A 72,089-nucleotide genomic window follows, 5' to 3' on the forward strand; every position below is an offset into this window, starting at 1 on the left:
TCACAACACTGGCTCAGCTTGCGAACTGAAGTTTCTCCTCTACCCTTCTTCAGTGCTCTTTCATACTCTGAAGCCATCTTTCTCAAATTCAGCCTTGCTTGGTTCATGGGGTTTAAAGCACCAAAGTGGCTCATGCTAAGATGATCTAAGTACTAAGTACATATCCTAAAATACTGAAAATATATTCAGTATAATAGAATTTCTACTGGGAAAGTTCACTTACTTTTGAATATGTCGACTAAAATGGCATGGTGTGCTCCATGGTAGTTGAGCCTGCAATGTAGCAACAGGCTTCCGCAGTTAGGCTCTGGACAGCAGCTCTTTCACGCATCCAAGGTGTTCCAGCAATTTCCAGGACCAAATCGGTGTTGAGTGGCACAAGCAGCCCAGCCATAACCACACCTGCAGTTATAAAGGTGGCTCTCAGGCACATTGCAAGAATGATACAGAAAACTTAATAGCTTGAAAATGCCATGCACAGTGGGTTCATAATGTAGCAGCTTTTCTATAGGCATAGCTAATAATGTGCACTTACAATGCATACAGGAAGAACCCGAGATTATTCTAACAGAACAGTAGAGTAACCACAATAATAATACATCCTTTCTTTATGGCCATTCCATGTTGAATGCATCTGGATGCTTGACCCTCTCAATGTTTTTTTTATAATTTGCAGCATTTACTACAGTCAAAAGCCATTTCCCTATCTAGGGGTTAAAGATCCTATCATGTGATAGCCTTTTGAATTTTTCTGACTACTGTACGACTGTATTCATGGAAAACTCAGTGGCTATGCAGTAAAGGCTACACAAGAAACGGAAGGAAATAGGCTTTTGCTCCCATACTGTCAGGACAGCAAAAAACCCGCACCATCCTTTTAACCTCCCCTCATCACCTCTCCCCTGAACAACCCACTGTCAGTGGCATGGAGACAAAGGCTGGACTCATTCCCTTTCTTGTGTAGCCTTCGCTGTCAAACACAAGAAAGTTGTCAGGGAGTTAAGTGTCCATAAAAATAATAAAAACCTTTAAAATTTCTGAAAAAAAAAATGTATATGAGCTGTACTTCTATATTATGCATGAAGAACTTGTCACTGCAAAATCATTCATTATCGATTTAGTTTTTTTTTTCAGTTCAAGGTGTCATCTTTAAGCTTTTAAAAACTCAGCTCGAAATATCTGAGTATTATGAAATCTTTAGCCAGAACATTTACTACTCCAGGATGATCTAGATCAGAGCTAATTGTTTCATGTCAAAGTTGAAGCTATAGCCTAACAGAAAAAGACACAAGGAATACGAAAGTACATGAGGCTGACTAACAACTAATCTTTGTTCAAGGATGCAGAAGAATATGAAAGCAAAAGGAAGAGGGTAAAGAAGTGAAGGGCGTTAACACGAAAAATGCACTCGGTTGTCACAATGAAATAAATGAAGTCAATGCCGCAGGATAAGAGCAGAATATAAAGAAGAAAATGTATGAACATGGGTGCTGTAAAAGGCCAACCTGGAAGAGATTAAATCTAAAACCAATGCGTGAAGAAATGTGGCTAAACACAAGCGACAACAACAAAAAAGGGGGGGGGGAAGAGGTTGGGGCGGCTAGAAGCACAAACAAGAAAACCAACTTAGTCAAACACTAGGGCACTAAAAACTTGTAGGACTGTCCAAGACATTTCTGCTCTTCTTGAGTAGGTGCCACAGAGGCCATGCTAATAGTCATTAATTGCCACTGCTTCCAGCACGTTTTGAGTTACCTGGGTGCTCTTCCTAGCCAAGCAGGTCAGCTCGTGCACCAGTGGGCAGATCCTGTGGGCTTGCAATGCTTGCAGTACTGAGATGTATGCCCCCCTAAGCGTTTTAATGTGCTCAAAGGTTAATAGTATTGAAAAGGTGCCCAGGTGCGATATGCGTGGTTGTGAAGTGGTGTTGGCTTCAGGTTTCCCATCTAGTGTGGTAAAGTGTACGTAAAACAGATTGGTAGGTGCTATAATGAACGATCAAAGAAGCACGCAAGGTATTCCAACAATGCTTCTCGGGAGGGGGGCATTTGTCTCAACACTGCAAGCATTGGGAGCCCACAACAAGAATGTGCAGTGAATGCAGGCAGCGCTGGAAGCGGTGGCAATTAATGACTACGGGGATCTTCATCAGCACTGTCTTGTGGCACTCGTCGAAAAGAAGAAATACCTCGGACAGTTGTACAAGTTTTTAGCACCCTAGTGCTTGACTAAGTTGGCTCTCATTGGTGTCTCCGGCCATCACCGTTCCACCCACCGCCCCCCCTTTTGTTATCGCGGCGCTGGTGTTTCAGCCGCGTTTCCTCACATTGGTTTTAGCTTTTATCTCACGCACGTCATTTTTTTGTGTTAATAATGCCCCACATTCCCTCTCCCTTTCACGTTTATATTCGTCTGCACCCTGGAATAAGGATGAGTTGTTGGTCAACCTTGTGTCTTGTTGCCTTCCATGTGAGTGTGTTTTTCTGTTAGGCTCTAGTTTCACCTTTGATATGTACTATTCGGGAAGAGACTATTTCCCCTCAGTTTCAATAAATAACTTACATGAAAAACACCAAACGTGCAAGCATTCTGTAGTGTACTGAGTATTCAGATGAAAATTACACACTAAGAAAATTACATGCGCACACAGAAAACACGAAGTTTGCTTAGCAATTTGACATGATGTGTGACTGCTCATGCACATTTCAGGTTTAGAATCAAAGCTCATGAAGTCATGAACCTGAGAATAAAGAAGTTTGGCCTCAAAAAGCTGAACTGTAGCCAGCATATGTATTTGTCATTCAACTTTATAAACACCATGAATCCACATTCACTCCTCCTTTCCTAAACTTTGTTTTGAAGCAGGAAAAAAAAAAGGGAGCACGAGCAGTCACACACAGCATGTAAGGTTGACTAGATAAGCAAACTGTAACATGTTCGGCTGCAGACACGAGCAAAATGCAGTTGCAGCGTTACAGCCTTTTCAAGAGTGCACTCCCTCAGAAAGTCGAAAACAACTTGTATCAAACTGCACTCCAGCTGTCGTCAGCCACCACAAATATGCTGAGGCCTTGTCTCAGCTCCAGTGGCCAACACTTTGCAATGCCTGCGTCAGTTTAGGGCACGCTGTTGAGCATTCGGGTTAAGCATGCTGATGGCCCTAACAAAAGTAACATGAGTATGTCTATATTAATCCAGTAAACATACATGATGCAATTGAGGCTCACAATAACACACCTGTACAAATAACAATGACCCAGCAAAACAGCACTGTCAGGTCAGCTGGCACTGTACCATGTTACAGACTGGAGTAGCGATGTGCCCAGAAATGAAAGTAGCATCCATGCAGTGCAGACCTTGAATGGCTGAAAAGTGCAGCTTCCAGCATGAACCATGCCTGCAGTCTTTGTTACACAAAGATCCAGCTATGAAGCTTGGGAGACGGACTCCATCAGATGCCAAGTTTTAACACCTGCATGAAGATGTATGGTAAAATTGGTGCATTTTTTTGCCTTTATGTTAGATGAAATAAAACTAAACAAGGCAATAGCTGCACCTAAAGGTATATTTCATATGGCAATAAAGTTTTTCTAGTCCTGCAGCAATATCAGTATGGCAGAGAGACAACGTGCTGGGTCGATAAAGAAAATTAACCTCAAGCAAGATAGTTAAACGCATTAGTACTGGCTCCCTACAAGGAAATTCAAATTTCACATTCACACAGAGGTTATTACAAGACATTTTCAGGCTGCTTCGTGGCGTACTACTAATGTGCCGCATGGCCTTAAACTTGTTTCCCCGCATTAAACTCTGAACTGTGAATTTTTTCTTTTGTATCCCTGTATGTGCCAGAGCACCGAACGAAGGTTGAGAGGATGCCTCAGTTTGCAAGTCGAGCCACAGTTCTATAAAGAGGACTTGTCTTCATTTGGGCAGCTAGACGAAGACAAATCCACTTGTCGAAACGTTGGCTTGGGTTAAGATCTGAGGCTCCCCTTCTACCCCTGTTCAGTGATCTTTTAAACTGTGCAGCCACCCTGTATGTGCCAGGCATTTGTCGAGACCTTACCGCAGTTGCTTAAGTAGTTTTCTACGCTCTAAACGCCACTTTCTTGAGATTAGCAAAATCTAATAGTTTGTTAACTGGAACCAGCACACTACACTAATGTTAGTTTGGCACAGTCTTAAAATAAATTAATCTCCAAAGGTGAACGCATAATTAAATTTTGTGCTATTTAGTTCAGGCCTTTGTCATAATCCTTTTTCTCACCTACCGTTATTTTCTACGTATAATGCCTCGTGTAAACCTGCCCATAGCCCAGAATTCCATGTTTCAGTGTTTGCAAATAAATATATACGTAGTGTAGCAACAAATCATTACCACGAGAGTGCACCCGTCAGTTTATAGTACACAGCCACGTGCCAATGCTAAGGTGCATACTATGAATGAAATTACTACGATTATTAGGATAATTATTCCAATTATAAACATACGAATTCTGAAATATGTTAGCAGTAAATAAAACACAAAGTTCTGGTAACCGCGGTTACCAAGTGCCAGCTGGTGCCAGCTGCAGTTGTATTGAAAACCTCTTCCATAAAATCATTGCGGAGGTAGCCGACTCACCATTCCTTCAAAATAAAGAAAATGAGTTCACGTCCTGACAAAATATTTCGTCCTCACCTTATATCGAGTCGAATTTAGCACGCTGCTTCTCAGTACGAGCCCTCACAAGCCGCCGAGTTGTACGCGTTTGGGGCTTATATGTGACTATCGTCAACGCGGTGTTCAGAATCGCTCACTGGGGGTCTCTCAAGAAGCGCGAAGCAACAACTCATGTTCCTGCATAAATAGATACGCGCTGTAAACTAGCTGTGGCCCTCTCCGTTTTTATTCTTCATACGCTGTCAAAATCAATCCCTGCTCATTCAATGTAGCCCACAACGGTCGCTCGAGAAATTGCACGTGCATTTCACTCCGCGACGCGCGATCCAAAGTCTGTAATTTCCACATTTGTACAATGCGCTGTGTCAGATTCGCTTTTTCATTTTTGCGTCCAGTACCCTAGAGCCCAGCAAGAATGGAATGCGAGCGGAAAATCAAACCAACGGGCAAAATACTCACCGGCTTTGCTAGTGATGACAGCGCTCGTCCTTACGTCGTTACTTTGCTCCGAAGACGCTGGACGTGCGCCCGGGAAAAGTGGCCATCTTCAGATTCAACCGTACAAGTACATCTTACAAGCATACAAGCTTACGAGCAGTGTATTTGCGAACAGCAAAGCTGCGTACACAGAGAGTATCGCGGTTGCCGCGGCCGTTGCGCCCACCTACGTCGCAAGCCCATTTTTCGACCACATTTTTCGTGACCGGTTCGCCAAGTGGCCGTTAAGTGTCTCTTACTCACTCATCTTTTTTTATTTATTAACTTCTCCAATGGCTTACTATTTAAAATATTACGCCTTTTCGACGCCACTCAATATTTTAACATTATTTAAAAGGTAATGGGTTCAAAATTAGAAACAATTACTATTTCTCACTCTGTTTCTTTTATTTTAGTGTATGGTATGCAGCGCTAACCGACAGCGGTAAAGTTATGAACTAAACTGCAAGCTACAGACGGCGCGCTTTGAGAGGGATAATCTTGTTACGGTGGGTTTGGCAATCCCCGGTCAGCTGATTTTTGATCGCACCCGTATAAAATGTGTAAACGTTTGTGATACTGTGAGTGCAACGTCGCAAGTGACAACTGAAGCAACCTGCCTTGCCGTCGGAACACCAAGAAGCTTCATGGCGTGTGACAAGCTGTGTACGTGCGCGTGTGCATGTCGTGTCAAATGAGGCTATGGTCGTGTACGATCAGCCTCAAGCATGCCACGCGAGAAGCATCTGTGTTTGTAGATAATCCGTGTTTCAGCGCGCGAGCGCACGTTTCGTACGATCCGCCACAAGCGTGCCATTCATTAATAAGCCGATGCGAGGAACCCCCGTGTTTGTAAATAAATAAGCCGTGTTTCTACGTGCCTGTGTGTGTGTCGTGTACGATGGGCCAAGTGCGTCACTCATCCATAAAACGAAGCGAGAAACGCCTGTGTTTGTAGATTGGCACGCAGCAATTGTATGTGGGGAGGGCACAGTGAAGCGGAAACAGCCATTTCGAAGCTTTCCTCGAGTGGCTGTCTCGTCTAGAAGAAAGTGCATGAAGCTGTGTTCGGAATTTGGGCTTGGAGCGGCGAAGATCGCACCTACTGTTTAGAAAAAAATTATAAAAAAACCCATTGGTACGTTTGAAATTTTGTATTCGCTGCCGGGAGGCAGTGTAACTAATTATTTATAGCTACATATCTTATTGAAGTAGAATTACTTCACGGAAGTGGTTACTTGAAGGCGGAAAAAAAAAAGAGTTCAGCATCAAAACGATTCCTTTGTAGCTTCATTGGTTTGTAATGTTCGTGTATTCAACTCTGTGCCCAGGGCAACAGCAGCAAGTGTGCATGGTGGGCAATGAAGATCAAAACTGCTGACCGTTTAGGCCACACTTGTGTGGATCCAAGTTGGAAATTGAGCCTTAAGCGCTTACTAAAATCTGAAACATTGTGAAAGCTGTTTTGCATGGTTGCGATCATACTTGACAAGTCTGGCAATCCACTACCTGCCTGCTGGCAACTTTGGGAAAAAAAAAAACAGTGCATCGTGAGAGTATCATTGGAAAACTAAGTTATGCCAAACAACTGACAGCTGCTAATAGTATTAACCACTTGTAGTTACCCAAGCTTACCGATTTCACGATGTTTGCAAAAGTGGAGCTATCCATTAACTTGCGATGCAGGATGAATAAGCAAGCACTTGGTTATGAATGCAAGAAGAAATTTCGAAACTGTAGTGTGCCATTAGTTCATTCATTGATCTTATGCTTTCTTACACAATTCCCACTTGCACTGTTTCTCCTATTCCTTGAAGTTCAGTTTAGAAAAAAAATGTCAGCTTGTTACCGCAAGTATGTCATTAGGTTGGCTTGACCTTCATAATAACACATTAATGTCTGCTTTTAAATTACCTCGTAATTCTGCTATACAGGTAGATGATGCCTCTAGGGTGTTGAAATCACAAATCTGTGCCCCTAACTTGAAATATGGCCTGATCAAACTCAATCATTTCACATGCCGGTTGACCCTTTTCTTTGCTTCACAGTCACTATATAATTATTATTATTACTATATTATTAGGACGCTATATTATTTGCATAGTCGTGCTGTTCGCACTACCGAGGCAAGAGCAGAAAGTCTACTTCATAGAAGTGAACTGTGGGGCTGCAATTATGCTAACAAAGTAAAGGACAGGACAACAAAAATATAATGAACACAGGTTGCCAAGCTCACCTTTGTTTTTTAACCTCCTTTGCTCTATATGATTACTGTGGTCAGTGATGTGTGCAGTATAAAGTGAAAGTTTGTACAATTCCCAGATACAAGGCATGATTGCAGGGTTTCGAACAGAAATGAGAGTTCCTCTTTGCTACGCTTAGCTCTCTCTGTATTCAGAAAACAACTTGACTGCATTGTTTGTTGTCTTTTCGACGGAGGCACTATTGATTGCAATTCAAGTTATCCAGCGAGATTGTTTGATTAGCTTTTAGGCACATATTTTAATTCAGCATATGGCTGCATTCTCACTCTTATTCTGTTTAGATTATAGATGAGAACGAGTCGGTGGCGGAGGGCTATATGGGTGCTGTAATGCTTTCAACAAACGTCGAGTACAACCGCATGCATCTGCCTTTTGTCCTGTGCCTTATCTTGGTACGGTGAAATGCAGGAAATGTAATTCACCACAAGTTATAAAGCACTATTAGTTATTTCTGATGGAATTCTTGAGACGGTATTTTCTCGATAGTTGGTCGTCATCTTGTGAAGCAAAAAAGAAAAACAGGCCATAGCACAATTTTTGAGCTTGGCTGTGCTCACTTTGTCTTTGTGTTCTTTTCTGTGTCCTGTTTTTTAGCTCTGCTTCTTATGATGGTGCATAGTTATTTCATTATACTTAGAATTATCGCATTTTTTAATATATTTATTGACCTGATGTTGATCTGCTAATTGTCATTTTTTGCAAAAAGCACTTGGGTTCTATGCAGTTTAGAGGGCTTAGGTAATGCATTACAGATTTGTTGAATCAATATTTTAATGTTCAGCTGCAGCCATGATGAAACCTTTGATCCAAACAGCCAGAACACATCTGGCTGATTGTTAGTATAATGCATAGCACATATGACATCGATGTATATGAAAGCTTTACAAGTGTGAAAGTATTTCAGGTTCCTCCTTTCCAAGTTGCATTTTGCCTTCATGGTTAGTCTTTTTCTTGTAGACATTTTATTCTTTCAGTAACTCTTAGAGAGCTGACAGTAGTCGTAAAACATCACTGAAGGAACAGAAATGAGTTCTGCTATTTCCTTAAATTGACATCATTTCATTAGGTAATGTCAGTGGAGCTCTGGAATGAAGACCCCACTCATAGGCTGAAGCAACTCCTTGTGTTTTTCCACCTCCTCCTTATAGCTGCGTTTATTTTTGATGTTCAGGAAACTGTGACATGGTCGCTTATCATACTTGTTCTGATAACATTGCTTAGGACACTTATATATGGGTAAGCAAAGATGTTCCAGCAACAAAATTTTGTATGGGATGAGTTCTTCAGTACCTCCAAGAATTTCTTTGGCATGATTTTTATTAGTGTAGTGGCCATGATGCATCCACTTTTTACCAGTCATACTTAATCAGACAGTTTTGAGTTAGCTTACAATAAGTACTTTCTATTTGTTTTGTATCTGTGAAGTGTTAAATTGCAGACAAAGCAAAATTAGATGTGTGCATCTCTCACTTTTCAAAATTATTGAACAACTCGTATAATTATAAACTGGCAAAAACTATACAGTGTGCCCCAAGGATAAATTGCTGTGGTAAGCTTCTCACCATGAGCATCAGCATTTATTGTAGTCTGAATAGTATAAGATTGAAAACGCATTTGTTTTCCTCAATGTCTTCATATATACCTTGTGAACATGAAAATAGCGTTCAGCATTTTATGCTGCCTGCCATAATGCTTACTGAATAAACCATATTTCGACCTCTAATGCTCGTTGCCAACTCTGCAAGAAAACAACCTTTCAAAAGTGATTCTGGCTTACATATTTTCAGCGGCCTAGCATTCTTTGAGAAATACTTGCTTCTGACAACAACCATCCTCACTAAGCCCTATGACATCCCATTTCATACCCTCTAGTTCCTCTAACAGCACTGCTAAACTAGCATCACTAGCTAGGGTTCTAGCGTTAAACGTTGCCAGGGTCAGTTTCCAATGGCGGCCTGTCCAGTAGTATTGCATCGTACCTGTACTCACCTATGGGGCTGAAACGTGGAGGCTAACCAAGAGGGTTCTACTTAAGTTGAGGACAACTCAGAGGGCTATGGAACGAAAAATGGTAGGGGTAACATTAAGAAATAGGAAGCGTGCAGAGTGGGTCAGAAAAATAACTCAAGTTGCTGACATTCTAGTAGAAACTAAGAAGAAGAAATGGGCATGGGCAGGACATGTAGTGCGAAGAGAGGATAACCGATGGTCACTCAGGGTAACAAACTAGATTCCAAGGGAAGGAAAGTGTAGCGGGGGGCAGCAGAAAGTTAGGTAGGCGGGGGAGGTTAAGATGTTCGCAGGGGTCAAGTGGATACAGCTAGCACAGAACCGGGTTATAATATTAGAGAAATATGGAAGAGACCTTCGCCCTGCAGCGGGTATAGTGAGGCTGATAATGATGATGATGATAATTATTCCTGTTCTGAAAACCCGAAACATATTTTTCTTTTTAACTATATTCGTATACATACCTCTTTTAAAGCGGGTAAGTAGAACTACATGCTACAGTGTCATTGCCTTGTTTGAAGACAGCATAAAGCTGCTTTGAACAATGCTGTTACTGTTTACATACTCAGCATATGGCTTGGTGGATTTTTTTGCTTTCATATTCCATATGCCAACCATTATTTATCTTTGGGATATTACACTGGGCGTTACGAAGTTTCTTGGGACAGGCTTATTTCCTTACTTTTTCTTTTATCAGCTCATATGGCACATGCATCAGCAATCTCGTTGCAGCTAATCCCAAAATGTATCCTATGGCTACAAAAGATTTTATGTGGCTGTTGCATCATTTAAAATGTCCCTATGGAAAGTTTTACAGGGTCTTGCTGGAATGTGGTGCTCAAATTAAGTGCACTCTCAGAGAGCCTCTGTATGAATTGTACTGTTTTTGAGACTTCTGATGAGGGTCAGCATAACATTCACAAGGAGAAAGAGAACGGCAGTACATGCAGTGTTGTTTTCCCTAATTCCATATTATGTGCCACTTCCACTTATATGCAGCTAGCTCAAGCATATGGAGCTTGTTTCACGATGTGGAAACGCCACTACAGCACATACATTTGATCCTCTGCACGTGGAGCTATTGCTAAGGCCCGCGATTCTGCACATTGTGCCATAGTGTATATATCTTTATTTTTCCTCTTTTCTCCCTATCGCTCACCTCTTTGATTTCGTCTTCTGCTTCCTCACTACCCATTTATTTCTGCCGTCCCAATTCAGGTGCTTCAGATATCAGATAGCAGATACCGGGGCTGACAAACACCTTTTCCTTCCTTTCGGATATGTAATAAACTAATTACATACTACTGCTACTGCACATGTGCCAGAAAATTGCTTTTCCAGCCGTAATAGGTACCTCTGACAAAATTTGCATTGCATTCATTTTCATAGCAGAGGCTGACTACTGTTCTCCCTGGAAGCGAATGTCATGTCTGTATACATGAGCAAGGCGCAAGCTGAGTAGCTGGGCTTTCATTTTTCTTTGATCGCGATGCCCCAGTTTTCTCGTCGCGGCGCTGCTATCATTTCCTAGCACAATCGAGCGCAGACGCGCAGACCCCTTGATTTGTGCCAAATGCGCATAAGCACCACCACATCGCGGTGCTGCAGCGTAGCTTGCGAGATGCGAAATTGCGTGGAATTTGTGCAACGCGTACACATGAAACCTGCGGCAACGGCTGCGTGAGCGAAGGCTCTTCGGCTTACTTTCACCCGAGCTGTATTAAACTCTATATAAGAGATTTTGCGAGAAAACAAAGCTGTGTGCTGGGGCTTCGCCATGTTTACCCCAGTTTACAAGCGAAGCTTACCTGAAACGGATATTTCATGTTTCTGACTTTCCACGGCCGTGTAGCTTCGCTCACAGCGTGCATAGACATCGCGGCGGCGGCGGCGGCATACGTTGACTTAGCTATGACGTATAATCTTTTATAAGTGAAGTTATTTGTTCTCTTTGAAGATAAAAACGTCTTCCGAGGCCAGTCCTCGCGGATGAACGGTCGTTGAATGCGGCCGGCACGCGATTATACAAGCACGCTGTACACGGCGATGTGCGAATCGTAGGCACTGCCGCTGTCGTTTGCGTGGCTGCACACCCGCCACGCACAACCGGCCAATGCAGACATCAACCTGCTTAGTTTGTGGGAAGGCAGATGAGGCGTGAAAAACCAGTGAGCTCCTCGTCGCGATCGCGGCTTCCGATGTAGCATCCGATGTACTACATTCGAATATAGCCTGCACGCTCGCTTGCGGGGAATAAAGGTCTATTCACACTTGCGACTAGATGCGGTCGCGCGACTACCAGTCGCGCGACCAGAGGAGAGGAGCTCGCCACGCCGGTGTTCACACTTGCGACTGTCGCCTTCTCGTTCTGTTCTCGTTCCGAACGAGAACCACCGGGAACGACGCCGTTCGCGCGCTTTTTCCGTCTGCTTCGACGCGAAACGCTTGTGCCACCCTTGCACTCGTCCAGCATACTTTCAATTTTGCCCGTAAAGCATCATGCTTGAATATTCAAGTGAAGAGGAGGAGGACGTCGTCGCCGTTTTGATGTGCGCTGCGGCCGCGCGAGCAGTTGCAGCGCGCTCGGCGCAGAAACAACGACGGCGGCGTCGGTGGTGGGTCCGTCCGTGCCTACGATCGCGAGAGGTGGCCGGGCACGCAAGCCGCCTTCTACCGGAGCTAAGGGCTCATGACGAGGAGTATTTCAGAGAGTAAGTTTTCATTTCAAGCCCAAGTTCCAATTTATTAAGTGCGCGCGAAACCTCTTTCTTTCTTTTTTTTTTTTTTTTTGCACTTCGCAGATTCCTCCGTATGCCACCGCGGACCTTTGACACACTCCTGAACTTGGTACAAAGCGCAATCACTGTGCAGGATACCAGGTTCAGGAGTGCGATATCAGCACCAGACCGCTTGGCAATGACCCTCAGGTAAGCCGCGTTGTTCTAAAAATGGAAAATTTTCACATATCAGTCAAATATTTACTATTACATTCTATAGTAACAGCTGGTACTTTAGTTATGACCATGTCATAACTGAATGCTGGCTGAATTTTATTTCAACAGCTCATGCTGCATATAGCAACGAATGAGCATATTTTTCTGTATGGACAATTTAATGTAATTCTTGCGGAGAGGTTATATACGAGGATCATATCTTTGGTGTACAAGTGAACATCACAGTTAATATATGTAGATGTTCAGCTTTTCTTTTTTTTTTTTTTATTCCTTTTGCAGGTTCCTGGCCACAGGTCAGAGCCTGAGGGAATTGTCGTATAATTTCTTAATCGGAAGATCAACAGCAAGCTGCTTGGTGGCAACAGTCTGCCAGGCACTTTGGGATATTCTCAAACCGCTCTATGTCACCCATCCACAAGTAGCAGACGGATGGCTAAAGGTAGGTAAACTTTATCTTTTAGCCAAATTTCTTGCTGCTCTGCTCTAATGACACAGATTGTTAGTGCACATGGCTTTTCCGCAATGCTTCACAGGAATAATGTGTTAGTAGTGACCAATGTAATTCAGTTTGACTTATAGAAGTACACCATTGAAACTTATCCTGCAGATTGCAGCAGACTTCGAAGAAAGATGGCAAATGCCACACTGTGTCGGTGCTATCGACGGAAAGCACATCACCATCGAGTGCCCACCGAACTCTGGCAGCGCAGATTACAACTACAAAGGCTTTTTCAGCAAATCTCTTCTTGCTGTCTGTGATGCCCATTATAGGTAAGACTGTCGTCATCATCAGCCAGACTATACCCACTGCAGGGCGAAGGCCTCTCCCATATTCCTCCAATTAGCCCGGTCGTGTGTTAGCTGCATCCACTTGACCCCTGAAAGTTCTTAACCTCGTCCACCCATCTGACTTTCTGCTGCCCCCTGCTACGCTTTCTTTTGTATTCTATGACAATTTTGGCAGCATCAGCCAAATAACACTGGTTTAATAACCTGAAGAACCATCACAAGCTTTCATGGTTGCAAACCATCAAATAGTGTGAATATAAGGCACTTGGTCGATCTTGATACTGTGCAAAGGGCAACAGTTCATGCAAGCTTTTGAACTTCACTTCATGCTCAAAATTAAGCACTACACAAGCGCAAACATAATATTATTGTAAAATCCACTTACCGGTTGAAACTAAATCTACAGTTATCACAGACACATCCACTGCTGCTCTGTGTGCGCTAAATTTGAAACTATGTACATTTTTTTGTGCAGGTTCCTGTATGTCGAAATGGGACACAGTGGAAGCGAGTCAGACGGAGGAATTTTTGCCGCATCAACGTTAAAGAGCAAAGTTTCTCGGGGCGAGTGGGGCTTCCCAGCGGCAGCACCTATTGGCACCGAGGGCCCACTGCCTTACTTCTTTGTTGGGGACGAGGCTTTCCCGTTGAAGGAATTTATGATGAGGCCATATCCAAGAAGAGGTAGAGGACTTCTATATTTGACTTCACTCTTTGTTCCTGCCAATGATACAGCACTTTTTCTATCATTGTTATCTGCATGTGCCATAATCCTAATCCTAATTTTTTTTTTTTTTTGCTTCTCCGGGCATTGTCTTTCTGGTGTGAACGTTTGTCATATGTTACGACTACAAGAAAGCAGAACAGTGCCAGTGTAAAGCATAAAAACTATTGTGCAATGCTGCAAATCTATCTTTGCACCATATTTTCTTCACCTACTTAGACGGTGTTTGGTTTGGTGATATCGGCAAATAAACATGCTATTATAAAGCGGATAGAAATTGCATTACTGAAATGCCTTTCACATGCATGTAGTAGCACGAGTACCAACGCACTTGTAGTTTTAATTTTTATACATTGAGCAATATGAGCCTGAGACAGTACTCTGCTTTGTGCTTGAAACTTTCTAGCTTCACCAGAGGCTCAGGGCCATGCTTTCTGAGAAGTTTAGTAGGATGCTAGGTATTATAGTGGACTGCATGCAAATAAGAATTGCACAATGTTTTTCTGATTTATATGTCATGTTCTTGTCTTCAGCCTTGCACGAAACTGCATCCCAGTCTGGGTCATCTGGCTATGAGCGGCGTGTATTTAATTATCGGCTGAGCCGGGCACGCCGCATCATAGAAAACGCGTTTGGCATCCTGGCACAGCGGTGGAGGATTCTGCGCCGACCCTTTAAGGCGAAGGCTATTAACATCAACAGGTACGTTGGTGCTTGCATTGTGCTGCACAACTACCTGCTTAAAGAGTCCGCAGAATCCTCCTCCATTTACTGTCCGCCAGGCTCTGCCGACGCTGAAGACTGGGAAGGGCATCTCTTGCCTGGCAGCTGGAGAGATGATGCCGCCAGCTCCGTGTTCGCTACACAGCGACTCACAGGCTCTAATGCCACGCGGTATGTGGTTTGTAATTCCTCAACTATTTGTACTGATCTGTGCAATGTATACACCACCGAAACAGGAACATACTTGCCTGTATGCTACATGAAGTAAATGGTGTGGATAATCACAATTATAGATCTACTAAACTCTTAATTGGCCCTAATGTCTTTCAAAAAATGGAAAAGGAAAAAAGTAAGAACACAGTACACTGAAAGGTTGAGGAGAACCCGTTTCAGAAACCTTCTCTGTAATGGTGTAATGGTGTATAGTCCTCTGCAGTCGTGTACAGTCCCAGAATATTAACACTTTGGCTTTATGTGACATGCAGTCAGGTGACTTATATTGGTAATGGAATAAAACTTGACAGTGCAATTGCTTTACAGGTATGCAAAGAAAGTGCGTGACCACCTTACGCACTACTTCGTCACAGCTGGTGAGGTGCCATGGCAACGTGCAATGATCACTGGCAATCGAGAGTAGAAAAAGGTGGGTTCAAATACTGGTGAAGTTTATTTTATACCAAGAGAACTTGCAAGATATGTTCTCTTGCATGTTCAGCAACGTAAATCATGAAGTCTTTTCAACAATACTTACACAAGTGCAGTAAAAGCATCTATAAATAACAGGCTAGTAACATAAACGATGACAGGTCAGGGATTGCACAGAAGTTTGTATAAGTAGAATTCCCTCAAGGACGTGCAACCGAAATACCTAAGAAAGTAAAAAAATGAACAGCCATTGCCATAAGTCAGTGGTAGAGAACTGGACGTGAGATTCGGAAGTTGTGGGTTCAGATCCCATGAGCTGCATGTAGATTTTTCTTTTACTTTAAAAACAATGACCTGTACGATTTCGTTATTATTTCACTTATCAAAAATAAAAATCCCTTATGGTTTCCTTGGTGTCAAGTAGCTGTTGGCTTCTTTCATGTCTCATAATGAGCCACCTGTTTTCCCTATATTTGTTTGCTGTTTGCATATTTGAAAGTATTGCACAATGTCATCAAGTATAAAAATGAAATAGGAACAATGTCTACCAGAAAAAAAAGATGCCTTAAACGTGAACAGGATATGCAGTATTAAATACCAGGTTAAATGCAATGGATAACCTATTATTGATGCAGTAATAACGCAAATTGTGCCAAGATTAGAAAATTTACACTCTATAGCAGTCTTATATAAGCAAACAGAAATGCAATGAGATATTAAGTTAATCAAGAGGTAGTAGCACAGGTACTGACGATGTCATAGATTGCACAAAAGTTGCATAAGTAATAAGCCATTTGTACACTATATCACTTGCATATTTGAAAGTATTGCACAATGTCATCAAGTATAAAAATGAAATAGGAACAATGTCTACCAGAAAAAAAAGATGCCTTAAACGTGAACAGGATATGCAGTATTAAATACCAGGTTAAATGCAATGGATAACCTATTATTGATGCAGTAATAACGCAAATTGTGCCAAGATTAGAAAATTTACGCTCTATAGCAGTCATAAGCAAACAGAAATGCAATGAGATATTAAGTTAATAAAGAGGTAGTAGCACAGGTACTGACGATGTCATAGATTGCACAAAAGTTGCATAAGTAATAAGCCATTTGTACACTATATCACTTGCATATTTCAAAGTATCACAATTTCTTGAAATATAAAAATGGAATAGAAACAATGTCTACCAGAAAAAAAGATGCCTTAAACGTGAACAGGACATGCAGTATTAAATACCATGTTATAAATGCAGTGGATGAGCTATTATTGATGAAATAGTAACACAAGTTATGACTGAAGGTAATTTGCACTTCATAGCAATTATAAGTAATTACAAATGCAATGAGATACTCTGTTAATAAGGAGGTAGTAACACAGGTACTGATGATCAGTCGTAGATTGCACACAGTTTGTATAAGGAAAAAGCTATTTGTACTCTATATCACTTGCATATTTCAGGTAGAACGAGAGGAAGAATATGGTTTACACGGTATGAAGGAGCACTGAACAATGGTAAATGGGGTACGCCTCAGTTCGCAGGTCGAGCCAACGTTTCGACAAGTGGACTTGTCTTCGTCAGAGCCCAGGCGAAGACAAGTCCACTTGTCGAAACGTTGAGTTGACTTGCAAATTGAGGCGTACCCCATTTACCCTTGTTCAGTGCTCCTTCATATTGCCTATTTCAAAGTATCAAATGATCTTCTAGAATATAAAAATTGAATAGGAATAGGTCTTGGATATTCTTATCACATGCTACAAACAGTAGAAAACACAATATGGGACCAGCTTAGGCACTGCTTTCAATGCAAAACCAGTCTAAAATGGTTGCAATTCTCTGCTTCTTTTGGTCATCCTGACCAGCAGACAGGACCGACCAACTAAGTGGGGCATTGTGCATGATTTTAGACTGGTTTTGTATTGAGAGCGGTACGTAACATGGCCCCTGGACTAGACAGCCTATTCAAAAATAAGGGTCTCGGACTGCTACTTCAGCCTCATATACTGTGGTTTCAATCTGGTGCATGAGATCTTGGCCTATGTGCACAGGCAAATTGCGCAATCGGGCTTCAAGGCGCAAGCAAAAAAATGAAATAGAATCTTTTTTTTTTTCCATCCGGTGCTCTCTGATTTGCGCAAGGTGGTCCATGCATGCCTCAACAATCACTTCCTGGCTGCTGCCCTCTCCTGCATTTCTGCAAACCAGGCATTTCACATTAGTGCACACTGTTAGGCAGTTGGTTGAACACTCAAGGTAAATTTAGCACAAAGCTGACCAAGCAAGAAAGTCTGCACAGACAAAGCACAGGCATATAAGTGGTAAAACCAACTCGCTTTTACCCTTACACATTATTTTGACATTCAGTTGTTCGAAAATGTGATGCAACGAACAAAGATTGGAAATACTCACTTAGAATTTCTTCCTTTTTTTTTTTGTGACACCCGTGCCCTGTAATGAATTGCAGAGTTTGCAGCATCAAATAAAAGGATTTATCTTCTGCCATCTGTTCAGCTAATTTGACTGGGCAGCCACACACATACCGTTTTGCAGGTGGTGCTTCAGGTGCTGCCGCCGGTGGTGCTGCCATTTCAGTCTCTTCTGGAATGTATCTGCAAGTTCATTATAACAAGGACACTTACGCTACATGCAACCTATATGAAAAACGAACCTAGCTTTGAAATAGTAGTAATATGCCAGAATATTTGAACTTTTCCTTACTCTTGTCCGCAGGCCTCTCCCCCTGCATCGGAGTGCGACGATGCCTCACTGAATATCTGCAGTGCCATGGAACTGCAATGCCACAACAAAAACTACATCAGCCCTAACTCTTCCTGTGTTTTTCTCATGCGGTGCACCTCATAACAATGTATGGTGACAGTAACTGTGTTCAGAGAACAAACTGTCAAACTCACTACAATGTTCACTGCATTTCGTTGCTGCTCGTTGTGGTTATTAAGGTGGGGATTGAGCGGTTCTTCATTCTATTTGTTCATCTCTTTCGGCCGGCATTGTGCTTCATGTTATAGTATACCCTCTCCATTTACCATGTTTGTTGTAAATTTGTGTACTGCAACACCTCAAAGATCGTTGCTGTCGAGACAGCTTATCACTGTTGCATACTCTGTCATTTTCCTATTCTTAACTATTTTGGTTTGTTTGTCACATGTTCATATAAGGCATATGTATTCCTCCAATTGTACCCCTGCAATATGCCCTTGAGGTGTAGCAGGTACTTGTATATATGTAAAAAGAGTGCATGTATGAAGCTGGTGCCAGGCTGCAATATCTGCTTTCTTTTGTCTGCGGTGGGAGGCGGAGTGGGGTGGGGGATGGTGTTGCCTGTGTGTATTGACAGCATTTTATTGTGATGGTATTCATAGTGGTGACATCCTCCTGCTATGACTAGAGACAGACTCAGTGGTTGGCGAATTCAATAGCTGCCTCTTGTGCCATCTTGCTTGAGCAAGTGTGTATGGTGCCTTGTATTGTATTTGTTTGTGGCCGCTATACTCACAGTTTTAGATCTGTCTGGGCAGCTTTTAGCTTCTGTGTAAATGACATCTGGATTTTTGTCACAGTCCAATTTCTGTGCCTTCCTTAACCCAGGCTTGCCTCTTTCCCGCATTCTGTTCAGAGTTCATGTTTCTTGGTGTTGGTGCTGCCTGATTTTTCCACTGAGGTCATAGGACCTGGGCCAATTATAGTGGTATGAGGGTGTTTGATTGTTCGATGGTCGATAGCAGTTTGTGAAGTGCTCTACCAGTGCACGAGTTTCCTAGCCTGACTCAGTTGCATGAGGTTGTACCTTAAATATTCACTCACTTTTCACCGCCCTCTTCAACTCTATAGGTGACGCTGAAAACAAGACAAAAGCACATGTATTACACGCACCTGCCCAAAGAAACTAGTCTCTCTCAACAGGATGGGACAGATTCACTTTTTTAATCAATGAGTGTTGCTACTTGTAAAGTACACATTTGTGTAAAGCAGCAGATTATTGTGGTGATGCATGGTTTCTTACCTCGTGTCACCATCTGCACTGCAGAGGATGCTGAAAAAAAAAATATATGCATGTATGTTTAAGCTTATTGTACCCATGCATAAAAGTGCCCCTGGATAAAGCAGATTAATGATGAGAGAAAATAATTATGTCTAACTGCACACAATTTTTGTGTAAATCTCCTTATTCGACCACGGTTAGCAGTAAAATACGGTCAATAGCAATTGAGACCTGAGGAGACACCTGTGACTATCTCAGCGGAAACATTTTTACTGTGCAGGGCACAGTTATTAGCAGTACTAATATGCAGCAAGCATAGAACTAAAAGCACTGAATGCACAGTTTGATTGCACCTAACTAGCCTCCCCATGATGATACTGGTACTATTACACTGTTATTGAATCCCTACGGGGCCTTCATGCTGTTCATTTAATAAACTTCTATATTGTTAAACTCAATAAACACAATACTTTTTTTTCCCGCATACATTCATGAAACTGTATCCATTATTATGGTCAGGGCATAGCTCGCACAATGCTGGCATGTTAAACTCACAGTTCGGGCTGCGGTGCATCCTCCATGAGCTCAACCATGGCCTCAAAATGGGGCCATTTGATGGTGGGTATATCGGCAGCCCCAGCGCCACTCTTCTGTTTTTCCTGAATTAATTGTTTTTTCCTCATGTATATGTCCTTCAGGTTTTTAAATTTTTTTTCTACTTGGATCCCTGTAGGAGGAGAAAAGGTTGTCCATGAAAGCTTGCACGAGGCAAAATAACCTTGCTGCAAAGAATGCTGTGTGTTCAGCCTGTTTTACCTGATAGCTATGTTTTGCGCAAATTTGTGAGATTTTCTCAAAACGAATTTTTTTAAACATTAGACTAATTAGAATAATATGTGTGCATGCTTGCTTAAAACTCGGTTGCGCAATACGTGCTGGCGCCACAAAAAGAGATCGGTTTATTACCAAGACATATATCCCGGCTTCTCTAGACAAACACGAGCATCAAGAGATATATATATATATATATATATATATATATATATATATATATATATATATATATATATATATATATATATATATATATATATATATAAAGGAGCACCGTTTATATTTACACACGAGCTCGTGTGGGTAGACGCCTGCAAAAGCATTCATGCTGTTGCTGTTGTCCAAATAACATGTTGCAAAGAAATTTTTTGAAGTGCTTTCACGTAATAAAAAAAAAAAGAATGTGATTGGAGGGATAGAGGAAAGGAAACAAAAAGGAAAATACATGAAATATGAAATGAAAGGTTGTTTGAAGTATTGACACCGTCCATTCGTCATCGTCGTTCTCCTGGAAATACGAGAACGCGGCATGCGCGCCGGCTCGCCTGAAAAAGTTGAGGTGTCTGGCAAGCACTCGCTACCGACATCCGCTAATGATGACATCTTATTGATAAAGCCCCTGGAAAAACTATTTGAGCGCTATCAACGCCACCTGCCTCAGGTTCACCTGGTTCAGCACGTCAGGCACAGTTGGGAGTAGGAGAGCTGCTGGGCGACGACAGCGAACGTCGGTAGCAGCCGCTTGCCAGACACTTCAGCTTTTTCAGGCGAGCCCGTGCGCATGCCGCGCTCTCGTGCTTCCAGGAGAACGCCGACTACGAATAGATTGTGCCAATCACCGTAGTGTCAATATAAAGCTTAACGAGCAGTTGAATTCTTTCCGTTCTCCAGAATGTTGCGCCTGAGTGAAAAACCCATTTCTCAAAAGTTCGTGGTACTTACCGGATAGCCCGAATAACTTGCCGATCTCCTTCCAGGCCATATCTTTCTTCTCCCTGGCTTTAAACTCCGAGTGCCGTTTATTGAAGATAAGCGGGTATTCCTTAACTGCATTAAGAAGATGCTCAACCGAGTACTCCATCTTTCTCGTCTTCCCGCCAATTTCCAATTTGCCGCCGGCGATGACAACCGGATTAGCGCAAGCATGACCTACTTCCGGGACCTCGCTGATTGGTGGAATGGTTTTCGACTAGTAGTCGCGCGACTGAAAATTCGAGCAGTGCCCGATCGGCCCGCGGCAGTCGCTTTTCGACCGATGCGACCATTTGCGACTGTCGCTTTTCGACCAAAACGGTCGCGCGACCGCTGCTAGTCGCAAGTGTGAACGGGCCTTAAGGCGAGCAGCATAACTGGTATATTTGTCGAATGTACGTGGCTTTAGGACATTCTACTACGTGCACTTTAATGCTCAAGAATCGACTCGATACGTCGGACATACCTATATACTTCGTTCTACCACACCGCCATATGGTGCGCTATGCACGAGATGAGCCAGCCAAGTTGGCCGCCATTCTTCATTACCGCCTACCTTGACCACCTTGACACCAAGGCTGCCCCACGATGACCCCACCGTAGGGAACCATAACCACCGTATCCACCACAGAAGCAAGATCACACACCATGCACACCTTTTGCTACCATCGCCAGCATGGCGCCACGAATTCAGTCGGGTTTTTGGTGGTTAGGGTGGAAAATGGTGGCCATGGTTATTTTTCGGTGGTCATGATGTGGGCAGTATGGTGGTCGAGATTGACCACCATAAAGCATGCCCATCATGGACACAAAAAAAACACCATGGCCACCGTTTTTCCACTCTAAATACCATAAACCCACCACAAAACGATGGTGGTTTTATGGTAATCTACGGTGGGATTTTCGATAGCAAAGAAAAACCGTATCATGAGGTCCTCAAGGGCTCATTACACCGGTTAAGAAAAATTGGCATTATATGTGCGAGCATTTGATGACCGTACTTAGTGCGAAAGGATGGCACATACTAGATATGTTTTAGGTGTCGAGTAGTAATTAGCTTTTGGCCGCAAGGTAGCTGTGTCATCAAAGAATGTGTCATGATTTTTCCGTTTTCTATCATGTTCTTTAGTTAGCAAGAAGTAACATAGATGAATAATTGCAGTTACGTTTAATGATGCGAAAAGAGGTTGAGTGTGAGCAGTAAACGGGGCATTTTCAATTATACGAGTAAACCTTTTCTGTAATTTATATATATATATCTGTCCATTTTGTTGTAATCCACACCAGATGACAATATAAAAGGTTAGATGGAAATAATGCATTACAAACTAAAAGACTGACACTGAAAGGTAATAAAGAAAGGACTTTGTACAATATGCCTGTGGATATTGTTGTAGATTGTTGATGTGTATGTCCCATGAAAGGTCGCAGTGGAATGTTACTCCTAGACACTTTACTGACTCCGCTGTTTCAATGTATTGAGAACCAATCGTTAGTGTAGGTAAATTTTCTAATGGTTTGTCCTCAGGTCTGAAAACTAATTCTTTAGTTTTGGATGTGTTAATTTTGAATAAAGATTCAGTACTCCATTCGGCCAATTTGCAGAGAGTTTTATTAGCATTCAACATAAAGTCACTTTGTGTTTTAGCCCTAAAAAATATGCTGACGTCATCTGCATAAATGATACATTTAGCACTGATCATGGAAGACAGTTGGGCTAGTTGGTGTGTATTCGTTAATGACTGCGACATTGCAACTAGCGTGAAAAACACAAAGGACCTTTTGTCGCTGTCTTTTGTGTTTTTCGCACTAGTTGCAATGTCGCAGTCATTAACGAATTTAGCACTGTTGTTAATGTTCGTAATGTCGTTAATATAGATGCTAAAGAGTGTAGGCACAAGAATACTGTCTTTTGGCACACCGGAATGAAAGGATATAAAGTGCGATGAACTGTTACTTACAACCCGTTGCTGTCGATACTCTAAATATGTTATGAAAAGCTGTAGGAATGTGCCGCGAAATCCATAGTGCTCACGTTTAAGGAATAATATTTTGCGCAGGGTATGTTGCTGGGCGAGATGGTTATTGATTGTCAGAGAAAGAACGTTAGGAGACGACGGACCAGGAAGAGGAGGACAAACACATATGCGCTGACTAATAACTTTATTTTGGAAGGCAGTCGGTCCGCGCCTTATATACACACAAAGACTAAAAGTGCGCTTGAGCACTGTTATCAGAGCTCAAGCGTCCAAGGAAAGGCATTTGATATCGAACACAAATTAAAGCAGTGACATGGAATGTTTGGGGCGGGGCAGATGCAAAGAACAGAACGGGTCGCACGTGAAGCCCTGATAAAACGACATTGAAGAGAGCCAACAAATAACATGGCCAAAAGCGAAAATGAAAACATGAGACGAATAACAAAAACAACAAAAGACCGCGGGCACAAGCTAAGTCTAAAAGGCAAGGCTGCAAAAGTCAGCGAAGGTAAAGGCGCTAAAATAGGAAAAAGGGATGGAAACATGAGCAATAACTAAAAGACGCTGAATGAAAACACTGAAATCTAATCAGACAAAACCGAAAACGGCAAGTAAAAGGGCACTGACAAAAAAGGTCATACGCCTAGCAAATTTAAAAAACGGGACGGGCTAAAGAAACAAACCACAGATGCATGAAACCTTAAGGCACTGAAACGATGGGGCAAAAACCAGAATCGCTCGATTAAAAATTATGGCAGGCGAACGCGGAACTAACCAACGCAGGTGAAGACAAAAAGAATGCACAAAACAGATCTAGGCGCAAAGGAATGAAAATTCTTTTTCTAACAACGCAAGTGAGGGAGGGCTAACGCACTCATGTTGTGGCTCGTAGATATACGCGGCTTCAATGATGTCGCGGGTAAGTTGATTGTTCTTAGCCAAAATTTCTGTATCCTTGAACATCGGGGAGAGGCGCCGGCAGAGACTGCAGTCTCGACAGTGGATAGCCAAAATTCCACTTTTTTTCCTTCGGCATTATTTTGATGATCTAATACCTTTATTTAAGCAACGGCCCGTCTGACCGATAATCTTCCTACTGCAGGGTAACGATATCAAATACAAGACGCCCAATGAGCAAGTGAGGAAAGGATCTCGATGCCTAGTTGTGCATTCTGGGACTTTTTCCCCCGATTCATTGACACGCCTGCATAGACTAAAAAGACGGCGAGGAGCAGAGAAAATACGTCAACCCCTGCCCTTTTTCCGATTCGTTTCAGGTGGTGAATGTAGGGTATTACAGCCGTATTTTTGCTTTGAGTCCTCAGATCCCTTCCGGCTGTGTTGGCGGTGAATCATTGGTGATAGTAGTTGTGCGCGGTGTGAACGTTGTTATCTGTGGTCAAGTATTTCCAACAGAATTTAGTGTTGTCTCACTCTACACATGAGATCATTCTTGGTATATACTTTTTGCAACAGCGTGGTGCAACGCTAGACTGCAGAAGTGGGGAGGTTTCTCTGAATCCTACGTTAACGTCAGCTCCTGCGGAATCCTTGTCCACTGGTTTGGGGGCCATTCCGCCTGCCTGCGATGTCTCCTGAATTTATCCAGGTTGTTCCTTCTGAACATTCCTGATAAAAGTCCGATTCTGTATAGTGTAACCTATTATACTTATGTCGCAAAGAATTGAATTCTTTTGGATAGTGTCTAGTGGCCCGGTTGTATCGTCTCAGTGACCAGGGGCCACACCACTGTGGAACCTCAACTATTCAAAAATGTATGGTTCCCTTGATCGCATCAAACACCGTCCTCGACTCACAACCTCGCTGCCAAATCAGCAGAGATGAACAAGAAATTGTCTCACATTCTTCTCATAGATACAAAAGTGCTGAAACGGTTGCATTTTCATTTATTTCATCCTTAAGGGCCCGAGGGCATTACATAAGGAGGGGCTGCAGTTGGGTTAAATACATTCGTGATGAAGGCAGGCAGAATTAACACAACACTACAAATTGTAAAAGGCAAGAAAAATAAAATAAATAGAGAGCATCAAGGTATCCGTGGTATCATGCAGAAAAAGCAAGAAATGCACATGCGGCGGCAAACAAATTGAAAGCCAATGAAAAATTCATGATAACACAGATGAAATGCTTACACATCTTGTAAATGACTACCGAGTTTTGTGCGAAATGATTTGCGATCGTCGTATGAAACTATGTCGTTAGGTAGGGCATTCTAGAGAGTAATCGCGTCGGGGCAAAATGAACTGTTCATAGCTGAAGTGGGCTCCTGATACGTGCTATGGGGAGGCTGTGGCTTAGGCGATTTGACGTTCTGAGCGGTGGTTGCAGCAAAGGGTGTCTGGAAGCAGGGTGGTAAAAGAAGCTGTGCAGTAGGCAAAGACAGGAGATGATGCGGCGCGACTTTAGAGTGGGCAGGGAGATAGAGAGTGCAGTGATGCTGATTTCTTTGGAGTATTCAAAAGTGATGAAGCGGGTTGCACGATTTTGGATGGCGTCGAGTTCGGCAGTGAGGTAGGCTTGAGATGGGTGCCAGATTGATGATGCAAATTCTAGTTTGGGAGGGACGAAAATTTGATAAGCCCGTTTTTTCATTTCCGGGGATGCTGATTTGAGGTTTCGCCGTAAATAACCTAGAACACGTGAGGCATCAGAGCCTATTTTTTGGACGTGATTGACCCAAGATAACAAAGATGAAAGAGGTAATCCAAGGTACTTGTAGGATGACGTTTCGGCAACCAGGGTAGCGTTGATAATGTATGAATGCTGGATTACTGTTCGTTTGCAGAAGAACGACAAGAGTTGGCATTTGTCCAGGTTCAAAGGCATGAGTCAAGTGTCACACCATGTGGCTATTGCATCAATGTCTTTTTGTAGTAGGTGGCTATCGGTGAGATGGCGAATGGGACTGTAGATGACACAGTCGTCCTAAAATAGTCTTAGTCTAGTATTAGCTGGGAGATCATTGATGTAAATGAGGAAGAGTAGCGGGGATAAACCGGCGCCCTGGGTTACACCTGATGTAACATCAGAAAGGGATGAGTAGTAGCCATTAGTTGATGTGAATTGTCTGCGTCCAAAAAGAAACTGATTGACCGAGGTTAATATTGTCACGTCTCGGTAGAACACCAAGGAGGACCTAGCGATAGATGGTTTGAATGGTAGACCAGAACAAGTCTTGCGTTCAAGCTTCTTTCACTTCCAGGCTCGCGCTTGTCGTCCCAGATGCCATCTTTTGCGTCGTCTTCTATATGCGTCATTTGCCCCCCCTCCTCAGGAAGCATCGTCTCGATGAGGTCAGTCCGAGTTGTACGGCTTCATACGCACAACGTGGACGACGTCTGCTTGTTGCTGGCGTCGCTTTGATGTCGACACCTTGTCTGGCACCACCTCATAAGTGACGTCGGTTAAACGTCGCTGGACAACATAGGGCCCGAAGTATCGCCGCAATAATTTTTCGGAGAGTCCACGGCGGCGAATAGGAGTCCAGACCCACACTTTGTCGCCAGGTTCGTACATGACATGTCGGTGTCTCTGATTGTAGCGTCGTGCATCATGCTCTTGCTGATTTTTGATTCGCACACGCGCTAGTTGTCGAGCTTCCTCTGCACGTTGAGCGAATTCCTCGGCGTCCTGATCGAGATCATCGGTGTCAGCATTTGGGAGCAACATTGCATCCAGCATAGTTGTTACTGGTCGCCCGTGAAGGAGGCTGAATGGTGTCATACGAGTGGTGTCTTGGCGTGCCGTATTGTAGGCGAACGTGACGTAGGGAAGAATTTCGTCCCAATTTTTGTGGTTCACGTCGACGTACATGCAAAGCATGTCTGCGATGGTCTTATTGAGACGTTCCGTCAACCCATTGGTTTGGGGGTGATAGGCTGTAGTTTTACGATGACTGGTGCCACTGAGGCGGAGAACGGTCTCCAAAAGTTCGGCCGTAAATGCAGTTCCTCGGTCTGTTATAATGAGTGCCGGGGCGCCATGCCTCAGGACAATGTTCTCAACGAAGAACCGAGCTGCTTCAGCGGCGGTACCCTTTGGCAGAGCCTTGGTCTCCGCGTAGCGGGTTAGATAATCGGTGGCGACAATTATCCATTTATTCCCGGCTGTGGACGTCGGAAATGGTCCCAGGAGGTCCATGCCGATTTGTTTAAAAGGTGTCGTTGGCACTTGAAGAGGGTGGAGTAGGCCAGCTGGTTTTACAGGAGGTGATTTACGGCGCTGGCAGTCTATGCACGTACGTACATAGTGTTTCACTGTCGCCGGCAGTTTTGGCCAGTAGTATCCATGCTGTACTCTAGCCAAAGTGCGGGTGTAGCCTAGGTGACCGGCGGTTGGCTCGTCGTGACACGCTTGCAAAACTTCACTGCGGAGAGCTGATGGGACGACGAGTAAATGACTGTTTCCCCCTGGGCGGAAGTTCTTCTTGTAAAGTACGTTGTTGCGAATAAAGAACGAAGGCATTACTCGGGCGAAAGTCTTAGGCACAACCGTAGTTCGCTTTTCCAAGAAATCAATAAGAGGGAGCAATTGCTGGTCCTCCCGCTGCTGTTGGGAAAGCGTTGCGTCATCTATGACACCTAAAAACGCAGTGCCTTCATCGGTCATAGTGGAAGGCTCGACCGGCGCTCGTGAAAGGCAATCAGCATCCGTGTGCTTCCTTCCAGATTTGTAAATAATGGCCATGTCAAATTCTTGTAATCGAAGGCTCCAACGCGCGAGTCTCCCTGAAGGGTCCTTTAGGTTCGTCAGCCAACAGAGAGAGTGATGGTCGCTAACGACTTCAAAGGGGCGAGCGTACAAATAAGGGCGGAACTTCATAACCGCCCATACCACTGCAAGGCATTCTTTTTCGGTTGTCGAGTAGTTCGCTTCCGCTTTAGATAGGGTCCTGCTGGCGTAAGCAATTACTTTTTCCACACCATCCTGGCGCTGCACCAGCACAGCACCTAAGCCCACGTTGCTGGCATCCGTATGAAGCAGTGTAGGGGCGTCGTCATCAAAGTGTGCCAGAACAGGTGGTGTCTGTAAACGCCTCCGCAGCTCATTAAAAGCTTGTTGCTGTTCTTCACCCCAGCTAAAGACAGCGTTGTCACGCGTCAACGAAGTTAATGGCCAGGCAATTCGTGAGAAGCCAGCAATAAACCGACGATAATAGGCGCAAAGGCCCAGGAAGCGCCGTAATGTCTTTTTGTCCGTAGGTGTTGGGAACTTGGCGACTGCGGATAGCTTTTCAGGATCAGGCCGCACACCTTCTTGGCTAACGACGTGGCCTAAGAACTGCAGCTCCTCGTAACCGAAGTGGCACTTCTCGGGCTTTAGGGTGAGGCCTGCAGATCGTATGGCCTGAAACACAGCTAGCAAACGGCGTAGATGCTCTTCAAATGTGGCCGAAAACACAATCACGTCGTCAAGATACACCAGGCATGTTTGCCACTTAAGTCCCGAGAGCACAGTGTCCATCAGCCTCTGAAATGTTGCTGGTGCAGAGCACAAACCGAACGGAAGCACCTTGAACTCATACAATCCGTCGGGAGTGACGAATGCTGTCTTCTCCCGATCCCTCTCATCTACTTCTATCTGCCAATATCCACTTTTCAAGTCCATTGATGAGAAGTAACGTGCATTTCGTAGGCGATCAAGGGAATCGTCGATGCGAGGAAGAGGGTACACGTCTTTTTTAGTCACTTGGTTGAGCTTGCGGTAGTCTATGCAAAATCGTAAGCTGCCGTCCTTCTTTTTAACAAGCACCACGGGGGAAGCCCAGGGGCTCTGTGACGGCTGGATAACGTCATCTCTAAGCATTTCGGCCACCTGGCGCTGAATGGCTTCGCGTTCTTTCGGAGCCACACGGTAAGGATTTTGTCGAATTGGGCGAATCGAGTCGTCCGTAATGATTCGATGTTTTGTCAAGGGCGTTTGGCCGACCCGTGATTCGGAAGCAAAGCAGTCTCGAAATTGATCTATGAGATCCAAAAGGCGGTCCCGTTCTGAAGAAGACAAATTTGGACTCACATCGACGATGGTTACGGGCGTCTTGCACATTGGCTCTTCCTGTTGCAGTGAGAAGCAGTGCTGCGCATTTAGGATGCTGTCGAAAAAGGCCACAGTTGTGCCTTTCGGAATTTGCTGACGCTCGTCGCTGAAGTTTGTCAGCAGCACTTCGGTCTGTCCATCGGTCAAGTTGACTAGCCCCCGAGCTATAGAAACACCTCGGCTTAGTACCAGGGTGACTGCCCTTTCGGCGATTCCATCGCCGGTGTGCGCCACGTCGCACTTCACTTGAACAAGAGAGCATGATCGCGGAGGTAATGTCACCGTCTCCTTGGCGACGCGTAAGGGCATCAGTGGTACTTCCGCATAACCAAGGTTTCCATGATTCTTGGTGAAGGCAACGACGCTATCTCGAATGCTGATTACAGCCCCATGAAGGCGCAGAAAGTCCATGCCCAAGATGAGGTCTTTGCAACAGTCAGGGAGAATAACGAAACTGCCGACAAACACCGCGTTTCCTATTGCTATCCGGGCAGTGCACTTCCCTGTCGGTGCCAGTAGCTGACCCCCAGCACTTCTAATTACTGGCCCAGTCCATTCAGTTCTTACTTTACGCAGCGTATCAGCCAGTTTCTGGCTAATAATTGAAAAATCCGCTCCGGTATCCACTAGAGCATGTACCTCCAGCCCGTCAATAGAAACGGCGAGGTCAGCACTAACAATTTCATCCAGGTTGTTCGTCTTTTTCGGCATTTGCGGCGGAAGTGCAGCAAGGTCGGCGCTGTCAGCTTCGTCGTCGGGGCTGCTCATCTGGTGCGGCATTTTCGGCGGTAATGTAGGCGGCATTTTCGGCGGTAGTGCGGCGATGTCAATGTTAATGTTAACAGCGGCGTCAGAAGTACAGGTTGTCGGCGGTTGCGGCGGTGGTGAGGGGTTTGGCATTTTTCGACTGGTTGCAACCTCCCCTCGCGAGGTTGCGGCTGTTAGTTTCCCCGGTGAGGGCTCGGGGACCGCTGTCCGCTAGCGTCAGCAATGCTACGGCGCATTGGCGAAGGATAACGCTGTGGTGATGGGGAGGAGCGGCGGCGGAAGCCCCGGGACTTGTTTTCCCTGCTGACCGGAGGGTCGTCCTCGATTTGGGCAGTGTCGGCATTGAAGTGTTGGCGAGCAGAAGCAGGCGGAAAGGCTTGCCCCTCTTCGCGGTAGCGGCAGTACCGATACACGTGGCCAGGTTGTCCGCAGTAGAAACAGAGTGGCCGGTTATCATAACTGCGCCACCTGTCAGTTCGGCGTGGTTGAAAGCGCCTGGAAGGCGCCCACTGAGGTCCATGGAAGAGTCGCGTCTCCTGACGGCTCGATGAGCTCGATGGGGCGTAGTCTGGAGGCGGGCGACGAAGGACTGCGGCATAGCTCTCATGTTGCTGCTCCTGGTAAGGTGCAGGAACGTCGGCCGTGAAGCTGACCGGTTGTGGAGCGTGGTATGGCTCCGAAATAGCTGCCGCGTTGTCGACGGGGTGAGACTGGTTACATGGTGCAGACGGTGATAAGGCATACCGAATTTCATTCCTGACGGTTTCCACGAGGGCCTGTGATGACTGAGCCTTCGTAGCCGTAATTCGCTGGATTTCCTCAAGGACAATTTCTCTAATGAGGTCTCGAAGAGCGGTCCTATCGGTTGCATTCAGCGCCGCCGCAGTCGTCGAAGCACAGTTAACGGGTCGGTTGTACTGGCGGCACCGGTCTTGTAGGGCTCGCTCTATAGCAGTAGCGTCCTTAACGAACTCTCTCACCGTTTTAGGTGGGTTGCGTACCAAGCCGGCAAACACCTGTTCTTTTACACCATGCATGAGATGCCGTAGCTTCCTTGGCTCACTCATATCAGGGTCGGCACGGCGAAAAAGGCGAGCCATGTCTTCCGCAAACATAGCCACGCTCTCATTTGGCTTCTGGATGCGCACTTCAAGCAGGCGCAGCGCATTGTCCCGTCGGTCAGTTCTCGCGAAAGTGTCGACCAGCTGGCAGCGGAAGTCATCCCATGTGGATAAGCTGGCCTCGTGGTTTTCAAACCACGTTCTAGCATTATCCTGAAGGGCAAAATAAACATTACAAAGCTTCTGGTCTGCGCTCCACTGGTTTATCTTGGCCACTCGCTCAAACTGGTCGAGCCAGTCCTCCACATCTTCAAACGCTTCCCCGCGAAAGCACTCTGGCACCTTGGTGTTCTGTAGAGTCACCGGCGTAGGGTTGGTATGTGCCATGGCTTGGGAGGTCTGAGGAACTTGGGCGTTTGAGGAGTCGTTCGGTAGATGACTGTACTCCGGCGCTAGGCCTAGAAGGCGGCGGCTAGCACGATGGACAGGCGTGTCGACGTTTGGGATCCGCTGTGGACTGCCGGAAGGAGTCCTATGCATACCCCAGCGCGCTCCACCAGTGTCACGTCTCGGTAGAACACCAAGGAGGACCTAGCGATAGATGGTTTGAATGGTAGACCAGAACAAGTCTTGCGTTCAAGCTTCTTTCACTTCCAGGCTCGCGCTTGTCGTCCCAGATGCCATCTTTTGCGTCGTCTTCTATATGCGTCAATATATTGTTAAGGTTTATTTACAAAGTGGTTCTGCCCCTTAGCCTGATGTGCTAACCAAGATATAGTGAGCTTCTTCTTCTTCCACTTCTATTTCGGAGAGCCTCTTTTTGCACTTTCTTGTTCTGTTCTGTCCGCATGCCTGACGTTTCCCCCTTCGCAGAAGAAGCCCCTGGGCGGTCAGTCAGAGTCCCGAGCGAGAGTGGCAGCGCTTCATTCTTGCGACATGAACTACCTGTGTTTTCCGAGAGGGGCGACCTTAGGAACATTGGCGAGACACGACGTAGTTCAACTCATTGATGCGTTTGAGCACAATAAATGGGCCTGTGTAGTGCGACAACAGCTTCTGGGACACACCACGCTTGCGGAGAGGTGTCCAGAGCCACACTAAATCGCCGGGAAGGTAGGAGACATCCTGATGCCGACTATCGTAGCACTGCTTAGAGTGGTCCTGCGAGGCCAGAGTGCGTAATCGGGCGACCCGACGAGCCTCTTCAGCGCGGCACAGGGTGCTCGAAACAGACGGCTCGGTGTCGAGAGAGAACGGCAAAATGGTGTCAAGAGAACGTCGAGGCGGACGGGCGTAGAGGAGCGAAAATGGACTATAGGAAGTTGTCTCATGCTTCGAGGTGTTATAGACGTAAGTAATGAAAGGAAGCACGTCATCCCAGTTCTTGTGCCGCGAGTCAACATACATCGCAAGCATGTTCGTCAGTGTCCGGTTTGTACGTTCGACGAGGCCATTTGTCAGGGGATGGTACGGCGTAGAGTGACGCAACTGGCAAGTACAATAGCGCAGAAGCTGCTCCACAACATCTGCCGTAAACTGGCGGCCTCGGTCATTGATAATTACACGAGGAGGCCCATGACGGAGGACGACAGCGTGAAGAAGAAAGAACGAGACGTCAGCGGCGGTGGCGGAAGGGATGGCGGCAGTTTCACAGTAACGCGTGAGATGATCAACGCACACGATGACTCAGCGATTGCCTTTGGACGAGCGGGGAAACGGGCCTATGAGGTCAACACCCACTTGCTCATATGGTGTGGTCGGTGGTGTCACCGGATGTAAGTGGACCGGCGGAGAAGTCGTGGGGAGCTTGAACCGCCGCCACTGCATGCAGGAGTTCACGTAACGCTGAGTCGTTCGACGCATATTTGGCCAGTAGAAACTTTCCTTCATGCGCGTAAGAGTCCTGGCAAACCCCAAGTACCCAGCTGTAACGTCATCGTGCATAGAGTATAGAACAGAGTAGAGGCTAGCCGGAACGACTAGCAGAAAGCGTGCACCGCCAGACGAGTAATTTTTTCGATACAGCAAACCATCGTGAATGCAGAAAGAATTCGCAGATGCCGGATCACGAGTTTTTTCAAAAAGTGATGCCAAGTCTTGATCTTTTCGTTGTTCTCGCTGGAAAGTGGCAAGACCTGGAAATTGTACAGAAATGGCGGCAAGATAGTCGTCAAAGTTGTCATCGCAGAGGGTAGTTGCGAGAGGCAGCCGCGAGAGGCAGTCAGCGTCAGCGTGTTGGCGGCCACTTTTGTACGACACTGTAAAGTTGAACTCCTGAAGGCGTAATGCCCAGCGGGCCAACCGACCGCAGGGGTCGCGTAGATTCACCAGCCAGCAAAGCGAATGATGATCGGTGATGACTATAATGGAACGTCCATAAAGGTACGAGCGAAACCGCTGTACGCCAAAAACGACGGCAAGGCACTCTTGCTCCGTCACGGTATAGTTGCGTTCAGACTTGCTAAGGGTGCGACTTGCGTAAGCGACAACGCGTTGGTTTCCGTCATGCCGCTGTATGAGCACAGCACCCACGCCGATGCAACTTGCGTCAGTGTGGAGTTCAGTGGGAGCTGTCGGGCTGAAATGACGCAGTATGGGCCGCGAGGTAAGAAGAAACTTGAGCTGGCGAAACGCAGAATCACATTCAGGCGTCCATTTGAAAGGAATATCTTTCTGCAAGAGGCATGTGAGGGGGTAGGCTACGTCAGCAAACTTAGGGATGAAACGTCGAAAGTAAGAGCAAAGTACCAGACAGCCCTGCACCTACCAATGAACACCTCTAACGCAAAACTACTAGCTCTTGGCGTTCACAACACCTTCGAAGAAATCAAAGAAGCCCAACTGGTCAAGCAGATAGCCAGGCTCCAGCAGACTCCTACGGGGCGCTCGCTTCTTAGGCGACTGGGGCTAGGTGCAACTGTGGAAATCGAGAATCGTACTGCGAGCATACCGGACGCAATTCGCCAGACGCTAAAGGTTAGCTCCCTTCCCTGGAACATGGACCCCAACTTGCATGTGGCCCGTAGAGCAGCTCGGGCGAAGTATGTACAAATAAATTTAGCTACAAGATCCACAACGGTATACACGGACGCGGCTCCTTATACAGGAATCTCACATAATAGCGCAGTGGCGGTAGCTATTGATTCCAACCTAAAGGAACTAGCTAGCGCCTCAGTCAGGGAATGCACGGTAACCGAAGGGGAGGAGCTGGCCGTTACTCTTGCGGTGGTAGCCGGGTATCGAAGCAACACGTCCCTTACCATTCTTACAGATTCGAGAGAAGCGTGCCGTAACTACATGAACGGCCGCATAGGTCGCTCCGCGATCAGGCTCCTCCAGAGCGCGACCCCATCAAAAGTCAAACACAACATCTACTGGGTGCCAGGACCACGGCCGCTCGATGGAAGCGCACTGGGTGCGGCCTGCTGCGTCGCGCCGCCGTCAATGGGCAAGCGCGTCCTCGGGGAGTTTACAGTTGCGCCCGCTATTTCTGCTGAGGGCGCCACTGTTCGGGGACACGTCACCGCCGAGGTCGCCGGCTCCGAGCGCGCGGTTTGCTTCCTTTCTGAGCGCGTTCGCCTCGCGTCTGCGTGGTAAACGCAAACATTTTGTGCCCGCGTGTGCAAGCACGTTAACGTTGAGACTGGATGCGTTTGTTTTTTAAGGCGAAAGCCGTTCTAGGCCCATGGAACGAAAATCTATGCGCAGAAGCTGTGCCTGTTATCGGTGCGTCGCATCTGTGCACTGGTGTGCCAGTCGCAAAAGCGGACGTGCAAGGAGGGAGATTAAGAATGAAAATGATTGATGGTGATAGGTAATCAATAACAGTTATAGAAATTGATAGAGATAATGACTAATGCTAAAACCTAATAATGGTTAATAATGACTAAAATGATTTGTAATGACCAGTATATTAAACTACGACATGTAATAACCGCAATTGATGAGTAAAAGTGCTTTGCAATGTGTGGTAATGACTATAATAGCTAGGCATGACTCATCATTACGGTTAATGGCAACGAAATGACCTATATGTGAAACGACATCTAATGACCACTGCTCATTCTAAATGAGTAACCTGCTTAGTTGTGAGTGATAGGGGCTACAATGACTACGCAGGCAGACTCATCATGACTGAGAAACGACCAATATATCAAACGACGACTTGAAATGACGAACTGTGACAAACGATGAGAGGCAAATGATAGGAGAAGGGTAGGCTTTCGCCGTCCTGCGCTTAAGAGACATCTAAGAGACCCTCTAATTTTTTCTGCTGAGCTCGCTTCAGGCAAAGACAGCCGCGAGGAGTGGAAATGCACTCGCTTCCTTTGAATTGAAAGCGGCGCTGCGGTTAAAAAGTTCAGATGCTGAAGCATAATGCCCTATCAGCTGCCATTGAATTTGCTACAAGGGACAGCAGATTGGACTTGTTGGTGATTGATTATAGGTTAACCGTGCAAACATTGCGACGGGAACACAGGAGAAGAAGACGGCATAACCGCGCTAGTTGTGTCGTCCTCTTTTCCTGTGCTCCCGTCACGTTGTTTAACCTATTTAGTTACCAGGGAGCTGGCCAGTACACTAGGATTTTTTAACTATGTGTTGTGAAGCAGATGAACACAATGAGTTAGCACTAGAAGCTTTTCTCGCAGGTTATGTTGCGAGGACATATCAGAAAAAGCTACGAAGGTTTTTTTTTTTATTAAGCATGCAATTTGTTCTAAATTTTGCCGCGCTAGTCTGAGTGGCCTTGCAAGTAAAGGAGCCTGTGCATACAGCATTTGTTTATACTGTTGAGACTGTTTGAGCCGATGCGATAAAATGAAAAGCCACGTTCGACAGAAAATCCGGCGCCCGCTCTGTAGGCGGACAGTCGGGAAAAAAACCTCTCTCGTAAAAGGCACTTTAGCTGGTGATATGGCCAGACACCATTGGCGCAATGAGAACACATGACATGTTCAATATGGCAGGAGCTGCCAAACCAGAGAGAGTCAATAAGATGTAAGGGTGACATGGGAATTATTGAAAGCGGGAACCTTAGATCCCAAGTCAGGCAATCTATACTCCTATAGGGCACGTTCGTACGGCTGCATGAGGTAAGGAGGGGCTTTATATAGCTATGTGTAGGGTGCTATTTCATATAATGCGGTGGCTTAAGGCTGCATTCTAATGATATGAAACAGAGGCAGCAATTACGGCATACGGTGAATAAGCAGGTAGCAAAGTGCGGGCACTCTAACGAGGCTCCTCAAGCAGACTTAAGAACCGCAAGTTTTGTTTATCACTACCAGGTTGTTGCTTAATTTATGCAATATTTGGTAATGGTTTTGAGGCGACATGTCAGTCGAGCAAGAGCTTGTTGCAGGAAATATAGTCAACTGGACCAGTTACAGGTTAATAAAAACCAAGGACAATGGAGGCTTGATATACCCCGCAAAGGAAGTAATCAATATTTTCAGCTTACGAGCACCTTCATTAACAGGATGATGAAGTCTGAAGAGGTCCGGTGAAGTAGCAAGCTGTGTAAACTTTTGGTTTCATAATTGTTTCCTCACTGTACACAGTACCTGCAGCTAATCTATAAAAACAATGATCGTACCCATGCTAAGGCGCTATGCAAGATAGCTTTAAGTTGCTGCCTCCACTGATAGCGAGCTGGGCTGGAAAAATCAACTCAACAGTGGAGCGATGTGTATGGCTCTGGCATAAACCTCTCTCAAGAAAGGTTTTCCGTCCGCGATTGGTAATTTTCTTCCTTTTTTTTTTGTGTGGCCATTAAATAAGCGTACTTAGCTGCTCGCTGAATCTCGGCTGCAGTTGCGTTTTGACGCGTGAATATTCTTGTGATCACAGCTAATAGTTTCACAACAGCAACACTCGATGCGCGTTCTTCCATTAAAAATTACGAACCAGCAAAATTGTATGGGTTTGCGAGCAGCCAATAAAAATATTATTAAAAACTTTCGGCGCATATACGTAGCACCTTGAGGCAGACCGGCTCTATCAAGAGCGCTTACTTTGTCCGGTCATGCAAAATGCGGGAAGCCATGACGGATAGCGTTCTGGCGTACAATGTTTAAGGTCTCCAACTGAGTCGAAGATCCCAGGTTATCATCTAGATTTAACTTAATAAACATCTTCATATTTCCACCGTAAAATTTGTCACAATGAGATAGAAAGGTTGGTTACATGTCTCATTTTCACAGAGGTTGCTCATAGTAGGACATTTTTTTATTGAATAGCGCTGGCAGCTTAGAACAGGTTGACATAAATAAAAGCTGTATGCAGGAATGAGTAAATGGTATGAAAATGACACACGGAATTCGCGACACAGTTCAGTGGTTATGCATTAGGCTACCATGGCAGCTGAACAGCTTCGAATTGTTCACAGACGGGTCACATTTTCATGTGACGAACAACTGCACCCGATGCAACATCACGGTAATGCGAGCTCTCCATTCGAGTGGCCTTGAACCACCGTGACTATAAGTTTTTCGGGGTACACTTCAGTGTACATCCTTGCCGAGCAAGCGCCAAGTGCTGACATGGTCACACTAGACATGACAGTATATACTAATTCTTGTTTCCAAATTGTGTGAAGCGGAGCTCTTATATCCTTAAAATAAAGCGCTTCTACCACGCCGACGCCTCCCTCAAAGCGCAGCCAGGCGCAGCTCTCCACGCGCGGCTGTCCCCGAACGGTGACGCCGCGGCGGTGGCGACTGGAAGTAGGCGCCTCCCGCCGGTTTCGGGCGATGTAGCAGGCCGCACCTAGTGCGCTTCCATCGAGCGGCCGTGCCAGGACACACCGACATAGCAGGGAACGAACGCGCCGATCAGGTAGCTCGAGGGTACACGAACCGAGCTTGCTCCCAATCGGACGATCTACCCGAGCGAGCCGGCCCTACGTACTCAGGCATTCTGAACTACTATAAGGGGGTACGGATCCGCTATCCGCCGCCTCATCGGGATCTAAAACCACAAGACGCAGTGTACTGGCGAAGACTGCAGACAGGAGCATTCCCTAACCTGCATATCCTTAGCAAAGTTCACCCGTCACAATATCGGGACACCTGCCCATGGTGTGGTAGCAAACCTTCGTTATACCACATCACGTGGCAATGTAGAAATAACGATAGCTGTCGTAAAGACCCGAGTGCGGAACAGTGGGAGAGCCGGCTCTCCAGCGGCGATTTGGATTGCCAAGTAGGTTTCCTCCAGCACGCCCAGCGAGCAGCGAAGCTCAGCGAAGCCCTGGAATAGGGGCACCGACCCTGTGAGAAGTCGTAAGATGCACCTCTCCTGCTACTAGCACAAGACCTTCCTAGAGAAACTAACGTATTTCCTATCGTATCCTATCCTATCCCAGGAAGCTCCTGAGTTCTTTCACAGACTTGGGCTCTTTGACGCAGCTGACAGCTTCAATCTTCTGTGGGTCATTCCTAACACCGTCTTTGTAAACCAAATGCCCAAGCACAACGATCCGGCGTTCACTGAAGCGGCACTTCTTAGAGTTCAGCACGAGACCTGCTTTCTCCATTCAGTTAAGGACCACAGCTAAACGGCTGTTATGCTCGGCGAAGGTCCTCCCGAAAATCACTACGTCATCTAGGTAACACATGCAAATTTGCCACTTCAGTCCACGCAAAATAGTGTCCATAAATCTTTCAAAGGTAGCCGGAGCGTTGCATAGGCCGAAAGGCATCACGTTAAATTCATCCGAAGCGGCACTTCTTAGAGTTCAGCACGAGACCCGCTTTCTCCATGCAGTTAAGGACCACAGCTAAACGGTTGTTATGCTCGGCGAAGGTCCTACCGAAAATCACTACGTCGTCTAGGTAACACATGCAAATTTGCCACTTAAGTCCACGCAAAAGAGTGTCCATAAATCTTTCAAAGGTAGCCGGAGCGAGTCACGAATGCCGTCTTCTCCTTGTCTTTCGGATGCATCGGTATCTGCCAGTATCTGGACCGTAAATCAACACATGAAAAGTAGGAAGCTGAATGGAGGCAGTCAATGGCATCATCAACACGCGGGAGCGGATAAACATCCTCCAAGCACCTCCACCACACTAGGTAACACATGCAAATTTGCCACTTCAGTCCACGCAAAATAGTGTCCATAAATCTTTCAAAGGTAGCCGGAGCGTTGCATAGGCCGAAAGGCATCACGTTAAATTCATCCGAAGGGGCACTTCTTAGAGTTCAGCACGAGACCCGCTTTCTCCATGCAGTTAAGGACCACAGCTAAACGGCTGTTATGCTCGGCGAAGGTCCTCCCGAAAATCACTACAGTTTATTTACAAAGTGGTTCTGCCCCTTAGCCTGATGTGCTAACCAAGATATAGTGAGCTTCCTCTTCTTCCACTTCTATTTCGGAGAGCCTCTTTTTGCACTTCCTTGTTCTCTTCAGTTCGCATGCCTGACAATATTATTATGGATACCTAGAGAGGAAAGTTTTGCGAGCAAGTGTGAGCGCGGAACACGGTCGAAGGCCTTGAAGAAATCTATAAATATGGCGTCAATTTGAAAGTTTTCTTCCCTAAAGTGAAGGATGTCATAAGTGAATTCAGCCAGTTGAGTTTCGCAGGAGCAGTGTTTTCGAAAACCGTGTTGATGGGGATAACAGAAGTTTATGGAATCGAGGTGCTCATTAGGCTGGATGATATAACATGTTCAAGTAATTTGGAAGGGATGCTGGTTAAAGAAATAGGGCAGTAGTTGGAAGGATTTGTGCAGTCACCTTTTTTTAAGATCGGGACAATTTCTGCCTTTTTCTAGTTGTCAGGGACGTCTCCGGATTCTAATGATTGGGCAAATATTAGATGCAGTATCTGGCATGATACTGCACAGGCATTTTTAGTAATTTACTGTTGATCTGGTCGCAACCAGCTCGTGAAGAAGTCTTGAGTGAACTGATTAGGTTAGCTATGACTGCCGGAGTGACTGTAATTTGGGGCATGTCTACTGTTGAGATGGCTGGAAAAAGATTTGGACAGCCAGCTGCTGGGGAGAACACTGAACAGAAATATTCATTTAGGATTGTTGCGCTCTTATCACTGTCTCTTGGTTCAAACTAATAATATAGGAGGACAAATATTTTATTACTGCATCGTATTTAAATACGGGCTGAAAACAGTAATTATTTTTTTTTCGTTTCCGCCTGCACTGGCTCTCCGAAACCCCTCTCCTTTGTATATGTTGTTGCTCACCCCCCCCCCCCCCCCCCCCCCCCAGGGTGTCGCACCAGAATATTTTCGGGTTCGGTTAGGGTTCCGGTTCATGCCTTTCGGGTGCGGGTTAGGTTACGGCTCCGAAGACGCATTTCGTTCCGGTTCGAACAGGTTCGAGCCTGCCTGAACCGGGTCAAACGGGTTCAAATAGGTTCAGAAACAAAAAAAAACGTTGGGTATGTTTTTTAGTCCACTTTTTTATTACTCAGTTTTCTTTCTTGTTCTAGTGCATTATAATAGCTGGAAATTCGCATAGTTGTCCATCTATTGTTTTTGTCGTCAAATATGACGGTCTTCACTGCATATACAGACCTCAGCACAGTGTTTACAATGAGTGACCGACGATTAGAGTAGGATGGGGAAATAATGATTATTTTCATTGACATTTCGGCAACAAAAGCAGTCACGCGCCGCGTGAAAGTTAAAAGAAAATAATGTTTCTCACTGCACTTTTCAGGTACACCGAATTTCACACGAAGTTTATTACAGAGTGAAACCTCCGCTAATCCATGTACAACCATGTTTTGTCCGGCTCCCGCTAAATAACTTTGAAATCAGATCAGGGACGGACCAAGTAAACTCCCTTAAGGCTAAAATGTATATACCATACGTGCATTTCGCACAGCACGCGGACGCATTTCGCGTTTCAATGAAGATGAATGGCAAAGTACCCGGGTTCCGCCAGGTATTGGTCTTGGAGTGATTATTTTATTTACCGGATGCGACCACCATCTTGTTGCGCGTCATGGTTTGACGCTAGACTCGAATGTTTAGTCGCATAATTTACAAGCATGACATGACATCATGGCTGCTGGCAATATGTTTCATTGTGGACTCAGTAGAAGCTGCCAAGTTTTTTTATTTGCCAGCATAGAAAGACCGAAGGAAGTGGATATTGTCGAGGGTTGTTGATGTTATCCGGGTTCGATGACAAAAGTGGACATACTTTAGTCCAGAAAATGCCCTCTCGATGCTGACTTGTGTAGATGTCCCAGCAAGATGTGTTGTAGCTAGTGAATGCAGTTCTGGGCGCCGCAACTACTTCTTTTCCTCCCTAAATTTCAGAGCAATCCAACTCGAGTCTTTGCTTAATCTGGGCACATTTTCAAAATCAAGCGTCTCTTATGGAAAGAGAAGACTGCGTTGCAAGCACTCGAAAACCGCGGCAGTTATCACAAGACTCAAAAAGTACGGAACCTGCTCTGCGAGTTTGAAAAGGCGCCCAGAATAAGCAAAGCCTCGAGTTATAATATAACAAACTTGTTCCTCTGAATCAATTTATTATACTGTCACCAACACACGTAGCAGGCAGCACAACAACCGAGCTGGCCCTTTTTAATCAAGCGAAAAACTCGAGAGAGAAGAGGATGACGCTTAGCCACGTGCCAAGACATTCGGCCACTTGGTGGCGCCAGAAGATGCTCAGCGGTGTGGCATTGTCCCCCCTTCCAAGGGGCATTGACCCGATGCCGCAAGCGTAGGGGAATAGTAGAAAAGCGGGGCAAGTTATACGGGAAAGTCTCTGGCTCTGGTTTGGACTCTGAATTGGTTTACCGATTGTAATAGGGCTTCATTCTGGCAACGTGAACTATTTCAGATTTCGGCTGCCGAGAGGAGCGTACAGTGCCTTGTGGTAGCACCTCGTAATTCACCGCGCTGAGGCGGCAGAGCACTTCGTAAGGTCCAAAGTATCGCCGCAGAAGCTTTTCAGAGCGCCCTCGCAACCGTATTGGGCTCCATACCCAGACTTGGTCGCCGGGCGTGTAAGTCACCTCTCGGTGTCGCAGATTGTAGCGCTGGGCGTCGTGTACTTGTTGGTGCCGAATTCGCTGTCGGGCAAGCTGGCGTGTAGCTTCTGCGTCACGAATAAATTGGTCAGCTCCCACGATAAGGGAGGGAGCAGAATCTGGAAGAAGCACGGCATCCAGCATAGTCAAGGGTTCGCGTCCATGAACCAAATGAAATGGAGTGAAGCGTGTTGTTTCCTGGAGTGCAGTGTTGTATGCGAACGTGATGTACGGCAGAATTCGGTCCCAGTTCCCATGATCGTCGTCTACATACATAGAAATCATATCGGCAATTGTCTTGTTAAGCCGCTCAGTCAGTCCATTAGTTTGAGGATGATAGGCGGTGGGTGCGGTGGGTGGTGCCACTGAGTCGAAGTACCTCACTCGTGAGTGCCGACGTAAACGAGGTTCCTCTGTCAGTTAAGACGACTGTTGGCGCACCATGACGGAGTACAATGTTGTGAATGAAGAAATGCGCAACTTCATCTGCGGTACCACGGGGAATGGCCTTGGTCTCACAGTAGCGGCTGAGGTAGTCAGTGGCAACCGCTATATACCTGTTACCCATGGAGGACTTCGGAAATGGGCCCAGTAAGTCCATGCCGACCTGTTGAAATGGGAATTTCGGGGGATCGATAGGCTGTAAGAGCCCAGCTGGTTTAATGGGTGGTGTTTTCCGCCGCTGGCACTCACGGCAGGTACGAACGTAGCGGTGCACAATGGCAGCTAGCCTGGGCCAGTAGTACTTTCGGCGTATCCGTGCCAATGTGCGAGAAAACCCGAGATGGCCGGAAGAAAGGTCATCGTGGCACGCACGAAGAACTTCGTCATGTAGCGTTGTGGGTACTACAAGCAGATAAGCAGTTTCTGTTGGACCGTAGTTCTTCTTGTAGAGCACACCATCGCGCAGGCAAAATGACGACAGTCCGCGCCTGAAGAGCTGAGGAGGAGATGACACGGTTCCTTCGAGGCATTCAATGAGGGGCAAAAGTTCAGAGTCAGCCCGCTGCTTTCGGGATAAGGTGGACGTCGCGATAACACCGAGGAAAGCGGAATCGTCGTCGGAGCCGTCCGCGTGGCAGGGAGTAGGGGCGCGGGAGAGACAGTCAGTATCATTGTGTTTCTCGCCGGACTTGTGCACGATTGTAACGTCAAATTCTTACAATCGAAGGCTCCATGAAGCAAGCCGACCCGATGGATCTTTCAGGTTTGCCAGCCAACACAGAGAGTGATGGTCGCTCACGACACGAAACGGGCGACCGTACAAGTACGGACGAAATTTCATGACTGCCCAAACAACAGCGAGGCACTCCTTTTCGGTAGTTGAATAATTAACTTCGGAACGGGACAAAGTGCGACTGGCGTAAGCAATGACACGTTCTGCACCGTCCTGCCACTGAACAAGGACCGCACCGAGGCCAACGTTACTGGCATCCGTGTGCAGTTCCGTGTCGGCCTCTTCATCGAAGTGGCCAAGTATTGGCGCACATTGGAGACGGGATTTTAGTTCCGTTAAAGCGTTTTCCTGGTCGGGGCCCCAAACGAACGGCTCGGCGTCTTTTGTCAGGCGGGTCAGAGGCTCAGCGATCTTGGAGAAATTGTTAACAAAGCGACGATAGTACGCGCAGAGGCCGCCCTTACAAAAATGGTCGTCAACAGTCTTTCGAATTTGTATTAACACCTTATTGACTCTATCAATATTGTACGTACTTTTAATCTCTATGGACATGTGTAAATACGAAGTTCATACACGGTTACATTTGTGTATTTAGATCAGTTCATATAAAGTTAGTACATAGCAAGTTGTTAGGTGAATATACTTCTCTGTGTATACGCCTGTCAATATACAGCAGGGGAGTAGCCAGGGCCCTGTTTCGAGGTCAAAACACCTTTCAAGAGTTTTTGAACTCCTTTTTTCGGCCTTTTTCGCAATTTTTTTTATCGATGCCGTATAACGCCCTCGACTATTATGTGTGATTATACCACTCATACACAGCTATCGCAATATATTGAAGCAATTTGGCATGTCAGACAAAATGTTCAGATCGAAAGTATATAGTCCCAATTAACTGACCGAGTGCATGCTGTTCATTGCAAATCATATTTGGATTACTTTTTTTATTTTTATTATGAGTAACATCTGTCAAAAAAAAGAAATGGAAAAAGAGAATTGATGCGACCAATTTGCAAGAATCATTGATAAAAATGTATAAGTTTAAATTTTGAAAAATTTAACTGGTTACAATTTCACTCTATCTTCATCGCGCATTTCTTCGTCAAGCGTCCGCTCTTGTTGAGGACGCACTGAGTCCTGTTATCGAGCTCGCTCGCACCATTAAAGACTAAAACATCACAAATGGAAGGTAAACGCGGACAGCACGGCGTCAGCCACCGCGCCGCCAACTTTACGATGGCGAATGTGCGCTGTGTGCTGTTGTCGGGTTACATCGCGCAATGCTCTCCAAGAGGCGCACGCCCTGGAAGCTCGGATCCACGTAGCCCAGAAGCTGTATGGGCGGGACTTTAGCATTATTTGATGGTATGCACACAACTATTGAGTATATGCACATGTTCAGTAAAATACCGAACAAGCTCCCCCCCTCCTCCCCCTTCCCTTTTCACGCGCCGAAATTACTGGAAAATGGAGAGTGCTTTTCCCTGACGAGGACAAAACTTTCACTAGAAAAAAAATGAACTTCTCTTTCTTTTTTTCTTTTCTCGACACGATCGGGATTAGAACTGTGCGCCCAGACGCCGTCGAGCCACCCCACTGTTCACGCTACGCCCCTGCCCACCACTTATGCAAACAAATCGGCGTCCGCGTCGCTGACATTTTCTATCGCCGCGCTCAATATGTTAGCAATTACTTATTCACTTCTGCGCCACAGCTCCCGGCAAGGCAGCGGCCATATCTCAGCCCATCTGTTCCTGACCGCACCCATCGTATGTTTCGCTCGCGGAGGTTATCCGAGACCACAAAGCAGCCTTTGGGCATGTGCGTCAACCGAGCGAGTCCTCTACAGGATCTACTTTGGTTTGTTATGTTTTTGCTGGAGGTGGTGTCTGGGTGAGGTGCGTGCTAAGGGCAAGGGTAGAGAAGGGAGGCGCGCTAATGTTAAAAAAAGAGAGCGGAAGAGGGAAGGCGCAGAGAAGGGGGCGGTGCGGGCGAACTAGCACACATAACGGCATAGAATGCACCCGCAGAAACACGCATATACGCTCTCTGCCTTCGCATCGCGCTCATTCAGCCTGGTGAACTATATCACCGCGCAACCTGCGGTCCGCAGCACTGACCTTGCTCTGCGAATAATTTAAGCGCCCTTACGGCACAATTAACAGCAAATAACATGCAGAACCACGGAATATGAACCAGCTGTAGCTGAACATATTCATCCTTCCGTGTGTTGTTAGTTCTAGCTGCAGCCACCCTCTCGAGAGGGTGGTTGCAAGGTGTCTTTCAAATCCAATGCGCGGGGAGGATGCAAGGAGGCGCTTGACCATCGGAGCGCGCGCCTTTGAGCTGGAGGAGGGGGAGTGTCTAGCCGTCCTGCGAGCAAAGCACACAGCAGCACGCACGCATTCTTCACCCCCCCCCCCCCCCCTTGAAGTGCGGAAGGTGTGAAAGGAGAAGCGGGCAGGCTTGCCAACGTAGACAGCATGGTATCAAACCTGTGACGGCTTGGAGCTGCCCTCGGCAAATCACAGAGCAGGTTGCACGCTTTCTTCCTTTCGTTTATTTTTTTAAAGTTTGGTATGGACTGCTTTAGCCTGCTCGGCAGCTAGGTAGCGCTGGCGATTTGACTGCTACGTTAGCATTTACGCGCCCTTCAATCAATCAATCAATCAATCAATCAATCAATCAATCAATCAATCAATCAATCAATCAATCAATCAATCAATCAATCAATCAATCAATCAATCAATCAATCAAATTATCACTCAATCAATCAATCTTATTTTCAAATCCGAGGACGGGGTAGGGGGGGGGGGGCTCCTCAGCGAGAAAGCAGTTGCAAACTGCTTGAGAGTTTACATGGAACACATTACAGGCAGAAACATTGCAGGCATTACAGAGATGAACAGCATCAACAGTAAAAATAAAGGAAAATAGCCATGTGTTTACCGAATAACAGCGCAATTTCACGGTAATACCGAGGTGATGTCATCAATACACCGAAAAGGATGGCTTCAAAGTTTCACAAAATATTCACGAAGCTGTCTCCGAGTAAAAGTAACCAAATCAGCAATCAGTTTTTCGTGTTTATTTAGCATAAATGGATGATGCTCTCAGTCTTGAGAGCTATATCTTTTCCGCCACTGCAAATCTGCATGTGTGTGAGCGGGCGTGTGTGCAAATAACTTATGCGCAGGTACTCAATATGTGTGGCCCCGCATACGGTCACAACTCAAGTTTTCATTACAATGAGGAAAGCAAACACACGATCCATGCAGCGCGCTGTGAAGAAGCGGGCTCGCCACTCCGAGTCTCTGCGTCACCTCGAGTACCAGCCACCCCACAAAACCACCGGAAGAAAAAAAACGACAGCAAAAGATTGCGAACGCACAGAACCGGGGCTCGCTCGGCATTCCACGCTTCCCGCCTTTCGTCTGAGCAGCGCGGCAGCGCGACTAAAAAAAAAAAATAAGCGAACTCCACGATACACGCGCGAGCGGACGCCGAGACTACGGCTTGGCTACGGCACCCATGTGTCACGTGATTTCTCTCCGAATGCCTGCAAAAATAGAGGCTTGTGTCACGTGATCGTGCACCGAAGACCTGCAAAAAACCTTCTCGGGGAGGCGGCGTTTGGCGACGCCGAGCACGGAAAAAAATACTTGTTTCTGCCAGAAATCTTCAATGTAAGTTGCCAAACGTTTTTATTCCTTTTTTATAAACCCTTTGCGCATACTCACGGAAAATTTTACGTTTCTGAACTGAGCAGTTTTTAACTTACACGCGTTTACCCATTTTTTAATTTGCTGCACACAGCACGACCAATGTGCTAGGAAGATTTTTCATCGTTTAGACTTTTTAGCACCTAGTTAAGTTCTGAAAAGTGATCCTCGATGGTCCGCGGCCTCTTTCCGATCATTTTGCAACAAAGTTCAGATAGTTAAGGCGTTGTCTTTTTGCGGAGTTTTACCAATTATTCAAACGTAAACAACCGTTTTGCCTCGCAGCCATAACTGTCAGCTTCAAATATTGAGAGAGGCCTTGTACTGCGTAAAAGTGATGTAGACGCTATTTTTATCTTCCATCAGATGTGCGCGATCGCTCGCTACCTATCTTTTTTATTTATAGGGTTTCTTTGCTGAGTTATTTGCACATAGAGCCAGTAATTCGATGTTGATTGGAATAGTCCATAAGCAACGACTTTTGCGCTTAAAATTATACTGTATTTTAAGCTTTCCTTTCGAGTAAGCACAGATTGGGGTGGGGAGGGGGGTGATATATCATTTTATTAATAACAATTCGCAGACTCCAACACAGTAATAGTTATATTTGTGTCCTCAGTAGGTCAGTACGTATTGTTTATTTAAGCCCCAACGTTTTTTTTTTTTTTTTTTTTTTTACGGAGGCGTGGCAAGTGATGTGGGTCAAGCTAACAATTGGCTGTGAATTAAGTGATTAGAGCTTTCAAACTTAGTCTTCTGTTTTGTTTAATTTCTAAGAACCTTTAAGCTTGACAGAGAAACAGCATATTTTGAAAAGTGAATTTCAACTATGGAAGTTCTTCGTTTATGAATGTTTGACATTGCTGACAAGAGTCAGAATTGAAACAGATGATAGGATCGAGTTTTTTGGTAACTTATGGCATGTGACCTAGAGCTGCTAGGAATTCATTTTCTGAGACAGCTTTTCTTTAGGAGTATTGGGAAAGTAATGGTATGTTATGGATTTTGAGAAGCATGGATTTAATGAAGTCTTTCTTTTACTGCGTTTACGGCTTGTTTGGCAATAATGCTTGCAGTCCAGCTGATGCAATTGTATTGTCACACTGCTTTTGCAGCAGATTTCATCTGCCATCGAGGGAGTGCTGCCTGAATATGAAGCAGACAGCGTCATGAATCTGTTGAGGCAGTTTATTCTATCAGCCATGGGTGCCCTGCCCTAAAGCATCCTTCCTGTAATGGAGACATTGAATTGGTAGGTATCACATGCTGATGTTTTTTGCATTCATGTGTTTGCTTTATAACTGTAAAATTTTTACTGGTTCATGCTTTCTTGCATTTATTGTTTTCTTTTGAGAGTATAAAGGGCGGATGTGTAACAGGCTTCATTAAAGCAAAGCTTGAAACCAGCTCGGTGTTGTTATATGACTCTTGCTGTGTTTTTAGCGCAAGACTGACGTGTTGGTGAATCTTGCTCATAGTCTGCACTAAAGAAAATTTTTCGTGGCCTCTTCAGAGCTTTAAAACAGGAGATATACTTAGCTGTTTTATTGCAGTAGTACCTACTATTTCTAGTTGAGGCAAAATTGAGTAAACCTGTGTTTTAATAGCTCAGTGACAAACATGGTTTCATAATATAGCTGACTGCACTGTGCATATGTGTGCATGTTCATGCTGACATTCAGTTACTCTTTATTTAGACTGCCTCAGCATATGTACCACGGCCGCTCGATGGAAGCGCACTGGGTGCGGCCTGCTGCGTCGCGCCGCCGTCAATGGGCAAGCGCGTCCTTGGGGAGTTTACAGTTGCGCCCGCTATTTCTGCTGAGGGCGCCACTGTTCGGGGACACATCGCCGCCGGGGTCGCCGGCTCTGAGCGCGCGGTTTGCTTCCTTTCTGGGCGCGTTCGCCTCGCGTCTGCGTGGTAAACGCAAACTTTTTTTTGTGTGCGCGTGTGCAACCATGTTAACGTGGAGACGGTATGCGTTTGTTTTTTAAGGCGAAGGCCATTCCAGGCTCATGGAGCGAAAATCTGTGCGCATAAGCTGTGCCTTTAATCTCTGGGTCGCATTTGTGCACTGGTGTGTCAGTCGCAAAAGCGGACGTGCAAGGAGGGAGATTAAGAATGAAAATGATTGATGGTGATAGGTAAACAATAAAAGTTATAAATAGACATTTATATAGGTAATGACTAATGGTAATGACTAATAAAGGTTAATAATGACTAAAATGATTTGTAATGACCAGTATATCAAACTACGACATGTAATGACCATAATTTATTAGTTCAGTTGTGACTGAAATTAGTAAAAGTGCTTAGGGATGTGTGGTAATGACTATAATAGCTAGGCATGACCCATCATTACTGTTAATGACCACGAAATAACCAATATGTGAAGCCACGACATGTAATGACCTCCGCTGGTTCTAAATGAGTAACCTGCTTAGATATGAGTGATAAGGGCTACAGTGACTACGCAGGCAGACTCATCATGACAGGGAAACGACCAATATATTAAACGACGACTTGAAATGAACTGTGGCAAACGATGAGAGGCAAATGATAGGAGAAGGGTAGGCTTTCGCCGTCCTCCACTTAAGAGACATCTAAGAGACCCTCTAATTTTATTTTCTGAACTCGCTTCAGGCAAAGACAGCAGCGAGAAGTGGAAATGCACTCGCTTCCTCTGAAATGAAAGCGGCGCTGAGGTTAAAAAGTCCAGATGCTAAAGCATAATGCCCTATCAGCTGCCATTGAATTTGCTACAAGGGACAGTAGATTGGACTTGTTGGTGATTAATTATAGGTTAACCATGCAAACAACGTGACGGGAACACAGGAGAAGAAGACGGCACAACCGCACTAGGTGTGTCGTCCTCTTTTCCTGTGTTCCCGTCACGTTGTTTAACCTATTTAGTTACCAGGGAACTGGCCAGTGAACAAGAATTTTTAACGATGTGTTGTGAAGCAGATGAACACGATGACATAGCACCAGAAGCTTTTCTCGCAGATTATGTTGCGAGGACATATCAGAAAACGCTACGAATTGTTTTTTTATATAAGCATTCAATTTGTTCTAAATTTTGCCGCGCTAGTCTGAGTGGCCTTGCAAGTAAAGGAGCCTGTGCATACAACATTTGTTTATACTCTTGAGACTGTTTGAGCCGATGCGATAAAATGAAAAGCCACGTTCCACAGAAACTCCGGCGCCCGCTCTGTCGGCGGAAAGTCGGAAAACACCTCTCTGGTAAGAGGCACTTAAGTTGCTGATATGGCCAGACACATTTGGCGCAATGAGAACACATGACGTGTTCAATATGGCAGGAGCTGACAAACCAGAGAGAGTCAATAAGATGTAAGGGTGAAATGGGAATTATTGAAAGCGGGACCCTTAGATCCAAAGTCAGGCACACTATACTCCTGCAGGGCACGTTCGTACGGCTTCGGTAAAGAGGGTCTTTATATAGCTATGTGTAGGGTGCTATTTCATACAATGCGGTGGCTTATGGCTGCATTCTAATGATATGCGACCGAGGCAGCATTTACGGGATACCGTGAATAAGCAGGTAGCAAAGTGCGGACACTCTAACGAGGCTCCTCAAGAAGACTGAAGTTTTGTTTATCACTACCAGGTTGTTGCTTAATTTATGTGATATTTGATAATGGTTTTGAGGCGACATGTCAGTCATGCAAGAGCCTGTTGCAGGAAATATGAGTCAACTGGACCAGTTACAGGTTAATGAAAACCAAGGACAATGGAGGCTTGATTTACCCCGCAAAGGAGGTAATCAAGCTTTGTCAGCTTACGAGCCCCTTCATTAACAGTATGATGAAGTCTGAAGAGGTCCGGCGAAGTAGCAAGTTGTGTAAACTTTTGATTTCATCATTGTTTTCTCCCTACACAGTACCTGCAGCTAATCTATAAAAACAATGATCGTGTCCATGCTAAGGCGCTATGCAAGATATCGTTAAGTTGCTGCCCCCACTGATAGCGAGCTGGGCTGGAAATGTCAACTCAACAGTGGAGCGCGTTTATGGCTATGGCACAAAACTCTCACAAGAAAGGTTTTCCGTCTGCGATTGGTAATTTTCTTCCTTTCTTTTGTGTGGCCAATAAATAAGCGTACTCGACTGCTCGCTGAATCTCGGCTGAAGTTGCGCTCTGAAGCGTGAACATTCTTGTGATCGCAGCTAAGAGTTTCACAACAGGAAGACTCGATGCGCGTTCTTTCATTGAAAATTACGAACCAGCAAAATTGTATGGGTTTGCCAGCAGCCAATAAAAATAGTAATAAAAACTTTCGGCGCATATACCTAGCACCTTGAGGCAGACCGGCTCTATCAAACGCGCTTACTTTGTCCGGTCATGCAAAATGCGGGAAGCCATGACGGATAGTGTTCTGGCGTGCAAAGTTTAAGGTCTCCAAATGAGTCGAAGATCCCAGGTTATCATCTAGATTTAATCTAATAAACACCTTCATATTTCAACCGTAGCATTATTTGTCAGAATGAGATAGAAAGGTTGGTTACATGTCGCATTTTCACAGAGGTTGCTCATAGTAGGACATTTTTTATTGGATAGCGCTGGAAGCTTAGGACAGGTTGACATCAATTTGTGTATAAAAGCTGTATGCAGGAATGAGTAAATGGTATGAAAATGACACACGAAATTCGCGACATAGTTAATCAAGTGGTTATGCATTATGCTACCATGGCAGCTGAACAGCTTCGAATTGTTCACATTTTCATGTGACAAAGAACTAGATCCGAATGCAACATCACGGTAATGCGAGCTCTCCAATCTAGTGGTCTTGAACTACCGTCACTATAAGTTTATCAGGGTACACTCCAGTATACATCCTTGCCGAGCAAGCGCTAAGTGCTGACACGGTCACACTAGACATGACAGTATATACTAATTCGTGTTGCCATACTGTGTAAAGCGGAGCTGTTATATCCTTAAAATAAAAGGCTTCTACCTAGCCGACGCCTTGCTCCAAGCGCAGCCAGGCGCAGCTCTGCGCGCGCGGCTGTCCCCGAACGGTGGCGCCATGGCGGTGGCGACTGGAAGTAGGCGCCTCCCGCCGGTTTCGGGCGATGTAGCAGGCCGCCTCCAGTGCGCTTCCATCGAGCGGCCGTGTATGTACACATACAGTGATGCTTCACTTGAACAAAGTTCAAGGGACCTTAGGAAAAAGTTTGTTGAAATGAAAGTTCATTGGACTGAAATAAATGCGTGGAATATTGTTTCCATTAGCTTAAAGAAATATTCAGTGCAGTCGTGTCTGACTCTTCGTGACCCTATGGACCATGTCACGCCACGCTTCCCGGTCTCTCACTATCTTCCTAACATCACATAACTTCATCTGCAGTGCCTCGAGGATGCCATCTAACCATCGCGTTCGCTGCCTACGACTTCTCCGGCGACCCTCAACCTTTCCCAACAAATCTTTCTCCGGCGACTCCTCTCTTCTCATCAGATGACCAAAGTAGCTGAGCTTTAACTTTAGAATTTGACCCTCCAATGAGCAGTCAGGGTTTATGGTCGACAATATCGACTGATTTGATCTTCTGGCAGTCCAAGGAACTCTCAAGAGTCTTTGCCAGCACCACAATTCAAACGCGTCAATTCTTCGGCGGTCAGCCTTTCTCACAGTCCAACTCTCGCATCCATACATCACAACTGGAAAGACCATAGCACGAGTTATACGGATCTTCGTTGACAGACTAATGTCTCTGCTCTTTACTAGGCGGTCAAGGCTAACCATTGCTCTCTTTCCCAGAAGCAGGCGTCTCCTAATTTCATGGCTGCAGTCTCCTTCCGAGGTAATCTTGGAGCCCAAGAAGAGAAAATCTGTCACAGATTTTTAGGTTGTTCAAATCTTATGTGAGCATATTTATTTGTCACTGCGCTGATTTGCAAGTGAAGAATGCGTAACCTTTTGCAGCACTTTTGAAAAGACTATAGTGGTTTTGAACTCGATTACTGTGGAAGCTCCTGAGAATCTTGCCTATCACAACGGCCTGCTGAGGAGAAAAGGCTTTCATTTTCTCCAAGCAGATCATGGTTAACCAAAATGCACACATTCGCAATTCTTGGAGCATAAGGGCCTAGTAGGGCTGAAGATCTGGCTTTGACTGGCTATGACTGTACAGCTAATTAAGCGTGCAAAGACAGATATGGATTCATCGGTTACAAGCTAGTTTAGACAGCCAATTCACTTTAAAGGTAAATAACGGCCACTTTTCTTCACGGGATTATGAAGAGTGGTTCTTAACATAAAAATATGCTACAAAGAGTGCGGACTATGCTTTTTTTAGCGCTCAGTATGACTTTGAATACACAGGATAGCACCGCGGAAAATGTTCGTTGAAATGAAATGAGCAATAACTGAAGTTTGTTAAAATGAAGTGCGTTTGCATACCAAGATACTTTGTTGGGCGAGTTGGTACTTATTCATTATTGATATAAACAGCGCGAACACGAAAACAAGGGACAAGAAACAAGAAAGCCACAGTACATGCGCTCAATAAAGTGTTCAATAAAGTTTCAGTGGGGGGGATTTAATAAAGTTCGTACAACTGAATACATCGTCGAAGTGACGTTCGTTCAAGTGGTATTCTGTTTTTCTGTGACTAAATGAGAACATTTACTTTGCTCAAAGCAACATATACAAAAATATTTACTTTCTTGCTAGTCACCAAGATTTGCAAATAACTTCCGAACTCATTTTATTCACAACCTAAATAAATGCATCGTTAACCCTAGAGCCAAATAGTTACTAGCAATAACAAAAGTAATATGTTGATACTTATCTGTTGGAGAACATTTTTTGTTTGTTTTGTGTGTTTTTGAGTTCTGCAAACATGAGGGGGCTTGTTACAGAAGGGGTGGGCTGCAAGACGAAGGGAAGTATCAGTGTGGCGGCCCATTTGTGTTTATCAAATAATAATGCATCCTAACATGTAAAACGAATGCCTTTACAGCCTGCTAAAATCTTCTTTTTTAAATTGCATGCTTGGGTTCTGCCTGGATAAACATAGATGGCAGAGAGAGATCTTTCTGCCATGTGGTGTGAACTGTATTCTGTGCAGAAAGCCAGAAGCTGTCGAACATGTGTTTATAGATTGTTGTGATTGGGTTTTTTGGGGGCAATATCCTACAGTGAACTTTGTTCAAAGATGTCCCTTTAAACCCCCATGGAATTTGGTTCTCAGGTGTTGAAAATTACAACAGTGTTCTGTAAGATATGATAAGGCTATTAAGCTTGCATAGCGCATGGAAGCGCCGAATGGCTGTTCGCCATGCTGATCTTTATTATCAGACCTATCCAAGAGTATAATGAGGGTTTTGTCCAACAGATGATGTTTTGAAAGTTCAGCCATGTGTACCTGTGTTTATCAATGTATTTGAAAAAGTGATCAGTTTGAATGCGATAATTAGAGGTATTGTATCTAAACAAGCTCTCGGCCAGCCTGTAGTGTTTGTGAAAAGGCAACAGTGACAAGAAGGGTGTTTTGCTAGAGCTTTTAAGGCTCTTAAATCTGTGCAGCTCTGCTTTAGTACATGCATTGTCTCCTGTAAATGGCTAGTTAAATGATTTCTGTTCATTTTATTACAAAAAGTCATTCTAAATCTTTAGATAAGCTTGCTCACCTCTATTGTTTGTTTGCATTGTGTTCACGCATGCTATAGCTGGAAATGATGCAGTATTAAGTTACAAGTAAATAAATAAAAGGAGCAGCAACTACATTTCCTTCGTCCGCACATTTTTAAGAGAAACATACATGGGCTCATTAGATTTTAGTGTTGTTTGCAACTGTGTTTGATAGTGAAAGATCTTCCTGTCATTGCATAGAAATCTTTCAGAAACTTCTGAAATAGTTTGATACCTGGTGGTGTAGAGGTTGACTTCCCAGACAGTAATGTGTTCCTATAGTACCGTATGCATGCACAATAGATAAACGTAACCCCTTGCATATATCACTGAATCTTGAACTCTAGAAGAGAATTTTGTGCACAAGCATTTTACTGTAGTTTGCCTCTGTGGAGCATTGTATTTCTAATTCTGTGCTTCTATTTTTATGCTGTTACTCAGCAACATATGAAGTATTCCTTGTTTGTTTCTGTTACTTGTGCATTTGGCTTTTCCTTTTTTTATTATTCAAAATAACTTTCTTCCTGCTGTTCTGACTAGCGTTCTCGTATGCATATGCAGTCCTCTTGATGCTTCATTGAGCCATATCTGGAGACTCCCTGTTGCCGTGGTCTGTGCCGACAAGTAAAAACTAGGCAACCTGACTTCCGGGACAAGTAGCAGTGGGACGTAGGTGCATGGTTTCTTCAGCATCCATGTGGATTTCTTATAAAAGACAGGTATTTCTCCTATATTTGACTTTCATATGTGATCAAGATTTTACCTTGGTGACAAGCTCTTGAAAGAAAGGATGGACATGAATGGCACTTTCTTGATTTCTTACTCTCGGGAATACACTATTACGACTTGTTAACTGCATATGTAGCAAAAATTATGTGTGACTGCATATTCCAGCAGTAAGCTGCATGATTTTTTAAGGATGAAATAATTTAGCTCCTATTGTCGGTAGCCTACTTTTGACGAGCCAAAGCAGGCAACACTAGGTACCAAAATGTGATTATGCGGGGCCGGGTGCGTTTTAATGAGACAAGCTCTCCACGTTTTAAGCCTTTGTACAGGGCTAACGTGTCTCCCTGAATGTGTCTGGGACACATGCAAGTCTTGTATCCTCAAAAGTACCTTGTCTAAATTTAAATAAAAGTAGCGCCAACCTATTTTGAGTACGACCAGTTCAGCAGTAAGCTCAAAATTGAAGCAAAAAGGCATTCATGTCCTGTGCGATGTCAGTGCACGTTAAAGAGCCCCAGCTCGTCGAACGCTCTGAAGTTCTCCCCTACAGCATCTCTCATAGCCTGGGTTACTTTGGGATGTTAAACCACATAAACCAAACCAGTCATTTTTTACCACCCCATCTGACTTGTCTTTCCACGTATCTCTAAAAGATAGTGCCTACATAAGACTTGCCACTATTCCTGAGATTACCTAGATTAATATGTATTTATGTATTTTATGATTATGTAATTTTTCTCAGTGGAGCATTTCGTTTGCAATTCTGGGCTTTTCATGCCGTCACTCAGCAACCATATGAAATACTCCTCCTATGTTTCTTTTACTTGTGCATTTGACTTTTCCTTTATTGTTCAAAAAATCTTTCTTCCTGCTGTTCTGACTAGTGTTCTCCAGATATGGTCATTTGACCATATCTGGAGACAGCCTGTTGCCGTGGTCTGTGCCGACAAGTAACAAGGCAACCTGACTTCCGGGACAAGTAGCAGTGGGACGTAGCAGCGTTGTATCTTCAGCATCCATGTGGACTTCTTATAAAAGAAAGGTATTCTAAATTTTGCTTTCATATGTGATAAAGATTTTACCTTGGTGTCAAGCTCTTGAAAGGAAAAGATGGGCATGAGTGGCGCTTTATTATTTTCTTACTGTCTGGGAATACACTATTGAGACTTGTTACCTGCATATGTAGCAAAAAGTATGTGTGACTGCATATTGTAGGGTAGCTATAATGTACTTCATCATTCCCTATTATTGCTCTTGTATTCACCTAGGTGCTTGGTGTAGCCGGTCTCCTTCAGTAATTACTTAGGTGTGTGTGTTATCTGCTATGGCTAACATAGGCATCACTCAAGAAAAATGGGAGCAAACAGGCATAGTGGCATCACTTGCTGGTAGCATGCACTAAAATGTATGTATACATACTGATACGTTGCCACTCAACATGTGTATTTGCTTGATGTAGCAAATGGCAAAGGAGAGAGTTTATCTGATGACCAAACATACTGGCGTGTAAATTTCACTCCTTTGTTTCCTGGGCCCCTATTGTGATAAACTAATGTCGAATGATATAGAGGATCAAAAGGAATACAACTAAACACAGCAATAGTCTCTATCTCCTGAGCGTGTTTTGCAGGTACTAGTTTGTACAGAAAGTAGTTGGAAACCAGTTAGTATATTTTGAGGAAAAAGGCATCTGAGTGAAGAGAGATGTGTATGATGCTAGCACAAAGCGTGTGAAATTGGCAGAGAAATTTTGAGCATGTATATTTCTTTTCTAGGTGACACCATGATAAATTTGATATGGCTTCTACATCAAACACACAATGTCATTGCCATCGGAAACCAAGTGTTTCTGTGTCAAGGGTTTGTGCAATAAATGAAGGTATGAATTTGCATCTGTTTCTTTCACCACTCTCACTTTTCATGAAATATTACACGCATGTGAACAGTGAGTACAATACACATTATTATTGGACACTTGAAATATAGTTAGCATAACACAAGATATTAATACTTTGTATGAACACGATTCTTTAAAATAACGGTGGCCATTTATCGGAACACAGTCGTTACAGTTTCCATATACGCTATCAATAGGCTAATCATAGGAGGTATAAATACGTCCTATCTAAATACATTCTATTCAATCACGGTGGCCAGTTGTCGGAAGGGAGGTCATACATAGATCATACGTGTTCTAAAGACTTTCTTTTGATGGTCGATAGCTTCTATGATCATATTGTCTAAAGACATCGCATAAACTGATCATAGACATTTTTGTAAGGGCAAGAAATCGACGCAAGCTTCGTTTATCCGCTGGTTTGGGGAATGAAGAGACAGCGGCCGTCTTCTCTGGGTCTGGACTAACACCTCGAGCGCTGCCGAGAAATTTCAGCTCGTTAAAAGCAAAGTGGCATTTTTCGGGTTTTAGAGAGAGACCGGCAGATCGGATGGCCTCGAAGACAGCGCGCAAACGTTTCAGGTGCTCGTCGAACGTGTCCGAGAAAATCACAACGTCGTCGAGATATACGAGGCATGACTTCCACTTCAGACCAGAGAGTACAGTGTCCATCATTCGCTAAAATGTGGCAGGGGCCGAACACAGGCCAAACGGGAGCACTTTAAATTCATACAAACCGTCCGGCGTAATAAAAGCGGTCTTCTCACGGTCTCGCTCGCCAATCTCTATTTGCCAATATCCACTGCGGAGGTCAAGGGACGAAAAGTAAGTGGCATGGCGAAGGCGATCGAGGGAATCGTCTATGCGTGGCAGGGGGTACACATCTTTTTTCGTGACGTTGTTGAGGCGTCTGTAATCCAAGCAGAACCTCAAGGTTCCATCCTTCTTCGCGACGAGGACAACAGGCGAAGACCAGGGCCTCGCCGACGGTTGGATAACGTCGTCCTGGAGCATTTTAGTTATTTGGCGGCGGATGGCATCACGTTCTTTTGAAGACACCCGGTAAGGACGCTGACATAGTGGACGTTGGTCATCGGCAACTATAATTCGATGCTTCGTTAGTGGCGTCTGTCGGACCTTGGAGGTTGATGCAAAACAATCGCGAAACGAATTGACAAGATTCTCTATGCAGCGTTTCTCACTGGGCAAGAGGTGCGGATTCACATCAGTCTGAATGGCTGTAGGCGTCGCATTGTCGAGGTCTGACGTGTTGGATAAAGCGTACTGGCCTGTAGATTCTCCAAGTTCTTCAAAATAAGCGACCGTCGTGTTCGCCGTCAAATGTTGGGGTTCACATGTGAAGTTTGTCACTAGCACTTCGGCTTGGCCACGGACAAGTTCGACAAGGCCCCGAGCTGCACAGACTTGTCGAGTTAGAAGCAGTGACATGTTAGCTTCAGCAATGCCGCGCGTGCCGGTGCTGTGATCACATTCGACTGTGACGAACTTGCTCGCACGCGGAGGGATCGTTATGTGGTCGTCACAGACGCGCAACATCGTTTCCGGAAGTCCGTGGTGCTATCAACAGCTCGCTTGGTTGAAAACGATACCATGAGCTGCTCCCGTAGGTCTATAACAGCACCATACTCTTGAAGAAAATCCATGCCGAGAATCAGATCTTTGCAGCATTCTTGTAATACTGCAAATGTGCCAGTGAAAGTAAAACCGCACATCTCTATGCGGCAAGTGCACATGCCAATCGGCATCATTACATGACCACCGGCGCCACGCATCATTGGCCCAGACCAAGGCGTCAGAACCTTACTGAGTGCCGTGGCTAGCTGGCTGCTCATGACGGAGAAATCGGCGCCGGTATCCACAAGGGCGGGCACATCACAACTATCGGCGGTTACAAAAATTTCCCCGGAAACAATGCGTTCGCACCACGTCGGTAAGTTCATCAGATCGAGTCGTCGCCGCTCGGGCCGTCGCGTCAAATCGTCGGGTGGAGGCTGTTTAATCTGAGACGTAGCGGCGGCCCCACCCCCGGAGGTCGCCGTGTTTAGTTTTCCCGGTGAGGGGACGTGCCTCTTAATTTCCCAGAGGAGGAGTACCGACTGGGCGAAGCAGAACGCCTCGGAGATGTCGATCGCGACCGCCGTTGTGGTGACGTTGGCTGCATCTCCTTAGCAGCCAGGTACTCCTCAATCTCCTGTGGTCTTTCGCCATAGCGGGGTCGAGGCGCATTTGGTGGAAATCCTCTCAAGCCTATTCTCCGGTATGGGCAATTGCGAAGAATGTGACCAGGTTCGCCGCAGTGATAAGAGAGCGGTCGTCTGTTGGGCGTGCGCCACAAGTGTGCCTTGCTGATAGCGGGACGCTGGTATTGCTGCGGCTCGGCGGGGCGCACATCTTGTTGCTGCTCGGCGGGGCGCATGTAGCGAGGCGGTGGTCCGACAACGGGACGGAATGGATCTTGCTCGGGGGCAGGTCGACGTAAGACATCACTATAAGTCATGACGCATGGCTCCGGTTGTGGTGCTGGTGGTGGCTGCACCGCTCGCCAAATTTCATCACGGATGACGTCCACGGTAGCATATTTCTTTGCAGATGGAGCATTCAAGTGGAGGTTTTGCAGCTCTTCGCGGACAATGCTCCTCACAAGCTCCCGCAATGCCTCGTCCCTGGCTGCTGGCACGGACGCGCAGCAGGATGTGACCGTTACGCTTGCCTGGCGGCCGTATTGGGTACTCCGTTCCTGCTGGGAACGTTCCATGCTGGTAGCTTCTCTCGCGAAATCTGCGACAGTTCTTGGGGGGTCGCGCATGAGGCCAGCGAACAACTGCTCCTTCACCCCGCGCATGAGGTGCCGTACCTTCGTTGCCTCAGGCATGGTAGGGTCGGCCCGATTGAAAAGCCGCGTCATGTCCTCGACAAACATGGCCACACTCTCATTTGACTGTTGAGACCTTGAACGAATTGCAATCTCTGCGTTTTCTTTGCGCACACTCGAACTGAATGTTGTAAGCAACTCACGGCGAAAGGCTGCCCAGTTGACAAAGGACGCCTCGTGGTTCTCAAACCACTTCTTGGCCGAGTCTTGCAGCGCGAAGTACACATTCATTAGCTTCCGCTCGTTGTTCCATTGGTTAAATGCAGCTACACGGTCAAAACTGGCCAACCAGTCTTCCACATCCTCTAACCGATCACCATGAAATGATGGGGGTGATCGCGGTGCGAGAAGGACGAACGGTGGGGCGTTGCTGGAAGGCGGACTTGTCTGGCTGCTCGTCGTGGATGTTATGGTTCGTAGCGGGGTGGACAGCGGTTCCAACGCAGGTTGTAGGCCTCGGAGGCGACGGCTGGCTTTATGGACAGGAGTCGCGTCCACGCGTTGATGAGCAGCGTCACTGACGTCTTCGGGGGCAACGTACATGGGATCTTATCCTGCACAATCCACCAAATGTCACCAACACACGTAGCAAGCAGCACAACAACCGAGCTGGCCCTTTTTAATCAAGCGAAAAACTCGAGAGAGAAGAGGATGACGCTTAGCCACGTGCCAAGACATTCGGCCACTTGGTGGCGCCAGAAGATGGTCAGCGGTGTGGCAATATTATAACTCTAGCATGAGTTATTTGAACGCATGCGCGCCTACACAAATACAGTGTTGCAGTGGCGGAAAAGCAGGAACTGTCGAGACTGAGAGCATCTTCTAAGTGCGTTAACGTTGACAATTGGAATTGACCTATGAAATTATACAACATGCTGCTTAGCATATGGACAGAGAATTTTCCGTCACTATAGTTGTTTCACATAACGGACATAACCTTTAAGGTACAAAAGTGGCTTATTGAGCCCTGTGCTCTAAAGCGCCGCTCCAGAAGAAATCAGATCTTTAGCTCCATTGCCGCTCAGGCCAAAACCGACCATACCTCACTGCTAGGGGAAAAAAAAAGCAAGGAAGCAATCGTGATTACTGCAACAAATGTTTCCTTGCTTTTTTTTGTGCTTTGCCGAGGGTGGATCCATGTCGTCAGTGGTTTCAAACCGCGCTGTCTACGTTGGCTAGCTGCCCGCCCCTCCTTTCATCCTTTCTGCAATGGTAAGAAAAAAAAAACAAAGCGTACGTTATGCAGTGTGCTTTGCTTGCAGGACGGCTAGAAGCTTCCCCTCTCCGCCAATTCAAGGCCACGCTCCGACGGCCACATTCGTCCTTCCCGCGCATTGGACCTCACAGACATCTTCAGCCACCCTCTCACTACCTCCCATAGAATAAAAAATTTAAAGGGTTCAACGCTGCTGAACCAAATATTGAGAGAAAGCATTAGCTGCCGGTGACCGAGCGTTCTTCTCTTTTTCTTCTTCCTTATCCTACATATAAAGCCCCGCTTTAACCAACCCGTATAAACGTGCCCTAGTGGCCTATAGGGGTAACGTGAATGCCAGGGTCCTAGCAGGCTGATTGTGACATAACCGTCCCATGTGAAACAAGAGAACCAAGTTGGCAGCTCCTGCCAGCCCACACATAAAGCCCCGCTTTAACCAAGCCGTATGAACGTGCCTGACGTCACCTACCACGTGAGCAACAGCTGCGCCTCTAGCGCGCCACGTCGACCGCTTTTGTGTCACGTGGGGTGTGACGTCACAGCGTCACGTGGGTGCGGCCGCGCTACGCCGAACGCTTGAGTTGGTAGCCTAGCTCTCACCCTATGGTGACGTGAGGTGTGACGTCACAGCGCCACGCCGCGCCACGCCGAAGGCTCGAAACCTAGAGTAGTATTGCTTTCGCAATAAAACCCAAAATAAAAAGAACCCTATAGCCCTTTTGTGCCACGTGAGTGCGCGCCCAGGATCTGCAAAAATATTCTTTCATCTTGGGTATTCGCATCACTGATGGCGGACAAAGCGATGAAACGCATTCTTTTTTCGACACCGTAGATGTATGGGCCGAAACGAGAGCTCGGGAATTAATTCTACTCAGTTTCTTGCCTGGCACTTCACTCCTCGCATAGCTTAGGTTTTCAGGGGAAATAAAACAAGCCCACATCGCTAGAACAAAAGGAAGAAATGACAAACGGGGAAATCGACTTATGGAGTTAGCTTTGTGCTAAGTTCAGATAGAACTCAGGAACAGAGTGGTAAATTGCTGCTCAAAGCGGCCGCGTCACTATCAGCGTCGTCTTATCAATCTCAAGTCTCGGTCAACTAGACTGCATCGGCTGGCGTTGCATACGGCTGTGCACATGCCATGAGACTCATTGCGATGTCGTAGAACTACAGTGAAACTACAGTTTCGGAAGCCGTAGGGCTTCCGAAACGTCATTTCGTTTTTATTAAACTTTCATTTGGTCAGTGACCCTATAATTTTCTTTAGTGAAATGAAACGATTTCCGACAATTTTTAACAGATTCATTTCATTCTTGAGTTATATATGATTATACATTTAATTATTTGTAACACAACTTACGAACCATATGCTATTGCTTCAATGCGTAGGGAGGCTCTCAAAGGGGGAAACTTTCTTTATGATCCATTGCGCAGCGTAGCGGCAAGTTGTGTTCGGGATAAAATGATAGCAGGACACCAGATTGGTGCTATGCATGTGGCAATATATTTTCCTTTGTTTTTGTCCCTTTTTTTTCGTCAAGGGCCAATATTTTCGTACGGTCTTGACGTTTGCAGTGTGCAGTTGTACTTTGGAAATAAGTCAGAAGACATTTTACAAGCACGATAAAAGAAAAAAATAAAGGCAAGTTGCCAGCAAAAGTGAGTAGGAACCATACCGCGAATCGGTTCGGAACGGTTCGTCCTTTTTGTTCCGGTTAGGGTTCAGTTCCAAGATGGGGGGGAAAAATTTGGGTTCGGTTTGGCTCCGGTTCCGGACAAAAATTCTGGTTCGGTTAAGATTTTCGGTTCGGTTCCGGTTCCGCTTCAATACCGACGGAACGTGCCTGCCTCGGTCGACGGTTCACTGACCCTTGCTGCATACTTTGCTCCTTTGACCCCTCTCATCCTCTATGAACCATCCCCCCGCTGCGCGCTCCCTCTGCATCCCCGCCAGCACTTGTGCATGCCCTGGCCGACTGAAAAAATGGACGGTGGAACATGAATGTGCCTTTTCGACCCAAGACACACCAAGACTCTGAGCACAACCAAATGTTTGCATTCCATCAATACACGTATCAGCGCTAGCTGCCAAATAAGTGAGTATATTTCTTGGTTTTGTTTTAAAAGTTATATTTTTTATGCACATGCATGGCCTTATGTTTTGCGAGCTGCAGAATTCAAAAACAAAAAAAAAATAATTCAGCTCTGCTTATGTAAAAGAAAATAGCGCAGAGGACGGGACAAGACAGTAGACAACACGAGCGCCGAACTAACAATTTAATGTATTCAAAGCGAGCATATGAATGCACTGATCGACAGATGCGCGGGAATGAAAAAGAATGCATTCTTGCGTATGAAGCCCCTTTTTTCTAGTATGTTTTTAGGGTAGCATTTTAGAAAAAAAATAAACACAGCGCGAAGAATCAGGAAATTGTGTGTGTCTTCTCCTTGTGTCCTGTTTCTTCGCACTGCTAATTTGTTTTTTCTAAAACGCTACCCTAAAAACATTGTGACCGCAAAATTTCACCGGTGGTCACAGAAAGAAACTGAAACCATATCGGAGTTCGTGGCCGAGATAAGACACCTTGCTCAGGCATGCGATTTCGGCGAGTTCTTGGATTAGTCACTGCGCGACCGATTTGCCTCCGGGAGGCAGCGCGTCGACATCCAACGGCATTTATTTGCCGAAGATAATGCCCTAACTTTCCAAAAAGCTGTCGAGCGTGCCTTGTCTTTTGAAGCAGCAGTGCGAAATGTGACAGAACCGCACGTAGTGCACGAAAGGAATGCCGATATACACAAAATGCCTAGCTCAAGGCCAATTCCCGAAGCAAAGGCCGTACCATGTTATCGATGCGGTTCGCCCAAGCACGGAGCAGCATCTTGTCCACATTCGCAAGCAACTTGCTATAAGTGCCAAAAGAAGGGACACATTCAACGAGTTTGCACAAGTCGTCCGCGACGTGTGAAAATGCTCACAGTAAGCTCATTCAACAGGCAAACAAAACTTGCTCTGAATGACGTTACTTTAGACACACGTGCAGTGCCTTTTATGGTGACAGTCAAAGTTAACAGTGTACCGTTACAGATGGAGCTGGACACCGGAGCTGCTGTCTCGATAATTTCGCGCAACCACTGCAGGAGGCGTTTTCCAGATCTGCACCCGCAACGAACCAGTCTTCGACTACGCACGTACACGGGTGAAGTAATCAAGCCCATTGGAGTGCTTGAAGTCAACGTGGCAACGAACGGCCAAAAGCAGCGCCTACCGCTCTACGTGGTGCCACAAGACGGACACTCACTTCTGGGACGGGAGTGGCTACAAAAGATTCGGCTTGACTGGAGCCGTATCTGGGAGCTGAACGCCGTTAGGAGTTTGTCTTGTGCGACCGAAGAGTCGTCGGAGAAACTTCACGCCTTGCTACGAAAGTACACGCAACTGTTCAGCGAAGACTTGGGCAAGATAAATGGTGAGAAAGCTGCTCTTTATTTCAAAGACAATCAAGAGCCTAGATTTTTTAAGGCAGGGACTGTGCCATTCGCATTACGTCCGGCAGTAGAACAGGAACTTGTGAAGCTAGAAAAGCTTGGCGTTATCTCACCAGTGGCTAGCAGCAAGTTTGCTACGCCGGTTGTGCCGGTCATTAAAGCTGATGGCTCGATAAGACTGTGCGGTGACTACAAGGTCACCCTGAATCCAATTCTATACACTGAGCATTATCCGCTTCCAAGAGCAGACGAGCTTTTTGCAATCCTTGCGGGAGGAAAGAAGTTCTCGAAACTTGACCTCAACAGAGCATACCAGCAGGTAGAAATGGACGAACGGTCGAAAGTATACTTGACGCTAAATACACACAAAGGGTTGTATCCCTTACAAAAATGAGTTTTGAAACTCTATTGTTGGACTATTGACCGCCTTTTGAATGTATTGAATTTCGATAGACATTCAACCCCAGCTGAGTGCAATCTTTACAGGACCAACAGAATTTTCATTGTGTTCTACTCAATAGACTTTTTCTGCTATTTTCTATATGCTTTTTGTTGTCAGTTTTCAACATTCACGAAGAATCAGCGTATACTGTTCATGCTGACCCATGTTTTTAAGTAGTTTAGGCACCAATGATAAGAACATGATGTAACAACTTCGTTATGCATTTTTGATCGCACTTGTAATCAACTATTGGCCACATTCTGCAAAGGGAAATATAAGAGCAGCATGCAGTTGCGTGCTCGCTCATGTTATATAAAAGTGAATATTAACTGTGCACACTTAGCTCAAACTTCGCAACAACACAGTGAAAATATGCCCTAAAAACTTCATGATGGCAAAGGCGCCACTAATATTGCAAATAAATCGTTGAATGTCAATCAGAATCCGCAATGGATCAGCTTTTGTATGTCGCAGAAGGTAACTTTAGTGGTAGGACATATTTTATATTTATCATAAAACAAGTTCAGTGAGTCATCATGCCAACAAACAGGATCCTAGATTGAACCTACTACGTAGGGCAGGACAGAGCTTTTTTAAACCAGTTGCAAAGTTCACTATATGCTTCAGGGTCAGACATTCTGCCCAAGCCTAGGTGTTTTTGACCGTAGCTTATTGCCGCAAAATGAGGTGCAGTCTGTATTGGAATCCTCCACCGCTCTGTCTTTGGAGAGTTTTACTGTTATTTTTTTCTTTTCTTTCCTTTCTTAAAGTGGACACCATGCTAAAATGAAGTCACTTTAAACAGTGAGGGGTTCTAATAATCACCGATTGATCCCACGGATACTATAGAGTTAACACGCATAGCAAAAACATTCGCGTATAAAAAAAAAAGAAGAAAAAAAACAAGATTGCATGAGTCTTCTATCGGCGGCTCTTCTTTTAAAAGAAGCATTTGGCCGCCGCCTTGCTCCTGTCCGCATCCCACTTCCCCCGTGCCCCGCGAACGGCGCCAGCATGTCCAGTGAGGTCGCTTCCTGTCGGCTGGGGGGGAAAAAGGGGGAGGGAGGAGTGGTTGCTCCCGCTTGGTCTCCGCTCTCTGCCTTCTCCGTGGTTTGTTTTCACGGAGATGACCTTGGCTTCAGCAGTCGCGCAGCGGGGGTGGCGGCTTTTCACCGAAGCTGTTCTTCTGCGCCCCGTTTTCTTTGCACGCAGACGCGGGTACGCTGAGTGCGGCGATGTGCCAGTTCAGTTGGCGTTTTCCCGCCACCGTGGTCGCATCTTGCACTGTGAGCGAAGCACCGTATGTAGATTTTTCGCTGGTGATTATCACGAAGATCGTTTTGTTCAAATTGGAGCGCGAACGTACGCATTTCAGTCTAAGTCTCCGGAGGACTCCGCTCTTGGGCGGCAGCTTCTGCGCAAGGAGGACGTGTTTAAGATGTTCAACAGTCGCAGGCGTTTTGGATTCTAGGCGAAAAGCCGGCGCGGGCGGAGCGTCTGCACTTTGGTGAGCGTTTTGCTTTTTCCTTTTCGTGTTTGTGCCAGTCTTGTACAATGTGTGCTACAAGGGGAAGCGAGCATGTAAATATTTCTAGCAGGCAGGCAAGCCAGCCTTGTCGGAAAAAAAGGAGGGGGAGAGAGAGAACGAGGCTTGTCTCTAACGCGGACGCTGGTGTCGATGGAACGCCAGTTGGGATGGCGACATTTTTTCTTTTACATGGTGACCGTTTTTGACGGATTGTTCGGCATAGTGCTGTACTCTTTCGATACGTTACTCGCGCTGAGACGGACACACTATTGAGATCTTAATATGCCTCTGTCGCACATTGTGGGTTATCTGAATCTGTGCAGCTCCACCATTTTTGCAGTGTTTTTTGTTTCCACTTATTTCAGTACCTATAGTTGGTAATTTTGCTTGACGTTTTCTGGGTAGTAATGCTTGTGACCTGCGCTTTGCTATTTATAGTCACAATTGGATCTTTGCCGGCAGCATATATTGTTTATCAGGGAGAAATGAACGATGTGGTAGTGCTGCCGAGTTGTGGAGGCAGCGGTCGATGCCATCTAAGCAGTGAAAGACACTGACAACTCATTTTAGACAAAAAATGTCTTGAGCTATGACGTGGAGACGCGCACAAATGTCTTTACTTTATTTTTAGGTTAGTATATACCGCAACCTAAATATGATTTCCATTGTTTATTTCAGCATCACATGTGAGGAGTTCCCGGGCGTATCAGCGTTTTACGCAAAGAACAGCCTGGCGTCATACCTTGAACATGAATTGAAATAAAGAAAATAAACAACCCAGCTCATGTTACGGGTTCACCAAAGATGCAATCCTTATTTTTCTTTCTCATTAACGCGCATTTTTATTCTGTATTCTCTTTCTGCTGCGGAACAACAGAAAATGGTGTGTGATCAATGGTTAGCCAGGAGCCGGCACGAGGTGGTTTACATTAATGCAAAAGTAGCACAGCACATATCCTTGCTGCGGTCAGTCAACACATTCTAAGTTCTGATCGACCAATCAACAATTTAATCAGTTTAGTGTAGGTTAATGAGTGAGTAAGTATAATGGGGCTTAAAAGATCAAGATCTGTTTTGTTCTTTTAAGCCTCACTATGCTTATCATTAACCAGCACTGATCAGACAGGATTGTTGATTGGTCGGGCAGAACATAGAATGTGGTGGCTTATCACAGCTAGGAGATGTACTGTACTACTTTTGCATTAATGAAAATCACCTCGTGTCTGCTCCTGGCAAACCGATGGTCGTGTACTATTTTCTATTGTTCAGGAGTCGAAAGGTAGCAGTAAATCAAAAAGCGTCACTTGCAGAGTTTGTGAAGCATTTGAGCCTGAAATCAACAGAATTTCAGTGGCGCGAATTCGAAAAGCGGCCTTAAGAAACACATGGGCCACTATTCCAAAAGAGCTCAACATGGGGTCAACACGGCCCCTTCAAAGATGTCGATGATTACCGATAGAGTTTCAACAGCGTAGGTTGACACATCTGATCCGAATTTCTATAGACACCCTACATGCATTTTTGTAAGGGTACGTCGTCAACCGCCTACCTTTTGGCATAGCATCAGCTCCTGCAATCTTTCAAAGTATAATGGATAACATGCTCAAAGGACTCGAAGGGGTTGCATGTTACATTGATGACATCCTCGTAACGGGAAAGACTGATGAAGAGCACCTACGTAACCTCAAAGCTGTTCTGAAACGCTTGTCAGAAAGAGGCGTTAAAGTGAAGACGCCTAAATGTCAGTTATTTAAGGACCAGCTTCAGTACCTCGGTCACATTGTAAGCGCTGATTGCGTGCATCCAGCCGATGACAAAGTGGCAGCTATTTCAAAGGCAACGAGGCCAAATGACAAGCATCAGCTGCGGTCCCTGCTTGGCCTAGTTAACTACTATGGAAAGTTCATTCCGAACCTATCCAGTGTAATCGCACCGCTCAACAGGCTTTTACGCAGTGATGTGCCCTGGGTGTGGAGCAGGGAATGCGAGGACGCCTTCGTTGAAGTTAAGAAGTTGCTGTCCATGCCACCCGTGCTTACCCACTACGAGCCCGGATTGCCACTACAGCTGTCTTGCGACGCATCACCATACTGCATCGGAGCCGTGCTCTCTCACGTCCTACCAAATGGTGTGTGCAAGCCAATAGAATACGCATCAAGAACATTGACTAAGGCAGAGGCTAGCTACAGCCAAATTGAGGAAGAGGCACTCGCCCTAGTTTTCGGTGTGAAAAAGTGCCACTACTACCTCTACGGCCGTTCATTCATCCTCGTAAGCGATCATAAGCCATTGCACACCATTCTAGGGCCCTAAACGGGCATTCCTGCGATAGCTGCAGCGAGATTGCAGCGTTGGGCCGTTTTGTTATCTGCCTACAACTACACGCTCAAGTACAAGTCGTCAGCAGAAAACGCAGACTCGGATTGCCTTTCGCGGCTGCCGTTGCATGGCAATGATGATGGAGCACCGGAAGATAAATTCTACGTTCTGCGTTTTGGCTCGCTTCCAGTAAACTACCGTGACATAGCACGCGAGACCAGTCGTGACCCTGTACTCAGGGCAGTCATGCAGTACGTCTTGAGAGGCTGGTCGAATCGCGCTCCGAATGACGTACTGAAGCCGTTTTTCTACAGACGTTTGGAGTTGTCTTTGCAGCAAGGATGCCTGGTGCTGGGAACTCGTGTCGTCATTCCTGAGCGCTTCCAGTCGTTCATGCTTGAGGAGCTGCACCAGGGGCACCCTGGAATCGTCAGGACGAAGGAGTTGGCGAGAAATTACGTGTGGTGGCCAACAATTGACAGAGACATCGAACAGAAAGTGAGTGCATGTCAGTCGTGCCACTCGCAGCGCAACATGCGTGCCCTGCTCCGCTTGATCCATGGACGTGGCTTAGCCGGCCCTGGGAACGGGTTAACGTCGACTTCGCAGGCCCATTCAGAGGTGCGATGCTCTTGATAGTCATAGACGCTCATTCTAAATGGCCAGAAGTGTTTGAAATGAAAGATACATCCGCAGAGAAAACCATTGACCGTCTTCATGAACTTTTCTGTCGTTTCGGTTTTCCAGAGAAGCTTGTATCGGATAACGGTCCACAATTCACATCGGACGCGTTCTCAAAATACGTGCGCAGCATTGGCACCCGTCATGTTCGCACAGCGCCGTATGATCCAAGCAGCAATGGACAGGATGAGCGCTTCGTGCAGTCACTCAAGTCTGCGTTGCGTAAGAATCCGTCCGTACCCCTACGCTCAGCTATTGCTGATTTTCTTTTGGCGTATCGCAACACTCCTCATACAACCACTGGGGAAGTTCCTGCACTCCCCCTCCTGCTTGGCAGACGTCTTCGCACAAGGTTGGATCTTGTAAAACCTTCAATCCAATCAAAAGTATCGGCTAAGCAGTTTGACCAAAACTTAAGGCGTAAGTCATGCTATCACAAAGAGCGACGTTTTAAGGTTGGTGATAGTGTAAAGGTCAGGAACTTCAGGCGTGGAGAAAAATGGTTTTCAGCGACCATTTGGCGCAAACTGGTCCAGTCTCGTACCGCTTGAATGTCGTAACTTCTAGAGGTGTGTTTCAGTGGGTTCGCCACAAGAACCACATCGTCCGAGTGGCTCTAGAAGACACATCTGCTCCTCTGGCGCCCTACCCGGAATCTGATAAACAAGCGGAGTCCTGCCGGTCTCCCCGTCAACAGGCTGGAGTGCAAGACCGCCATTCGGATACAGAACCTGCAGAACGGCAGTACCTACTTCGGGAGAGGAGACCACCCGACCGCTATGTGCCGTCAACAGGAATTTGTTTTGAACTGTAAATAAATGCGGAGGGATGTGGTATCGCGAAGTGTTATCAAAGCTGCGGAACTATCTCGCCTCAGCCACGCTCTCTCCGCTCACCCTTGCCACTGTGATAAGGTGGCTTATTAAAGCGCGCTGCGCCAGCCACCGCAGCGCATTTCTTTCGTTTCCTTTATGACGGAATAAAGCCGTTCCTGTCTGAGCTATGCTGCCTCAGTTGTCTTGCCTAAAACACGACAATAACAGTTGCATCTTACCTGTACTCACATATGGGGCTGAAACATGGCGGCTAACCAAGAGAGTTCTACTTAAGTTGAGGTCAACTCAGAGGGCTATGAAACGAAAAATGGTAGGGGTAACATTAAGAGATAGGAAGCATGCAGAGTGGGTCAGAGAGATAGCTCAGTGGAAATTAAGAAGGAGAAATGGGCATGGGCAGGACATGTAGTGCGAAGAGCGGATAACCGATTGCCGCTTAGGGTAACAAACTGGATTCCAAGGGAAGGAAAGCGTAGCAGGGGGCAGCAGAAAGTTAGGTGGGCGGATGAGGTTAGGAGGTTCGCTGGGGTCAAGTGGATGCAGCTAGCACAGAACCGGGTTACGTGGAGAAAAATGGGAGAGGCCTTCGCCCTGCACTGGGTATAATCGGGCTGATGATGATCAATATATATATATTTATATATATATATATATATATATATATATATATATATATATATATATATATATATATATATATATATATATATATATATATATATATATATATATATATATATATATATATATATTGTCACGCACTTCCCGCGGTCCTTATTGAAGGAAGATGAGGTTTGGCGGAATAAGGAGAAGAAGACGAGGAAGCTGGGTCTGTCCGCTGTGGTGTGCTAATCTCCAGCGTATCCTACCATCTGTGTAAATAAACGTCGCAACAAGTGTGGTGGAGTTTGCGGGCTACAGATCACCACGGAACCTCTCCTACTTCGCCGGAGCAGAAGAATTGCTGGGCTACCCCCTCTTCGGACGGAGATGGCGCAAGCAGATGGTTCAACACAGCACACGCCAGCAGCTCATCCGACCACCGCACAGCCTTATCAGGAACCCCGGCACTTCTATGGCAAGCCCGGGGAAGACATGGATGACTGGCTCACCCACTACAATCGGGTGAGCAAATACAACCGCTGGGATGCGACTACCAAGTTGGCGAATGCGGTATTTTTTCTTGAAGAAACTGCGCTAACATGGTTTGACAATCATGAAGCATCTCTTACCACCTGGGATTGCTTTATGGAAGAAATGAGAGCGGGATTTGGTGATGCCGATGCTCGAAAAAAAAAAAGCGCCGAACAGACTCTGGCTCAACGAGCGCAAGTACCGGGGGAGACCTGCACAACTTACATAGAAGAAGTCCTCAAGCTGTGCAGAATAGCTGATGTTCGGATGACTGAGGAAGACAGAGTGGGTCATCTCCTGAAAGGAATAGCGCAAGACGTGTACAACTTTCTTATCTGCAAGGACGATTTGAATACCACCGCTGATGTAAGACGACACTGCCGCACGTTTGAATCTGAAGCGACGCCATATCATTCCGAAGTTTG

At 45.7% G+C, this 72,089-nt stretch overlaps 1 protein-coding gene and 1 long non-coding RNA gene across 6 annotated transcripts in view; one reads left to right on the plus strand and one right to left on the minus strand.

Annotated features, from left to right (window-relative positions):
- Nucleotides 1-5,395, minus strand: part of LOC146210044 (uncharacterized) — a 9,347-nt gene extending 3,952 nt beyond the window's left edge. Inside the window, exons 1-3 of one of the 5 annotated variants that reach the window (XR_014708051.1) lie at nucleotides 5,126-5,395; nucleotides 3,295-3,472; nucleotides 224-402 (exon numbers count right to left, since the gene is read on the minus strand). This is a non-coding gene — a long non-coding RNA (uncharacterized LOC146210044). Of the gene's footprint in view, nucleotides 1-223; nucleotides 403-1,026; nucleotides 1,038-3,237; nucleotides 3,473-4,684; nucleotides 5,090-5,125 lie in introns of those variants that run through there. The other 4 variants (XR_014708050.1, XR_014708052.1, XR_014708053.1 and 1 more) reach the window with 4 other exon arrangements.
- Nucleotides 5,396-19,848: 14,453 nt separating this feature from the next.
- Nucleotides 19,849-57,269, plus strand: LOC146210045 (uncharacterized). Its single transcript, XM_084581647.1, has 6 exons — nucleotides 19,849-19,875; nucleotides 46,620-46,808; nucleotides 47,960-48,096; nucleotides 55,061-55,218; nucleotides 56,113-56,270; nucleotides 57,004-57,269. The coding sequence occupies exons 1-3, from the start codon at nucleotides 19,849-19,851 to the stop codon at nucleotides 48,062-48,064; spliced, it is 321 nt and encodes a 106-aa protein (XP_084437773.1). The 3' UTR covers nucleotides 48,065-48,096; nucleotides 55,061-55,218; nucleotides 56,113-56,270; nucleotides 57,004-57,269.
- The last annotated feature ends 14,820 nt before the right edge of the window (nucleotides 57,270-72,089 follow it).

Source organism: Amblyomma maculatum, chromosome 1 (assembly GCF_055883805.1).
Source record: "Amblyomma maculatum isolate TAMU_Amacu chromosome 1, ASM5588380v1, whole genome shotgun sequence".
Taxonomy (NCBI): domain Eukaryota; kingdom Metazoa; phylum Arthropoda; class Arachnida; order Ixodida; family Ixodidae; genus Amblyomma; species Amblyomma maculatum.

Bases quoted from the DNA above. Each gene is read 5' to 3' on its own strand.
- LOC146210045 (XM_084581647.1), top strand. From the start codon at position 19,849: ATGGCCTCAAAATGGGGCCATTTGATG. The intron at 19,876-46,619 runs GTGGGTATATCG...TACACGCGCGAG, and splicing joins CAAAATGGGGCCATTTGATG to CGGACGCCGAGACTACGGCT. The intron at 46,809-47,959 runs GTAAGTTGCCAA...CTGCTTTTGCAG, and splicing joins TTCTGCCAGAAATCTTCAAT to CAGATTTCATCTGCCATCGA.